The sequence below is a fragment of the Silene latifolia genome, chromosome Y (assembly GCF_048544455.1).
Source record: "Silene latifolia isolate original U9 population chromosome Y, ASM4854445v1, whole genome shotgun sequence".
Classification (NCBI taxonomy): Eukaryota; Viridiplantae; Streptophyta; class Magnoliopsida; order Caryophyllales; family Caryophyllaceae; genus Silene; species Silene latifolia.
The window spans coordinates 121,147,431-121,219,519 of NC_133538.1; the positions used below are offsets into that span (position 1 = coordinate 121,147,431).

Below are 72,089 nucleotides of genomic sequence, written 5' to 3' on the forward strand. Positions count from 1 at the left end.
TCAATAACAAATGATACCCGAGGTAGTACATCCGATATATATTCTTATTTCTCAAACGCAATACAAGAGTATATTCCGTATGTCATTTATCAATATTGTGTTAACTTTGAGCTTGAATTTCAACAAAATATTAGAGTTAAAGCCGAAGAAATCACACACCTTGTTAGCATTAAAATATTACTTATATAGAAGTCTCTAAATTTATCAAGTTCAAAGGTAAATGATTGGTCTCCTAAATTCTATACACAAATTCTCATTTGTGACGGGCGATATCTGTCACAAGCTTGTTGTTAGAAATCGTATTTTAAATATCACATATTTTAGTTTAAAGTTTTAGTCATAAAAACTTAAGAATCTTATGCATGCAAAGCATATAAATAAGTGTAGAAGAAAACCGGTTCCTTACATTGAATATTTCGGTTTATGGGCACAAGTAAGGTCTCCTACCTTCACTTGTTCTTGAGCTATGATGAGTAATAGGATGATCCTCCAAAGACTTCAAGTATAGAAGCCACTCCTCTTGATTGCACCCAAGATTATCCCTTATCTCTACTAAATAATATGTGCTAGATATTTGTTTAGTAGTTTACCTTAAAATTGATTACTAATACTCATATATTACATTAATAATATTAGTAATGTGATTTGAACAATTTGGATCATCATTTCTCAAGTTTTTAGAGAAAGATGAACAAGAATAAGAGAGATGAATGCATGTGAATATGAATGAATGGTAAGAGACAAAAATGAGAAAAAACTACTCATCATAAGGAGTAAGGGGAGCCGTGAAAGTGGAGGCTATATGCCAAAATATGGCATCTCCTTATTCTTTTACTCTTTTCAAAATATGTAGGTGTGTAAACTAGTTTTAGGCTATGCATGATTATATTATTTTATCTCATAAAATAATTCACCCACTAACTACTTCTACACCAATATTTCGGTCCATATACATAAAATGGACTACCATTTTATTTTGTCAATTTGTCACTTGTCACACAATATGTCACATGTAGTATGATACATGTTATTAATTAATTTAATGCATATTTATCACATAAATATCATTTTATAAATTAATTAAATTACATGTAACAAATTGACTAGTGATACTTGATCACATAAATAAAATGGGTCATTTAATTATAATTCACAACATCTTGTAATTATAATCAACCATTCATTCTCATCTCTATTATTTCTCAAACAATAAACAATTTTAGTAATAAAGCATTTTTATTACTAAAATAAATCTTATTTAACCCATTACAATAAGAAATAACATTCTCTCTCACAATTGAATTGTTCAATTTTAAGGAATTGATCAACTTGTATCGTCATACAATTAATCAACTTTACAGATAAGGGCATCATCCTTTAGGTGTGACCTTAAGGGATCAACTAACCACCACCGTCCCACGACAGTAACGTCAAACTCTAGCAAGCCAATCGTTACCGATTAATGTTGGTCAGTTGACTATATAATTGAATCATCCCTTACGTATTCTTTAAATGAGATTTAAACGTGTGATCATCATGATCGACAATTGTGATCGCATTATTGTCGGGGACACTCCAACGATCTCCCACTTGTCCTCGACAAGTGTGCGTCACCAATTCTCTTGTCCTATTACTATCTCCCACTCAATGCAAGGTGTCTTTCAGGTCGTACTTTCAAGTGATCACATCGAGAGTGGTTTCCTCGATCTGGAGAATAACTGATTGATCGGAATTATCTACCATAGATACCTTCCGAGCGTGGCCACGCATTTCCAGTTCATTACTCCTCGAGTGGCCCTGAGATATTGTTTTAACCATGACAAGGGGGTGGACAATTCCTATCGCACTATTCCCTTCGACTAGCCACAGCCATCATAACCCAAAATATGCCCATTTGATCCCATTTACGAAGGTCGTAGTAACATAAATCAAAGTTAATCTGAAACCATGCCACCTTAGGCGAACACTCTTTAGTCAAAAGAATCGACTCATTAGAATACTATAGTAGCTCTCGCCATGACCAGGCTTTATAAATTTGCTAGAACTCTATAAGCGGTCACTGCCCGACAAGTTGTTCCTAACAGTCTGCCTATGTGATCGACTAGTCATCTCACATGACTCTATGGCACTTGAACTTGCCATCAATCGCATCACACTCTAGTCACTTCGAGACGTCACCTCAAACAAGTGACTATGGGCAAATACCATGTTAATCCGGGTTCACTTTAACGCGGTTCAACATTGTCATACAACCGTTTGGATGTAACAAAGTACAAGAAAAGATTTTTTAAAGTAAAAACTCGAACGACAAATGCGATTATCACATATGAATAGTTAATGCCTGATTACTATTTCATATTCTATAATCTAATTTGATCTTGTATTTAGTTGTTCATTTCAATTCAATTGAAATGATACGACTCATCATGTTTAGCCTATGATTAGGCCTTGCTAAGTAGGTTTTAGCAACTCCTTGCTCAACCTTGTTACATACTCGTTTTCCTTTCGTAATGCATACCTTGTATTACAAAACTTTCTGAATACGTGTCTAGATCCAATCTAGATAAAAGCTCTCTAGTCATAGAATAGCTCCCACTGTTTTAACAGTGTGCGGGACCCATCCCTCTCGCACATCTCATGATTGCAAGTGTACTCAATTTCCGTTGTAAGCATCTCTCATTGTTCTATATTATCTAGAACGATTATTCTAGTAAATCCATTTCTTAAATAACATAGCCACAATGGTTCTTTAATCATCCTTAGGTGTTTCGAATACGGTTTTTGTTCGAAACCTTATGCAATCTCAACAGTCATTAGTGTAAGCCCTTACACAAATTTGTGAATTGCATCTAAAACACTTAACTTTCCATCCTTAATGCTTCTTCAAGCACTTAAGAATAATCTATATGGTTATTTGATAACTATTACTTAAATTCGATTCTGAAACAACTCATCATACTCAAAGTATATGAAGTGCTATACATCATTACTCATTTAATGATCCGGCAGCGGAAGCAAATGGAATCAATCAAATATGTTCAACTTGATTGAACTAGTCATGAATCTTATCAACATAAGACTTCTTATTTGACGCTAATATCATGTGAATTTATCTCCATAAATCTGGATATTAAAGATGTATTATATTTCTCCAAGTCTTAAATCATTACCAATGATCAATATGTCATCCACATATTTGACTAATTAAAATTACCGTAACTCCTACTAAACTTTATGTATAAACACAACTTCTCGACCTATCGAGAAAAGTTTTATAACATGATCAAAACATTGATTCCAACTCATTGATTTCTTACTTAAGACCCTCTCTTAAGTTTCACATTATCTTAGGATGGCAATAATCGACAAAACTCAAGACATGTATTGAATACATTTCTTCTAATTGAAGAAGTGGGTTTTAGATTCACTCGATATATATATCTCATAATGAAACACAATCCCTAAGAAGATCTAAATAGACTTAAGCATTTCAACTAGTGCAAAACCCTTTGCTACCAATCAAGCTTTGATATCTAACAATTCACTTGGAATTTATTTCGGATTGTCATGGTTCTAAGCCTTGTATTGAGTTGTGACTTAAACACTCTCATGTAAGTCATATGTTCATTACTTTCCAGAAGTAATCAACTTGAATCAAACAATTTCTTTGTAAGTTGCAAGCTCTTTACTTTCTAAAAGTAACACTAATTCATCATCTTCAACAAGTGATGACTTTAACCTCCTAGGTTTTGAAGAAACAACGTCTTACACAAAACATCTCATGTAGCCAAGAAGGACCAGTTTCTTGCGACATAACATTCTTTGTGTGGCTCTTGAATAATTTATCCCACTCTGTCTTCTAGAAATAAACTTGTATTCTAGAAAGACAGCTTCACGAGCCACAAACCTGTTGTACTCATGATTATAGTAAGGAAAAATGAGCATTTGTTTCTTTTGAAAACTTACAAACATGGTACCCTACCATTTCATATCTCATATGATTCGTTTTTGATTTAGTGGAAAAATAATTTAGACAAAATGATAAAATCCTCAAAAGGATCAAGTAACTCAAAGTAACTTGATTGAAGTCCAAACCATATCGAATAGCGTTTGATTTCTTTATCCAACCACACATTATCCCATAATGCGTGCTAAGAGAGATTAATTTGTGATACTATATCACATTTCCTTTGGCTTATATCAAAGTCTTCACTTTGATAATCCCATCACGACTAAATCGTGATTCTTTAAACTCTTTGAACTTCTTCAAATATTTCTCTATTTACCTTATTAAGTGAACACATTAGTGTCAACTTAAATCGTTGGTAAAAGAAAATGATCATACTATTCTGGATCAATGATTTACAACCTCGATCTCCTTTTCAACCAAAAGCACTAGACATCTTGCTTTGAATACAAGATACGCATATACCATAAGATTAACAATATAATGGTTTCAAGAGTACTCAATAACTCTTTGCGTTCATCATTCCAGAATTTAAGGTTTAATCTTGGGTTACCAATTTGAGTCTTGCATCATCTACATGATATATCATTCTAGTTTGGTTTAGAATATAATCACCTTTGATAATGGGCTAGCCATACATCAACTCATGGTGTATAGGGTCACAAAACTGGAACCTCTTTTGTATCTTAACAAGTTTATATTCTTATTTAGAGTTTATGCACTTAATAGTCACAATTAAGTACAACTATAAACCCAAAAACTAGATTGAGTACATAATGACTTTATCTCTCGACATCATTGTTGCTAGTCGTCATATTCTAATCATCCTATGTATCAAATACAATGATGAAAACCACCACCGGTTTCTAATATTGACGAAGAAGTACTAGCAAAATTTATGTCAATCAAATAAATATTTAAAGAAGAAGGTCCCATTAGATGTCCCACAACTAACTTGCTGATTCTTCAATAATTTGGGGTAGTTTCCTTTCTAGCGTACAACAACTAAGACAATGGAAACTTTATCGGTTGGGATTGATAGGTTTAGTATCGTTATTCTCAATAATTTTACTTTTACCATTACCTTATATCAATTCCATTCTAATTTTACTTCTTTAAACCTCATCCTTGTCTTAACGGTTTAAGAGAATGTTCACACTCATTTCGATGAGTCTTTGCTAAGAGAAGCAAAATTGAAATTTATGAAGACTACTCTTCATTCGTTTGTTTAGTCTTAAAACTTCCATTGAAGTGGTTGCGGTATTTTGGTCAATTACGATTTCTAACAAATCTAGTCACCAAAATGATTCAACGTTTCAGAGTACTTAATTCGATTAAGCACATGAAAAACAATTCATTGTAAGTAGATATGTTAGTCAAAAATCAAAAACCCTTTTGATCACGAATAACTTTTATCTATACTCTTCACAAGAGATCCTTGCAATGGATAATACGAGGTTTTTAGAAGAAAATTCAAATTTGTCTTTAGTTACGATGTTTTAATGGAGATTTGAACTAAAATCGAAATGATATCGTATATTTTGAGGTAAAGAAATAGAACAATATGATAACGGAATAATGAAAACAAAATATTTTTTGTTATAATAATACTTGTAAGTAATTTAACAAGTAAAGCATTTATATAGTGATCTCTACCCAACTATGATAAATGATTCCAAGATTCAAATTCATATTAACTTGGGCACGGTGTAGCCGATTCATCCCTTATCAATATAACTCAGTGGATGAACTCTTTAATCGATTCTACTTTTAGAACTCTTGGTCGATAAAATTACATTAATATTTATCTTTAGCCCAAAACACATCCGGCTATGGTCGAGAATACTTTTGTTGAGTTCAACCCAAATTTCGAATAAAGGTGTCCATGATCCAAATTCATATTAACTTGGGCACGGTGTAGCCGATTCATCCCTCATCAATATGAATTCGGTGGATAGACATTTATCACCCACTTTCCCTACGTAACAAGGTTTGTACCCCGGTGTGGCCGAGCGCACTCCCTCACGAAATAGGTTTTCATGGTTTCTACTTTTTGGTAAGGCTAAGTCTCAATTGTTTATTTTAGCGAGAGGTCATGTCAATTTATTATCTATCACGTTTTAAGTGAACTAAAGCGGTGAACTACGATAATTGTAATTGACACGGTCGATAAACTCGATTTAAAATGCATGTTTAGTTATGGCGATTTAGCGATGCATGCAACATATAAATAAAATGCAAAGCATAAAAATAAAATCCTAGTATGGCTTTCCTAAAATAGTAAATCTAATAGTAGACTATTACAAATTCGGAAACCAACTCCTTTGGTCCCTTGAACTTCGGTCTTGGCACGCATCTCGAGGTAACACTTTCTTTGATGAACCGCCTTCTCGAATGGCACCGTCTTCAAGGAACTCCGGAATAATTAAATTACAAAATGAATTACATAATTCCCTATTATACATTTGTAATAAAAGTAAAAATAAATCGATTAAATTACAAAATGGTGATACGAGATCACAATAATTACAACCGAATCGATATTCCCATACATTTCGGGTAATACCAATTAAAAACTAAGGTCATACTAAGTAAAATTAAATAATTCAAAAATTATATAAAACAAAATTATGACAATCATAAATAAAATACAACATTATAATATGTATGAACATGCTCAATTTTATGCTAAATCGCCTTTTTAAGAGCCAATATCGTATATTTTATCGGTTTTTATAAATTTGCGTGATTATAACTTGTTAAAATCACAATAATTACATAAATTCATATTTATGTACAAGTTAATTACCCTCACCATCTTAGGACTCAAAACTTAGTCTCCACTAACATTTTGACAATAATTAAACTTAATTTCTTAATAATGTTCATTATGACCCAAAAATACAATTTTATATTGTAAACTCCAAATTAAATTATAAAAATTTCAAATAATTTCAAAATTTGAAATTTAAACTCATGAACATTCTGGAAAAAATACCATGACACTCATAATATTCATAACTTAGGTTAAAAATTTCGAAAATTTATCGAGAAAAACAATGTTGCGGTTTATCGGTTTTAACAAATATGACCATTAAAATATGAGAAAATTTATTTTCATTAACTTTTGACTTTTATATCTGAAATATATGATAAAATGCAACATGTGACATTTTTCCTTAGTCATGAAGTATGTTTTAGCATTATTACTAATTATAGTCACTATTTATGTGATTTTTCATCAAAAATTCATAAATCATGCAAAAAACTTCACTATAGCCAAATATTTTACACACAACTTGTAAAATTACATGTGACAATATACTAAATTTCCATGACCAGATTCGAAATATAACTCATATTAACCTATTTACCCATTTAAATACGATTTTAAATTATAAAACTCATATTTCAAGCAAAACAACTTATTTTAACATGAAAATTTACAGGCCATCAGTATGTATTACATGTGAAGACATATCCAAAAACCACTAGAAAATTCGAAGTTTAGCTATTTTTCGTCCAAAAATGACATTTTTCTCATAAAAATTATATTTTAATGCCAATAATATATAAAATGACCAATAAAAATCCATAAATCTTCCCATATGACCTAAAATCCATTTAGGACCAGAAACTTTTAACATGCAAAATTATTTCGTGATTTATCTTCATAAATCCTAAATTTCAAGTTTTATTCGTTAATCGTATTATCTCGGAAAAACGATCCCGATCTTGCATGCAACAACCATAATGTTCTGATATGACTTGTTAGAAATCATATTTTAAATATCACATATTTTAGTTTAAAGTTTTAGTCATAATAACTTAAGAATCTTATGCATGCAAAGCATATAAATAAGTGTAGAGGAAAACCGGTTCCTTACATTGAATATTTCGGTTTATGGGCACAAGTAAGGTCTCCTACCTTCACTTGTTCTTGAGCTATGATGAGTAATAGGATTATCCTCCAAAGACTTCAAGTATAGAAGCCACTCCTCTTGATTGCACCCAAGATTATCCCTTATCTCTACTAAATAATATGTGCTAGATATTTGTTTAGTAGTTTACCTTAAAATTGATTACTAATACTCATATATTACATTAATAATATTAGTAATGTGATTTGAACAATTTGGATCATTATTTCTCAAGTTTTTAGACAAAGATGAACAAGAATAAGAGAGATGAATGCATGTGAATATGAATGAATGGTAAGAGACAAAAATGAGAAAAAAACTACTCATCATAAAGAGTAAGGGGATCCGTGAAAGTGGAGGCTATATGCCAAAATATGGCATCTCCTTATTCTTTTACTCTTTTCAAAATATGTATGTAACAGCCCGAGCCAAACCGGGTCGGGAGCGGTTACTTATGATAGCTCACGAGGCTGTGTACATGGCTCACAGATCAACACAGGTCCTTTATTGCGCATTTTGTCCTCACTCATGTGCATCCCAGGAACCTTCCCAGGAGGTCACCCATCCTAAGACTACTCCCAGCCAAGCACGCTTAACTTTGGAGTTCTTTCGCATGGATGACCATAAAAGAAAGTGCACTTTGTTGATATGAGTATTACTTCAAATCCCTTTAAGCACGAGTCATTTAAGCCTATCACTGGACCTTTTTAATTACCGTGGGGTGTTACAATGTAGGTGTGTAAGCTAGTTTTAGGCTACACATGATTACATTATTTTATCTCATAAAATAATTCACCCACTAACTACTTCTACACCAATATTTCGGTCCATATACAAAAAATGGACTACCATTTTATTTTGTCAATTTGTCACTTGTCGCACAATATGTCACATGTAGTATGATACATGTTATTAATTAATTTAATGCATATTTATCACATAAATATCATTTTATAAATTAATTAAATTACATGTAACAAATTGACTAGTGATACTTGATCACATAAATAAAATGGGTCATTTAATTATAATTCACAACATTTTGTAATTATAATCAACCATTCATTCTCATCTATATTGTTTCTCAAACAATAAACAATTTTAGTAATAAAGCATTTTTATTACTAAAATAAATCTTATTTAATCTCATTACAATAAGAAATAATATTCTCTCTCACAATTGAATTGTTCAATTTTAAGGAATTGATCAACTTGTATCGTCATACAATTAATCAACTTTACAGATAAGGGCATCATCCTTTAGGTGTGACCATAAGGGATCAACTAACCACCACCGTCCCACGATAGTAACGTCAAACTCTAGCAAGCCAATCGTTACCGATTAATGTTGGTCAGTTGACTATATAATTGAATCATCCTTTACATATTCTTAAAATGAGATTTAAACATGTGATCATCATGATCGACAATTGCGATCGCATTATTGTCGGGGACACTCCAACACTTGTGACGGGTAAAAAAAAACCCACTTGAGTGGATAAAGACAAACCATTTGTAATTCCCTGGGCACTCTTACTTTTGTCTTATCCACCCATGTGGATATACTCGGCCCTTCACAAGTTTATGACGGATATACCCGTCACAAGAGAGACTTATTGAATTCTATAACTATACGTGAGAAAGGAGTTGTATAAAAAAAATTACAAACCAAGTGCGGCCAATCATGCCGAATCCGATGGCGATATTCAAATTACTATCATTATATTACTTAAAGAAAACCCCTTCCCTGCTGATATGGCAGCATGAAGATCAAGTATTCTCATTTTGGAGCTCTCCCATTAACTTGGACAAAATTGTCCATAAACTCACCTAATTTAAAATATCAGTAGAAAATTAGGGGTAAAACAGTCTATTGCTCTCTAATTTACACTTCTATTTCCGATGCACTTTTGAAAGTTCTGATATCAATTGCTTTTTCACCCTTTTTCGTCTTAAATTTGCATCAAACAAATATGAATAGAACTATAGAAGAACTGGTACTTAAAAGTTTAGGAATAAGCAACCAGCTTAGTAAATCCTACCTTAATCTCTTCAAATCCATCCTTCATTTGCATTTTGACTATTTTTAGCCGGTTGTAAATCATAGGAATAGCGAAAATTTAAATCCATCATAACAAACCCCAGTTTTATAAATCACTACACTACTTAAGGTCCGTTTGGATTGAAAGAATTGGAGGGAAGGGGAGGGGAGGGAAAGGGAGGGACTAATTTTTCTTCGTTTGGATACAATATATGGGAGGAGGGAAATGGAAGAGGAGGGAAATGAGAGGACTTATTTTCTCCACAATGAGAGTATAATCTTTCTAAGGGAGGCAAGATTTGGAAAGAAAATATTATTTAGGCTCTCATTTAATTATGAAAAGACAACTTTACCCTGACTAAAAAATCTCTACCTTCACAAATATCAATCAAATGATATATTCTCCACACTTCTTCACTCTCTATTCTAACAAATTTTCTAGGGTTTCAAATTGGGGATCTAGGGTTTATTAATTGGGGATTTATGATTGCAAATCGAATTCCAAATTAATTCAATCTCAAATTCAGATTATCAGGCTTGTTTTCTCTCTTCTATCTCTTCTTCTGTAATTTTTTTTAATACTTGAACTCAAGTTCTATTGATTTTTCGATGGTAATTCGATCGCATTATATATTTAGTTCGATTAAATTACATATTCGATCGAAAACTGTAATTCGATTATTATATTTTCTAGCGTAATTGTATTCGATTGAAAACTGTAATTCGATTATTACATTTTGTGAATTGGGATTGTTGCTGTATAATTTGTCATTTGTGGGTTAAATGTTGTTGTTGTACAAGATGATTAGGCTAGCTAACCTTTTGCTGCTGTGATGTTATACTTTGTTTTTTATTCGTGTTTGTAGCGGTTTAAGATTCGTGGGAGATGATGAGTTCTATAGAAACCATAATTCGTAGTAGTTACGGTCTTTCTGTTTGATAAATGATTTATGGATTTTTCTTTCTGTTTAAGATAGAATGGAGACATTATTAATATTAAGAAATGGAGACATTCGTCATGGGCTCGTCTTATTGCTTAGTGTAATACTTGTCTACTTGAATGTTGTGTTTCTTGTTGAAAATATGTGTGCATGTCGATTATTGTGTCTTTGACCTACTATTTGTTTGGTTGTGGGTTCTGAGTTTTTATCCTTTGTTTTCAATTTTACAAGAGCTGGAATTGATTGATGTACGTAAATGCATTTGCTATATTTATTTATTATTGTCATCTTGACAGTTTAGGTATCTGTTTAGGATATGGAGAGAGATTTGGAGAGTGATGGAAATGAATTATTGATTGGTGATAATGATGATATGGTGGCTCATGGAGAGGATGAAGAGAATGAAAATTTAGAATTTATATGGGGGAAAAAACGTCGTGAAGCTGTTGTTCATGTAGCTGCTTATATTGCATATTTTACTTCTTTGAGAACCATTTGTGATCAACCTAAAACTTTCAACAGAAAAAACACTTTGGATGCATACATGAAAAGAGAAAGGAGACGTTTTGAGCTAATGGATGATATTAAGGTTACTAGAACTTGTCAGGGTCTAATTAGGATGAGCCCACATGATTTTGAAAGGTTTTGTAAAATTCTTAGAGATGGGAGATATTTATTAGACACAAGACGATCTTCGGTAGAGGAGCAAGTGGCAAAATTTTTACATATTATTGGCCATAATGCTAGTAACATCACCCTTAGCTCCTTTTTCAAACGTTCGGGTGAGACCACTAGTCGACACTTTCACCGAGTTTTGGATGCCATTATATCAATGGGAGACATGGTTCTCAAACAGCCCAAAGGAACGGATATCCCACCTGAAATTCAAAACGATAGTCGTTTTTTCCCATACTTTAAGGATTGTGTAGGTGTTATTGATGGGACACACATTCGTGTGAAATTTTCTGGTGCACAGGCTTCTAGGTTTCGATGTAGAAAGGGATTTACCTCTCAAAATGTGTTGGCAGCTTGTACTTTTGATCTCAAGTTCTCTTATGTGTTAGCTGGTTGGGAGGGCACTGCTTCAGATTCTAGAATTGTTCAGAATGTATTATATTCTAGGCATGATAAATTAATAATACCTCATGGTAAGTACTTACTATCTTGGGGACGCTAGTTATATGTTAAAATCGTGCTTGATTACACCATATAGAGGTGTAAGATATCATTTGAAAGAATATACCTCTCGTGCTCCTGAAAACTCTCATGAGCTATTTAATCATCGATATGCCTCACTTCGCAATGCAATTGAGAGGACTTTTGGAGTTTTAAAGAAACAATTTGCAATAATTGGAAGTACGAACGAGCCTCATTATTCACAAAAGACGGTAACTAAAATGATTTTGGCATGTTATATCATTCACAACTTCCTTATGGGAGTCGATCATGAATACAACCAGCGCCTTGTTGAAGAAGTAGACCTAGAGCTAGCTGAAAATATTGAAGAGGGAGACCTTGTTTCAAGTAAAGAAGACTCAATCAAGGCCGCCAAATTTAGGGATGAGATTGCTTCTCAAATGTGGAGGGATTATTTACTATAATGACTTTTGTGAGCATTTGCTTATATTGCTTTTTTTCATGTTTGAACTGTTGAGCATTTGTATTTTTGTGAGCATGCTGCTGGCTGCCAAACTACTAGTTTGTTATCAAGTTTGCCTTTACAATTTATGACATAATTTCTATTCCATTTTATGTAATTTGCTCATTTTGTGTTCCTGTCAGTTTTTAAATAATTTCATCTCTTTTACTGTCATTTTCTATGTACTGTTAGTATAGAAAATGGGACAACAGAAAAAATGGAAGCTCCAGGCTCATCCTCCTTGAGATGGACTGATCGGATGGATAAAGTTTTTATTGACGCGTTAATGAATCAAGTTGTTCTTGGGAATCGAGTCGATGGGAGTTTCACTTCGCATGCATATGATAACATTGTTAAAGAATGTTCAGAGAAAATAAATCAGCCTCTCACCAAAGCTCACCTAAAGAATCGTCTTAAGCCAATAAAGAAAAACTTTAATGATGTGTTTGATCTATTCGGTGCTAGCGGTTGGGGATGGAATGAAGTGACAACGATGTTTGACAATGAAGATGAAGTTTGGGAATCGCTACTCGAGGTATGTACTTAATAACTATCTATTTCTTTTGACTTCTTGCTACTCATTTCATAATCCGTAGTAAGTAGTAACTAACTGTGCTTCGAAATAGATTGCATAACTAGTTGCCTAAAATGAGGAAGGAAGCTCATAGAGAGTGAATTTTACAGCTAGTGCAGTAGTGTTAAGTTCTGAGCAGATTGCGTTACTTGTTTTTGGATTGAAATCAGTATTGGTGTATTAGATGTGATAGGAGATCCTGGGTGTATTTGGTATTCGCGATTATTGATTAATACAATGGCTTACATTTTCATCAAATAAAAATGGCATGAATTTGTAGGGAACCGACAAGGATTTTCACTTGTATTTTCTTTCACTTGTATTTTCACTTGTATTATCTCCGACAACCAGAAAATCTTTATGACAAACATGAATAATTTACTTACATCAATTCACAACACTGAACACTAGATTAAATTATTTCATTATGCAGAAAAAATCGTCTTGATAGTCACTGTGGTTGTGGTTAATAATCACTGTTAATTTTTGTTTTAGAAGATTATTGTTAATAATAGTGATTAGCCCTTCTGAAAACCTTTCGAACTTCACCTTGATTTCCTGCTAATGGGGATATATTACCCATCTTAATCATGGACTTAGCAAAATGGTCTGTTTGTAAATATTAGTGAGTAAATTGTTGCTGATGATTGGTGTTAGGAGCTGATGATTGCTATCTTGAATCGTTTTCAGAAAAAACCAGAAGCTAAGAAATGGAAAAACACCCCTTTTCCTCACTTTGATTTGTTGGCTAAGCTTTTTTCACAAGATCGAGCTACTAGTGCTGAATCCACTACAGCTAAGGAGAAGAGTGTTCACATGACAGCAACTATTATTGACTCGAATGATTGGGGCACGATGGAAGGTAAGACGGGTGATTCTAAAGACTCGGATGATTCTAAGAAAGGGAAAAAAAAGAAAGGCAACTGAAGACGTTGATGCGTGTCTTTTATATAAGGTTTTCACCTCATTTTTACACGCATTTCTGTGCTTTTTATGTAGCATCTGGCTACAAATACCCCCGAATATTCTACTTTGGTCCTTTTATTGTAATTTGCAGGAATTGACTGAAGAGAAGCTAAATCGAGCCTTAACTGTCCCAATTGCATGCATTCATGGAAAATAAGGAGCTGGAGCTTGGAAATCTAACACTTGGAAGACGCATGAGCCGAGTTTGGGAAGCAATTCAAGGTCTAACGTGCCTATGTAGCTTGATCGAGTGGTTAACTGCTCGATCGAATGCTTTATACACTCAAGATTGATCGATCGAGCTGTTTGAGGGGTCGATCGAGGAGTTTATGCTAGTGGTGCTCGATCGAGTGGGTCACATCTACTCGATTGAGTGGTTTGGTGATTATTCTTGCTCGATCGAGTGGTGTCGTGTGTTTTAGTTAATTTCCGCCTAATTATTTATGGGCTTTTGTAATCAGTCCATAGATTAGGTTTGAGAGTGAATTTTAGTATAAGACTGGAGAGGAGTAATTACGTTACTCATCTCTTCACTTGGTTGATTTGACGGCCACTTTTTGTCACCATTCTTTGGACTTTTACTCTCTACACTTTGCTACTCGGATTTGGTATTATCAATCTAGTTTATTTCTTAATCTTATTACTGCTTAAAATCCTTCTTCTCTTTGTTTTATAATCGTTCAATCGGATTCTTATTAATTTCATCATCATGTTTAGTCTTAATTATTTGGTTATTGTAATTGTTAGTCCGACAATTATGAGTAGCTAATTTCCCTATGCTAAGACTATAGGGGATCCATAATATGAAGGGAGAGTAGTCGATTTACTAGGTTAATGCTGGTGCCGTCTTTGTTGTTTAAATGCTACAATTAATTGTAATTGCCTAATTGAGTCGACGCAGTTAGACCCTTATTCTTAGTGGACCTTGACCTGGACCGAAAGGTTGGAAGAGGCAGACTAGTAGCGAACAATAGAGTATTGCAGCGAGGGCGAAAGTTAAACTGTTTACACTTTAGGTTTAATTAAGGACCGAAAGGTGACGTTCGCTACCCCTTAGACCGTACTGCATTGACCTGGGACCTAGATTACTCGACCAGATGATTATGGTGAACCGTTTATCTTAGCTATTCTCCTTTATCTGTTAAACTCCTTCCTTTTATTTCTCTTTTCCTTATCCTCTTAGTTTAGAAATCACATTTTATAAACCCCCAAATTGGTTACTTGGACGAACTTAAATTCAGCCGACAAATTCCTACCTCTCTGTGGATTCGACCCGACTTCCCTAGCTATATTAGTTAGAGCCAGTTGGTTATTTTTGACAGTACGCGACAGGACGTATCAAATTTTGGCGCCGTTCTTGGGGAGGTGGCGCAATTTTGTTGCTTTAATTAAGTTTGTCTTTTGTCTCAAGGAATTTATTCCTTGAGGCTGATCTCATTTTCTGCAAGGTTTTGATCAGTTTTGCAGATTAGCTGTTGCTTTGAAAGTTGTTTGCCAATATGCCTACGATTACAGAGCATACAGAGCCATGTGGTAGATGTGGCGAGGAAGGGCACGATCTTTATGAATGCATGGCAAGTGTAGAGCGCGCCCTTGCATATAAGAAATACAAGCAGGGAGTTCCCTTCTCCCAGTTGTATGAAGAAATCAAGAATGATTCTACCCCTTCTACGCCCGATTACACAACCGGTCTCTCCTCTCGCAAGAGAAGAAATTGCCGAGTTGAAATCCATTATGATGAGTATGTCAAAGATGTCACAAGAATCAAAACGGTTATATCGGAATTGAAAGAACAAGTCGCGCAGTTAACATTCGCGACAGACCAAGCCAAACTTCTTCCAATTTGCGATCCAGTCAGTGCAATGAACTTTCAAAATGACCTTACTCATGAAGAAGACGAGGTTTTGACAGCTGATGATGACTCAGATGATGATCTAGACGAGTTTTTGCAGGAAATACTTGCTGCGTGTGCAGTAACCACTCGATCGAGCAACTCATCTACTCGATCGAGCGGTTCTAATCATCCAGTCACTCGATCGAGTGACAATGGCGGTCGATCGAGAAGCGCAGAATTCCAAGTTGGTCGATCGAGCGATAATACTACTCGATCGAGCAACTCTGCTGAAGAAATCACTCGATCGAGTGAAGAACATGGTCGATCGAGCGATCAAGGTACTCGATCCGATTTTTAAGTGGCGGAAATCCTAATTCAAGATCTAATACCGCCACCGTGTCATCTTCCCCTCATTGTGGAGACGCCACGCATTGATAAGGGTAAAGAAAAGGTTGCGGGACCACTCATCGCTACCAGGGTACCCTTCCCAAGCCGTCTGAAGGACGCAAAGATCGAGCAACAATGACGGTAAGTTCGTGGACATCGTGAAGAACCTCCGGTAATCGTCCCTTTTTCCGAACTTGTTACTCAGGTACCCACTTACGCTAAGTTTATGAAGGATATCGTGACGCGTAAGAGAAACTTGAGTGAATTTGAGACGATTTCATTTATGGAAGAGTCTAGTAACTTGCTGTTAAATAAGGCCCCTCCAAAAATGAAAGACCCGGGCAGTTTTTCTATCACTTGTGTCATAGGCAATATGGTTATTGATAAGGCCCTTTGCGATTTAGGTGCCAGTGTTAGTGTCATGCCCCTTCCTGTCTGCAAGAAACTGAAGATGAGTCACTTCAAAGTGACCAACATTACCCTACTGATGATGGGTGATAGATCTCGTTAGGAGACCCTTAGGTGTCTTAGAGGATGTGCCTGTGAAAATAGGCAAGCTTTACATCCCAGTAGATTTCATTGTTTTGGATATAGCTGAGGACACCCGGACCCAAATTATCTTAGGAAGACCATTCCTTTGTACAGCTGGGGCTGTTATTGATGTCAGACAAGGGCGTCTGACTCTTGTAGTAGGGGATGACGCTATCACATTCAGTTTGCCCAGTACTTTAGCCCACCCAATTATGAGGACACTTGCTATTCGGTCGATATTATTGATGAGTCTATTTATGACTTCTGGTCGGGTTCTTTTATGAAGGACCCACTAGAAGCTCTCATGCTTTTTGATGAGTGTGCAGATAGCCAAGAGGACGATGACGCTGCGTTGGACTTGCTCGTTGATGATTTAGATGAGCATGAAGGAGAGCAGGTGGAACAAATGATCAGCACTCTTTGCTCCATAGAGGTAAAGGTACCGGAACGTAAGCCTCTCCTTTCTCATCTTAAATATGCTTTCTTAGACGATACAGAGCAATATCCAGTCATTGTTAGTGCTAAGCTTAGTGATGAGCAGCTGACCTCTTTGTTAGCTGTGCTCAAGAAAAACAGGAAGGCAATGGGCTATTCACTGGACGATATCACGGGGATTAGTCCCGATATTTGTATGCACAGATAGAGTGGAGGAGGATCACAAACCTTGCGAGACAGGGTCGGTAGCAGTGAACCAGAAGATGCAGGATGTCGTGATGGCTGAGGTAATGAAGCTGCTAGACGCAGGTATTATTTATTCTGTCGGTAATTCTAAATGGGTGAGTCTAGTACAGGTGGTCCCGAAGAAAGGAGGGACAACTGTAGTTAATAATGAGAAGAATGAATTAATACCTACTCGCGTAGTAACTGGTTGGCGGATGTGCATAGATTACAGACAGCTAAATGCCGCCACTAAGAAAGATCACTTTCCCCTTCCTTTTATTGATCAAATGGTAGAAAGGTTAGCTTCTCATAAATTTTTCTGCTATCTAGACGGGTATTCAGGGTTCTTTCAGATCCCTATCCACCCAGACGATCAGGCCAAGACTACATTTACCTGTCCTAAGGGCGTTTTTGCGTATCGCAGAATGCCTTTTGGTTTGTGCAATGCCCCTGCTACCTTCCAAAGGTGTATGATGGGGATATTTTCAGAGTATATTGAGTCTATCATGGAAGTTTTTATGGATGACTTTAGTGTATATGGAAGTGATTTTTCTGACTGTCTGTCTAACCTTGAGAAAGTGTTGCAGCGCTGTATTGAGGTTAATCTTGTGCTGAACTGGGAGAAGTGCCACTTTATGGTCAACGAGGGAGTTGTCTTAGGGCACTTGGTTTCTGATAGGGGAATAGAAGTTGATAAAGCAAAGGTGGAAGTGATTCAGCAATTACCACCTCCTGTTAATGTTAAGGGGGTGAGGAGCTTCCTTGGTCACGCCGGTTTTTACCGCCGGTTTATCAAGGATTTCTCCAAAATTGCTAAACCACTCACACAATTGCTGCTTAAGGATGCCCCTTTTGTGTTTCTCGACGCTTGTCTTTCTGCTTTTAACAGTTAAAGCGGGCCTTAGTCTCCGCGCCGATCATACACCTCCCCCAATTGGGACTTGCCGTTTGAGATCATGTGCGATGCGAGTGACTATGCACTAGGAGCGGTGCTTGGCCAGAGAAAGGACAAAGCCTTGAACGCTATTTACTATGCGAGCCGAACTCGGATGAGGCTCAAGTGAAGTACACTACCATCGAGAAGGAGTCATTAGTCGTAGTTTATGCCTTAGAGAAGTTTCGTACTTATTTAGTTGGGTCGAAGTCACCGTTGTTACCGACCATGCAGCTTTGAGGCATCTCCTTGCTAAGAAGGAGGCTAAACCACGGCTACTGAGATGGATACTCCTTCTTCAGGAGTTTGACTTGCAGATTAAGGATAAGAAAGGAGCTGAGAACGTTGTAGCTGATCACTTGTCGCGGCTGATTCACAAGAAGGGGAAGATTCTCTACCCATTGATGATTCTTTTCCTGACGATACTTTTTTTGCTGTTGTGTCGTCTATTGTTAACCAAGAACCTTGGTATGCAGATATAGCTAACTTCGTTGTCAGTGGCGAGCTGCCGCCTGACCTTTCTCATCAGCAAAAGAAGCGTTTTCTATATAACGCTAAGCAGCGCACTATCAGGATGACCCTTACTTGTTTAAGGAATGTGCAGACGATCTCTACAGACGGTGTATTCTGCAGTGGGAGACCAAAATAGTCCTGGAAGGCTGTCACTCCTCTTCATATAGTGGTCACCACGGTCCATCGCGCACCGTGGCTAAGGTACTTCAGTTTGGTTTTTACTGGCCTTCTTTGTTTGCTGACGCCAAGTCTTTTGTTTCAGCTTGTGATGCTTGCCAACGATCAGGGAACATTTCGAAGAGACATGAGATGCCACAAAACGGCATCCTAGAGGTTGAGGTTTTCGATGTCTGGGGCATTGATTTCCAAGGACCGTTCTCGTCCAAAGTCCGATAAGGTAACAGGTACATCTTAGTAGCTGTAGACTATGTGTCAAAATGGGTTGAGGCAATTGCTTCACCTCATTGTGATGGTAAGACCGTGATAAAGATGTTTAAAAAGATCATATTCCCCCGTTTTGGTGTCCCTAGGGTCGTCATTAGTGATGGGGGGATGCATTTTAAGGAAAAGAAACTCACTTCCATACTGTCTAGAGTTGGTGTCCAACACCGGCGTGGTTTGGGGTATCATCCCCAAACTAGTGGTCGTGTAGAGGTCTCTAATCGTGAGTGAAAGAGATCTTGTCTAAGGTAGTTTCTAAATCACGGAAAGACTGGAGTCTTAAGTTAGATGACACATTATGGGCTTATAGAACTGCCTTTAAGACACCAATTGGTGCATCACCTTATAGGTTAGTTTATGGGAAATCGTGTCACTTACCCGTGAGTGGAATGTAAGGCCTGGTAGGCAATTTGTGAGCTTAATTATGATCCTAAATTGTGTGGTCTGAATCGTCTTTTGCAGCTAGATGAATTAGAGGAGTTTAGGCTTAATGCCTATGATGTACTCGCGCATTTACAAGGAAAAGACGAAGAGATGGCATGACAAGAGAATCCTACCTCGGGAGTTTCATGCGGGCGGAAGGTGCTTCTTTGTTTAATGCCCTGAGACTATTTCCTGGCAAGCTGAAGTCCAGATGGAGTGGTCCATATACGGTGACAGCTGTTACCAAATTTGGATCCGTAGAGCTTGAAGATTCCGAGGGTCATAGATTCAAGGTGAATGGCCAATATGTGAAGCATTACCACGAGGCGAGTGAAGCGGACAACCGCGTTGAAGTCTTGCGCTTCGACGAGCTCGACGCGCCAGTTAACTGATGCCAGAAAGGTCGTGCGGGACCTCTTAAACCAGCGCTCTCCGGGAGGCAGCCCGGACTGTTTTATTTGTACTTTTGTTGAACTATTTGTTTTTCTTTAGCTTTACGTTGAACTTTAGACGCTGTTTTATGAACCTCCTTTGTACTTTCCTTGCGTTTAATGCGTCTTTTGTAGGTCAAAGCACTCGATCGAATGATTTGGTGTTCGATCGAGCACTTTCTGATGCAGCCGTTACTCGATCGAGTGAAAATGTCCTCGATCGACCAGATCCAAACCCGTGTTTACTCGATCGAGTGATTCTTCATTCGATCGAGCTATTCTAATGCATCGGTTCATTCGATCGAGTCATGCTCCAGCTTACTCGATCGAATGGTTATGACCTCCAGCTGCTGTTTTACGTCTATGGAGCCACTGTTTGACTTTCTTTGACCTCCCATGTTCATGGTCGGTTTGGGGAGGTCCCTCCTTACGACGTTTTGTAAGTTTTCCGACTCCACTTTTCCTTTTCCTTTCAAGTTTGCATTTCTTTCCCTATTTTTAGTACAATGAGGACATTGTACGGTTTGGTTTGGGGAGGTATGCATCCATATCCATGTCTGCATGTTTTCTTGCATTTCTGCTTCCATATTTATTATCTCCGCATGCATTGTTGTTTGTTTTAATCCAAAAAATCATAAAATTCAATAAAATTCAAAAATTTTCAAAAAAAATTTCATGTTTGATTTGAGTCGGAACGTTTGAACATTGACGCTACTTTGAACCCTTATTTGAGCCTTGCATTTTCTTGACATTTAGTTGGCGTGATTATGTGCATAATCTACGAGTTTTTGTTTCTTCCTTACCTGAACGAATAGACTTGATTTACTATGTCGGCAAGCTACATTACATTCTGAGGCTAGAGCTTTATAAACTGGTGACATTCATGACCGGTTTCATTTAGGATGTGAGTAGTACTCTCTCTAAGACATGTAACATCAATTTGCATAAGCATGAGTCTAGTCTTCTTAATACCTGTATGCATTCGGTTTGTGGATGGTGACACGTGTTAGGAGAGGCAGTCCCCTTTATTTCATTCTACCCATGAGCCTCACATAGCCAAATTGCCCTTTTTGTCCTATCAACTACTTTCTATAATACTTCCTACCCTAGCTGAGCTAGTAATGAGTAGTTCTTGGAATGTATATTACGATATGGTTATTTCATCTGATTTCAGAAGATGGTGGAAGAATTGAAGGGAAAGAAAGAAAGAAGGAAATTGTCGAATTGTTGAAAAAGAAAGAAAAAAAAAAGAGAACGAGAAATGCGAAAAAAGAAAAGAAAAAAAAAAAGAAAAAAGCAGAAAGATTATTTTTGAAAAAGAATCAGAATTGCATAATGATTCACACTCCCATGCCTTATCTATATTTTATGGGGAGTTGACGGTATTTGGTGTTTGTGAGTTTAGTGCATAATTTTGCACCGTTTTATCTTGACGTCATAAGTACGAAGTTGGGATGCAGTTACTATTTGGATCTGATGTTGCTAGCCTGGCTACTAACCCCACATATCCAAATTCATTTTAGCCCCTTCTTACCCACTACCTCACTTACCCAAATGTAAGTCCTCGGCACGTGTCTTGGTCATTAGTATGGTTGGAGTGCTTATGTACAGTTGTAGAGACTTTATTCATGTTGACTGCATGCATGTTCTTATAGGTCGAGTTAGGTGAGTGTCTTACTTCTTTCTATCTTTCACATATATACTCACCTTGTGCCTGTTTTTGAGTGACGAGCGACCCGTGAGAGTCCGATACCTTTTGAGTCTTGCAAGGTCGATGGTTCAGTAAGTTTGAAACATTAATTTAACTCGTTTGCACTTTTTACTGCTACTTTGTCATGTTATCGCATTAAATTGGTTCTAGTGGGTGCTTTGTAGCTGATGCGTTGGTCCCGTTCCATTGTTCATCCTTTAGTTGCATTCATATTTGCTTGGGGACAAGCAAAGGTTTGGTTTGGGGAGATTTGATGCGTGTCTTTTATATAAGGTTTTCACCTCATTTTTACACGCATTTCTGTGCTTTTTATGTAGCATCTGGCTACAAATACCCCCGAATATTCTACTTTGGTCCGTTTATTGTAATTTGCAGGAATTGATCAAGAGAAGCTAAATCGAGCCTTAATCGTCCCAATTGAATGCATTCATGGAAAATAAGGAGCTGGAGCTTGGAAATCTAACACTTGGAAGACGCATGAGCCGAGTTTGGGAAGCAATTCAAGGTCTAACGTGCCTATGTAGCTCGATCGAGTGGTTAATCGCTTTCGATCGAATGCTTTATACACTCAAGATTGATCGATCGAGCTGTTTGAGGGGTCGATCGAGGAGTTTATGCTAGTGGTGCTCGATCGAGTGGGTCACATCTACTCGATCGAGTGGTTTGGTGATTATTCTTGCTCGATCGAGTGGTGTTGTGTGTTTTAGTTAATTTCCGCCTAATTATTTATGGGCTTTTGTAATCAGTCCATAGATTAGGTTTGAGAGTGAATTTTAGTATAAGACTGGAGAGGAGTAATTACGTTACTCATCTCTTCACTTGGTTGATTTGACGGCCACTTTTTGTCACCATTCTTTGGACTTTTACTCTCTACACTTTGCTACTCGGATTCGGTATTATCAATCTAGTTTATTTCTTAATCTTATTACTGCTTAAAATCCTTCTTCTCTTTGTTTTATAATCGTTCAATCGGATTCTTATTAATTTCATCATAATGTTTAGTCTTAATTATTTGGTTATTGTAATTGTTAGTCCGACAATTATGAGTAGCTAATTTCCCTATGCTAAGACTATAGGGGATCCATAATATGAAGGGAGAGTAGTCGATTTACTAGGTTAATGCTGGTGCCGTCTTTGTTGTTTAAATGCTACAATTAATTGTAATTGCCTAATTGAGTCGACGCAGTTAGACCCTTATTCTTAGTGGACCTTGACCTGGACCGAAAGGTTGGAAGAGGCAGACTAGTAGCGAACAATAGAGTATTGCAGCGAGGGCGAAAGTTAAACTGTTTACACTTTAGGGTGAATTAATGACCGAAAGGTGACGTTCGCTACCCCTTAGACCGCATCGCATTGACTGGGACCTAGATTACTCGACCAGATGATTATGGTGAACCGTTTGTCTTAGCTATTCTCCTTTATCTGTTAAACTCCTTCATTTTATTTCTCTTTTCCTTATCCTCTTAGTTTAGAAATCACATTTTATAAACCCCCAAATTGGTTACTTGGACGAACTTAAATTCAGCCGACAAATTCCTACCTCTCTGTGGATTCGACCCGACTTCCCTAGCTATATTAGTTAGAGCCAGTTGGTTATTTTTGACAGGTACGCGACAGACGTGTCAGACGTTTTGCGGGAAGAAATTTCAATCATCAAACAAGGGTTGGACAATGTTGCACAGGCTCTTCGAGAGGGAAATGAAGTAATTGAGAAGGGTCGTCCTCGAGTTTATACAAGTCAAGAGGTATTTGAAGAGTTATCAAGGATGGAGCTTGATCAGATTACTCGTTGGAAAGCTTATAGGTTCTTAAGTGCCAAGCAAACGAGGGTGAGAGAGTTGTTTAGGAGCCTACCTGAAGAGCGAAATGAGTATTTAATCGAGATAATGATTGACGATGAGTGAAGTAACCAGAAAAAATGTAGCTGAAGCTATAGCTACTTATATTTAAATAAGTATCATAGTTTTGTAATGCTAATTATTGCGGATGTTAGTAGACTTGATCCAGTGTTTAATCTCGTTGTATGTCGTAAGATTTTAGCTATCTAAACATGTATGCTTAAGATTTTATTTTAAGCTGTTAGCATCTTAACTAATCAGGTGGTTTTTTCGAGTTTTGGAGAGCGATGCTCGTCTTCTTTATAGTTTTTTATTCTCCGTCTCCCTTTTCGTTTTCTCTTTCTGCCTCTGTCTTTCCTCCCATATCAATATCAATGAGATTTCAACAGGATTCTAGTACAAGAGGATTGACGAGGTGGAAAACTTACGTAAATTAGATGAAGCAATGATCAATTTCCGAAAATCCACAAGAATTTATTAAATTATTGAATTTCTTATAGCTGATAAATTCGTGGTGAACAGTTGTAGAGAATAATAAGGCTGCATTTCCTCAAAATTAAAAAGAAAAAAAAAGAATAATGATGAAGCTGCTCAAAATTAAAAAGGAAAAAAAAAAAAGAATAATTATAAAACTGCGTAACAGTGCAAAGTGAATACACAAATAAGCTGCCATCTCCCTTCTAACTTAGATGGAAAAATAAGGGCATTATTGTCATTAGTCATCATTTACCATCAATATCCTCCATCCATTCTCCTTCCTCCCCTTCCATTTCCCTCTCGCCATTTTTGTTATCCAAGCAACCTCAATTTATTTACCCTCCCCTCCCCTCCCCTCACTCCCCCTCCCCTCCCATTCCCTCCTAATATGGTATCCAAACGGACCCTTAGTCTCTTCAAATCCGCCCATAAATCTCCTTTTTATGTTTAGTATCGATGTCGTCAAGGAGGGCATATGGGGACGACAAGGATTGACCAGAACGGCGGACGCCAATAATGAGGCGGGTCAGTGGTTGTTCGCGAAAAAAATTATCGGAGGAAGTTGGTGGTTGTAGAAATTTTGATGAAACGAATAACAATTTTACAGAAAATACACATCGCACAGGGTAAAATCGTTTTACTCTATTATTTGTGTTACGTATTTCTTACGGAGTAGTACTTAGTATATGTTTAAAAGGAATTCTGGAATATATAATGGGATACATATTAGGTGTTCTCAACGCTTTATTCCGTCTTAACTCTTCATGTGTCAGCTCTAAGGAGTGTTAGAAAGTAATATTTTACATGTAAAGTCATTTGTTCTACTAATACTTTATACTGATAATAGATATATATTGCAATAACACAAAAAATAATATATGAAAAAACTTAATATCTTCAATTAAAAATGGTGTATAGTGCATGAATACATATCCACGATGAGTGATAATGGCGGTAGGGGCAGAGCTAGGATTCAATATTTGGGGTAGCAAAAGAAGGGTGAAGTTGTGAACACAATAATAACATAGAAATTTTTTATAAACAATTCATTTTTTATTGTCTATAAAAATTACATTTTCAATTTGAAAATAAGAAAAAATGTTTTCGTGATTATTGACGTGATTGTTGTTGACAGGAATGACGGTGCCTCAAATCCGATATTTAAGACTTTCATCAAGCATTTATTTTGCGAGAACTGTTCAAATAAATGGGAAGAGTAGTAATAAAAAAAAAGTCAAAATTTAAGCTCTATTTTTGCACGGTGAATCATCACACAGAAATTTGTAACTAATAACACGCATTTAAGCTCTATTTTATGTTCAAAATCTTTACAATTTGAAGTTAGCTCATTATTATTGAATATACGTGATGAAATTTACTATAGTTAGTAATACAAGTAACAATTATACCAAAAAGCGTAGAAAAAATAACAGTAGTAGCAGCGTAGATGAAATTAATATTAATAATAGAGGGAGTTCTAAAAATAAAGATGGTACCAACAGTAATACTTAAATTACAATAGTATCAACGATTGTAATAAAGGCAACCATATTAATTGATGAAGTAGTGAAAATAACAATATTAGCTAACAACGGGAACCGTTAATGTATGTTATAATTAAGTTGAAATTTTGTATCTTAATTGTGATTTAGAACATGTATTGTAGATCATAAATTTTAATTGATATAAAAATATCAAAATTTCTCATTTGTGACCAATGATAAACCGTTATACATTCATTCACAAAAATCAACAAATAAATTTAATTTTTAAACATATAAAACAACCCCTTGAATTTTGACGGGTGTTAAACTAGTTGTGTATTATTTTTTTAGTAGGTATCTTGCGAGATGATCTTATATTGTAATACGGTTTTATTAAAAGGATACGGAGTAATCTACATAGTATAAAAGCTAAGTTTTTTCAAGGCTTCCTATTGGCTGAGGAGTTTTATAAATTTGGCTGCATATGGGTCTCCCCACGTTTTATATACCGTTTAATTACACTCTCCCCTCTCCTCTACTCAATTCTTATTCTTTTTTTTTTTGAGAAAAGATCATTATCATTAATAAAAAGTCATACGACAACTACAACATATGCCAAGCTCAATCGGATACAAATCGATTACAACCATAGGAAATAAATTATTGTTCAAAGAATGAAACACTGCAACAGAGTCTCTATCATCGATTCGCCGCAAAAGGCTTTCATCCATAAGAGGGTCTCCGAATCTTCCTTGACGAGTATCCATTTCTTCTGACGTGATTGATTGTAGCCATGAATCGAACAAAATATGTAAAACCATATAACGATCTATAACAACGCTGATCTTCTGCTGACTTATTAGAAAACTGCAAACGAACCAGAAAACGAAAGCTCTCAAACGGATAGACGGACACCACCGATAGACGGGGACAGAGCCCTCAGAAAGAGAGACGAAACAATAACAAAAGCGGAAAAAAAACAAAAACATAAAGGAAACAAAGCAGAACACAGGAAAAAAAGACGGAAACCACCGCCTCCCTACCAACCCACAACACCGCCAGATCCAAGCACCACCCTGCCACACCACCTCAACAAAATCGTCCGATAAGACCCGAACAGCCCACATACACCACGCAGACCGAGAGGAATGGGCAGACCCGTACGATCCAGAACCGGGTGTGGGTAAGAAAGGAGAGGAGGGTTAATCGGAAGAGAGGAGACGGGTCGCCGGAGAAAGGTCTTGAGAGACCCCATCCCCGGCGACATAGTAGGGGGATGATGGGTGGCGGTGGGAGGAAGGAGGAGAACGGCGGCGGCAAAGGGGAGGATTTAGGGTTTTGTTTTTTTAGAGAGAAGGGGGAGAGAAAACTAGAGAGATTTGTTTTTATTTCCCGTCTTCATGTTACTCAATTCTTATTCTGATTAATCTTATTTAGATGTCGATTTTTAATTACTTAAATCTTAATTCTTAATTTTTAAATTCTGTAATTAGTGATTCTATTCAGGGGCGAAGCTAGGATTTCATGTCTGGGATATCAAAAAAATATTGAGTGGATAGTTATTCAAAACGATGAAATAAATCATTAAAAAATATTTGTTGTATAACATATAAAAATTAAAAATACAAAAGAATTTCTCAACAACTAAATGAACGCTCCAGACTAACTTAAAATTATCATTTTACAATTTAATAACTTATCTTTATTTTATATTTCGACAATAAATTTGGTTATATAGCTTTGTGATATAAAAAAACGCTTAATCATCACGACTTCAATTTTCACATTATTCGATCAATTTATCTTCATGAAGAGTTGCGATACAATTTAGACACTTTGTCATAAAAAAATTTAACCATTATAGGCAAACACAATTATTATTAGGTAAGATTTTTCAAAAGAAAAAATATTATTAGGTAAAATAGGAAAAAAGAAAATCCATTGTGTGCAAATATAGTGGACATTAACAATTTGAAAAGTTACGATAAATACGAAGTAACAAAGGAAGAAAAGCTACGAGATACAAGGGAACCAACAAAATTAAGTGGCATATGATTCTGCCAGGAATCGAATCGAACTCCACTCTATAGGCTGGTAAGAGCCAAATGCTTACCACTGAACCGCACTGGTTTTAGTTATTGTGTTATGCGCTTTCTGTTACTTATTCCTTTACAACTGCTCAGATTTGGAGTAGCAAAACAGCATCGTCTCGACTAGGTATGGCAGTGGGTCGGGGACCCGACCCAGACCCTGAGGGTCAGACCCTAATGGGTCTCATTTTTTCAGACCCAATGGGTATGGGTCGGGTATGGATCTTAAGAAAATATTTCGGTCCGGGTCTGGGTCTAAGTTATGAGACCCATACCCGACCCTTAGACCCTTTATTAAAGAAAAAAATCAAAATTACAACTTTTCCAATTCATACTTGCGCATCGTAGAAACCCAACTAAAGTATCTTTCTCTTCCCTCATCCCATAAAGTGATAAAACTCAACCACTGACAATACCACCACTCCACCACTGACATAAGAAAACCAGCACCACAGCACTGATACGCGACTGACAATCACCTCTCTAATAGCCGGCGACCGACAACCACCATTAACGGCAGATTAATAAACTCATAATGTTAAAGTAGTATGAATTTTTTTTTTAATATTATAGACCCCATAGCTGTTAATCTTGTTACTAAAGTGGCTGAAACTCGGACCCGCGGGTAGACCCAGACCCTACCCTTACCCATAGGGTCCGGGTATGGGTCCTCAAATTTTAGACCCTTGCGGGTCTGGGTCGGGTACGGGTCCAAAGGGAAAATCTCGGGTCGGGTCCGGGTCTAGGCGGACCCTACCCAGACCCTATCCATTGCCATCCCTAGTCTCAACTGAACTTTGTTTCTATGGGGTAGCAGCAGCTACCCTTTGCTACCAATTAGATTCGCCCCTAATTCTATTAGAGACTAGATTTTGTGCCCGTGCAATGGTTGCACGGGTTTCAAATTTGTCCTTCCTCTAATCGTTTAGATCTTTTAATATCATTTTGAATGATACGTAAAAGTTATATTTCAATTACTCAAATAAGGTACTCCGTATAAATCTTCCTATCTTATTAATTTGAACACTTTTCAATAAAGTTTCTTTCTTTCCAAAAAATTATCTTATTAATTTTATATAAGATTAAGTACGTTTACGTAAGGATACCTAGAAATTCTCCGAGATTGTTTCGAGTTACTGTTGAAGAGACTATCATTCTTGGCCGCATACATAGAAATAATACCAATTGTTCAAAATTTGAATTGAACTCGATCTGCCTTGAAGGGAATAATACAATTAAGATTTGTTACAAATATAATCCATATCCGATTTACCTTTTTAAGAACTCGTATTCAAACTCACTCTCAACACCATAAACCGAGCCCGTTGCGGATCCATTCATGAGAGTAATCATGACCGAGCTTAATTCGTTCAAATTCCGTCATATTGAATGCAAAACAAAGGAAACGTATACTCGAAGTAGTAAACAAAAAGGAAACTGATATACAATCAAAATAATCTTATATGGAGTAATAAATAAAGGGAAAGCCAATATACCATGATATTTTGGGCCTGGCAATTTAGCATGTACGTATGCTTCTGCAGAAGAAGGGAAAAAAAAACAATCATTAATACAAAATAAATTATACTTCGTACTTCTTATGATCATTCTGTCTAATGCAATCCTGCACCAGCTTCAGTGTTCCATCATTAGCAAGATCGGCCTTGAACTTCTACAACACCTCTACAATCCAACCAAAGTCGGGCATTTTCTTGGGATCCGAATAACAACATTGTTCTATCAAAGCTTTCATCGGATCTGGACACTCGTTTGGAATCTCCAGTGTTGGATTTTTGTTAGCCACAACATATGCAACTTGAACCGCACTCATATCACCAAACGGAGTGCTTCCTGATATCATCTCAAACAACAAGAGACCGAAACTATATAACTGTCAGGGATTTCCGAGCAAGAGTCCTCACAAGAAACGCCAAAATCAGAAATTTTCAAGCCAAACCCATGACCGATCAGAACATTCTCGGGTTTGAGATCCCTGTGAATTATACCGTGGGAATGTACATACTGTTGGAGATTGATACTTTTAATCTCAAGTCAGTTACGAAGTTAGTTAGATTATTGAGAACTTGGTTAGTTTTTCTGTTAAGTTTGTTACAGCTGTCATACCTTGAGTTGGTTGACAAGCTCTATATAAAGCATTGTATTTCACACATTGTAAGACACAGTTTCATAATACAAAGTTCTGATTTCTCTCTCTTTTCTCTCTCAATCATAAGCTTACAATTCTGTTAATCATCTTCTTCTTCCTTCGCATTAAATCATCATCACATCATCTAAATCACTTCATCAATCATGATCCATGTTGATTTTCAACATGGTATTAGAGCAGGTTCTGCAAATTGAACCTGTTCCTATCATTTGTTTTACTTGCTTCCGCGGAGTTCTCTTTCTCGTTTTAGTTAGTCTTATTTTTCTTCTTTTCTTCAGATTCATTCGTCTTAAATCAAGAAAACACATAATCATCAAAATATGGGTGATCAAGAAGTTAGTTCCACAAACATTGGTATGGATGATCCTTTGTACATTCATCACTCTGATATTCCAGGAGTTAAGCTCGTGGGTAGTCTGTTTGAAGGTTCTGGATATGGAGGATGGAAAAGGGCTATGTTGATTGCTCTATCAGCAAAGAACAAGATTGGATTTATAGATGGCACCATTCCCAAGCCTGCTGCAACTGCATCAACAACAAAGAATTGGCAACGTTGTAATGATATTGTTTTCAGTTGGATTCTGAATTCAGTATCTCCTGATATTGCGAAGTCTATCTTGTACAGTGCTACTGTTGAAATTGCTTGGAGAGAATTGGAGGAAAGATTTGGCCAATCAAATGGTGCACAGTTATATGGTGTTCACAAGAAGCTTAATGATTTCAGTCAAGGAAATGATAGCATTGATGTGTATTTTACCAAAATGAAAGCAATATGGGATTAGATTGATGGAATGAACATGAATCCTATGTGTTCTTGAAGATGTTCCTGTGCTTCACGAGAAAAACAAGTTAAGTTCCAAGAGGATCAAAGGATTGTGCAGTTCTTGATGGGATTAAATGATTCCTATGGTGTTGTTAGAGGCACTATTCTTATGCAAAATCCTTTGCCTAAGATTTCTTTCATTTACAACAATTTGTTACAAGAAGAAGGTCAAAGAGACATCCATAACAATGGACAAATTCAGTTTGATTCTGCTGCATTATATGCCAAGAACAATGGTTACAAGAACAACTATAATGGGAATTTTCAGAAACCAAATAATTACAAGCCTAGTGGTAATGCTGGAAACTTTCAGAATAACAGAAATCAAGGGAATGGTTATAGATCTGGAAACTTTGGAAATCAAAATTCTGGAGGTTTCAATCAATCTGCTGTAAATGGGAATTATAAAGTCAAGGCTGCTATGACTGAAGATCCATCAATGCATCAATTTGTACAACAACCAGCTCAACAACATATTTGGTTCTGCAACTACTGCAAGAAGCCAGGCCATAAGATAGAGAACTGTCGTCATTTGATAAACAGAAACAGGAGATTTGCTGCAAATGCTTTTAATGATCAGGGGAATACTTCTGTTGATTTCTTTCAAGGAGCTGGCATGACTGATGACATTGGTAATACAACTTAAGATTTTTCTAATGCTTCAGCAGCACAGTCGGGAGCTGCTTCATCTGCAAATTTTGCAGGTACGACATGTCTTTCTCCCTTTAATTCATGTTCTACTGTTTGGATCCTGGATACAGGAGCAAGTGACCATATGAGCCCCAATAAGGATCTCTTTGTTGTGTTTAAAATTGCATGTGTGTCACTTAGTTTCTTTGCCTAATGGAAATATTGTGAAGATTGATGTTGTTGGTGATGTGCAAGTGACACCTGATATTTGCCTGAAAGATGTGCTTTATGTGCCATGTTTTCAATATAATCTTTTGTCCATAAGCAAACTAAGTAAGCACCTAGGATCCACAGTAACTTTTACCCCTACCATTTGTTATTTGCAGGATTGTTCCAAGAAGCCCTTAATCCTTGGTAGGAATTACCATGATCTTTATCTGCTAAATACTGTTATTGCTGCTAATAAAACTCAAGTTGAGAGCAATGCTCATTTGAATAAAGGCTTACATTTGAATTCTGATAGTTTTTCTTAAAATAGTAATACCAATTATGTACATAGTAATGTTTCCTTTAAAGTTTGGCATTAAAGATTGGGTCATTTACCATTGTATAAAATGAAACAACTCCGGATTTGTAATGTAACTTCTAATAATGAAATTGAGTTGCTTTCTTGTTCCACTTGTGCCAAAGCTAGACAACATAGATTGTCATTTGTTTCTAATTCTTCTTCTTCACAAAGTGCCTTTGAATTGCTTCACATTGATCTTTGGGGTCCCTATCATACTGCTACATACAATGGGTATAAATACTTTCTAACTGTTGTAGATGACTTCACTAGGTGTACTTGGACTCATTTGTTAAGTTGCAAGAGTAATGCTTTTGATTTTATTAAAACCTTCATTAAAATGGTTGACACACAATTTGGCAAGAAAGTTAAAATTATAAGGTCAGATAATGCATTTGAACTGGGCACTAGTCATTCTATTTCATAATTTCTTACTGATAATGGTATAATCCATCAAAAATCATGCTTTCATACCCCACAACAGAATGGTACTGTGGAGAGGAAGCACAAACATCTTTTGGAAATAGCAAGAGCCCTAAAATTTCAAGCAAACTTACCTACTAAGTATTGGGGAGATTGTGTCTTAATTGCCACTTACATCATAAATAGATTACCTTCTAAAGTTTTACAAAATTTGTCTCCTTATCAAATTCTTTTTGGCAAATTACCTGATCTTTCTCATATGAGACCTTTTGGGTGTCTTGTTTATGCATCTACACCAAAGCCAGGAAGAGACAAATTCTCTCCTCGAGCCACTACTTGTGTCTTTCTAGGATATCCCTTTGGGAAGAAAGCTTATAAATTGCTAAGTCTTGACAATCATGTTATTATAGAGTCTAGGGATGTCATATTCCATGAGACCATATTTCCTTATGTGCAAGGTACTACTATATCTCATATTCCTGTATCTGTTAATGATAATAATACTACTGTGGTTTCTGGGCAGCATACTGTGTTGGAGCTTGTGTCCTCCACAATTAGTGTGATAACATTTATAAATCTCTTATAGGTTGACAAGGGTATACTTAGTATTTTATCAGTTGATTAACGATTACTTAATAACGGTTGGCTTGCTAGAAAGTTTGACGTTATTATCATACTGATGGTGGTGATCAACTGGTCCCTAAAAGTCACACCTAAAGGATGTGTTTGAGAGATGTGATTATGGAAATGTAATCACATTGATGCCTTATATGACTAAAAGGTTAGTCCATGTTTTTGACTAAACAGTTAGTCAATGTGATGATGAGACGGTTATTTAATTCAATTAAATAATATTAGCTGAGACGAATTAACTGTCAATTCGTAAATTGAATATAATATGTTATATTTAATTAATGTATATAATGTTAGCTTAAACGAATTAAGATGTTAAATCGTAATTAAACGTAACCAATTATATTTAATTAGCTAATTATAAATATGTTATATTTATACGATATTGTCATAATAAATGTTGACAGACCGGTATTAATAAATCGACTGCAAGCTGTTATGTGTGGACTTATTAATACATGTCAACATAATTGACAATTGATAAAAATATACGCACATTTTATACATTAAGATAATAACCAAAAATAACAGGATTTTATCCTTATTTTGTTTGTTGGTTATATCGGTCAAAAGGAAAGAAAAAAAAAGGAAAAAAAAATCTTCCTTAATTCTCTCCTTACTCGGTTATAATAGGGAGATATAGGAGATCATTTCTACCAATTCTTTTTGACCTAATTTTCTCACATCACACAAAAAAACCTAAAAAAAACACAAATTAGGGTTCATCTCATTCTAGCAAATTTTGAGGCATTTCTCGGAACATCTTGGGTGCAACGATTAGGCGAATATCGATTTCGATATTGTTCTTAGACCATATTTGCTAGGACCAAAGGTTGATTCTTAATCTCTCTATTTTGTTTATGCTATTTCATTTATGACTCGTATTCATAATCATAATTTCGTTATAATCCGTATAATTTTAGAGGAAGTATACCGATATTTCCTACAAGTGGTATCAAAGCTAAGGTCACGAAATTATTTTTGTATGATTTAAACAAAATTTGTAGAATCGAAAAAAAAAAAACAATCGGCCGAATTTTTTTTTTTTATGCCGAATCATTTTTTTTTGTCCCGAGTTGATGTTCTTGTTTTTGATGTTTTTGTTCCATTTAGATTTATTCATATTATTGTTTTAATAGGTTAAGATGATAATATAATAAATTTGTAGATGTTTTTATTTAATTAGCATTAAATTGAAATGTAAATGGAATTGTTTTGATTAATGATGATTATTTGTTTTGCTATATAGTTTTTGGCACACGTGATGTTAAATTGTTGTTTAAGGATCATGATTCATTAATTTAAATGTTGATGAATGCCAATCTTGTTCTAATAGCAACTTTAAACAAATTTTGTTCATTTTAATATTTTTTTTTCTCGGTTATAATTAAAAAAAAAACTGTTTTTGTTCTTTTTATTTCAGCCGTGAGCACCAAAAGAAAAAAAAAACTGTTTTTGGTATTTTTGGGCATTATGCCGAGGGCATTTAAAGGAAAAATATTTTTCTGTTTTTTTTTTTTGTAAATGCCGTGAGCAAGAAAAGAAAAAAAAATCTGTTTTTTTTTCCCTGTTTTTTCCTGTTTTGCCGAGACCAAAAAGAAAAAAAAGGTTTTTTTTTTGTTTTGTTTGTTTTGTTTTGGCCAATATTGATTATACATTAAATTAATAATGTATGATTAACTGTTGTGAAGAAGTTCACAATTTTTAGATACCTAATTATTTTAAAGAAGTTTAAAATGATGTTGGATTAATTCATATTACAAGTAAATATGAATTAAGATTGGAATTAATGTGAGTAATTGAGGAATTATCACATAATTTGATCATTTAAATAGGTGGTTTGGATAAATTACTCTACATAATTAAGGAATTATGTCTTGAATGTTTAATTTATAGTTGATGCATTTTTATTTAGTTGAATGAATTGTTGAATGGTTTTATTTACGTATTTTTGCAATTGGTTGTAATTTGTAATACCTAGTGTGGCCTTAGTTAAATTCTGTTTTCGTAATGATGGAAACATAATTTTTAATGTAATTTTGAGATCTCGTATCTCCTTTTGGTTTTCTTTAAGTATTATGGTTTTGAAATTAGAATGTAAATAGGTTTATTATGTAATTTTTAAATTGTAATTTTTGAGAAGACTAAAGATGGAGATTGGATTGGTCACTTCCGCTACATGGACCAAGATGGAACATCAAGACAAGCTTCTCGGTTCCAAGGATGGATTCCAAAGTTGTATTTATGTTCATTTTGGTAGATAGGCCACACTAGGACTTTATTTTTTTGTTTTACGTTTTACCATTCTTATTACTTTTCACTCACATGATAGTTAGTGCATCATATTCCGCCTAAACCAAACCACCTACTAAAATGCATGAAAATTGACTCATATAGTTTGAATGTTAGTTTTCATAGACATACAGATGTCACACATTTTAAGCCATCATCTTAGTTTATTCATTCTCGCATGCTAGATATTAGTTCACTTAAAATGAATTAAAATAAAGTTGATGGGATCTTCCTCTAAAATTGAAATTGAGACTAGTCTTTATAGGCCAAACAGCTATGAATCCCTTCTTCATCGGTAGGCATATAGGACCTTACTCTCCATATGACCCCTTCTACGTTGGGTAAGTAGTTTGTGTTGACTTAGTTTACCTCAACATTATAATCCGAAGAGTTTCTCGTGATTATGATGGACTAAAGATAGAATTTACAGAAATTTATCGACCAAGAATTCTAACAGTAGAATTGGCCAAAAGGTTGGCTTATCAATTTACAGAGAATTGAGTCTTGGGATCATTTATATAATTCTTGAGGGAGGTCAATTGTATGAATGCTTGAGTCTTCGCATTATAACAGTATTGCTTTAGACTTAAATCATAACGATGAGTATGCTTATTATATTTTATTCTTCTTTTCGCAGTGTAGAATACGTTTTATTTTGATAATACTATTACAACAAATGGCTAGAAATAACGAAATCCCAATGCCAAGTGCCACACTTGGACGCGAGTCCTGGCTAAAAGCTTTCATGGACCACATGAATCAGTTCACACGACTGAAGAATGATGGGTCCAACTTTGCGGACTGGGAGGCATCATTACGGAATGCTGCCATTGCTGACGGTAAGCTCAAGTACTTAACTGAGTCAATACCGGTAAACCCAGGCCCTAATGCAGGAGTTAACGATTCACTTGCTTATAGTGACTTCGTCATGGAAGCGGGTGCGATAAAGAACGTACTCACTTTTGTAATGGAAACCAATTTGCAAAGACGCTTCATTGCTCAAGGTGCAAACAAGATTTTCACCACGCTCACTAATGAGTTCTCAAAAGCACCGAGAATCGTTACTTATGAGCATACCTGTCGCTTCTTTGATGCGAAACTCCAGAAGGGCCAACCAGTTAGCCCAGACATTCTTAACATGATTGAGAATGTCGAGAAATTGGAGGCACTTGATTGCAAAATCAGTGAGAGCATAGTCATTGACCATATGCTTCATTCACTTCATGATGGTTTTGCCCTTTTCAGGGCAAATTACTACATGAATGACATGAAGAAAAGTCCTCATGAGCTACACTCACTTCTCGTACAGACCGAGAAGGATATGAAATTGAGTGGGAGCATGAAGCAAGATGCTCTCATGATTTCCAACAAGAATAAGGGTAATGGCAAAGCTCCCGGCGACCTAACTGTAGGAAAGTCAAAGTTTAAGAAGCCAGGAAACGGTAAGAGTGTGCCTGGTGAGACTAGTGGCTCACAAGGCAAGACAAAGAGCAAGGGCGGTGACATTGAGTGCCACCATTGTCACAAGACTGGACATTGGAGGAGGAACTGTCCTGTGTACCATGATGACATAAAAGCAGGCCGCGTCACTCCTGTTGGTATGTCATCTTATATTCATATGATTGAGATTAACCATGCAAGTTTCGGAACTTAGGTATTTGATACTGGTTGTGGTTCTCATCTGTGTAATAATTTGCAGGGCCTAAAAAACATCACACCTCTCGGAAAGGGTGATGTGGACCTGCGAGTCGGGAATGGAGCTAGAGTTGCTGTAGTCTCAAAGGGAACATACGTAATCCAACTCCCAAGTGGTTTTGAGTTATATTTATATAACTGTTACTATGTACCCAGTTTATCTAAGAACATTATTTCTGTTTCCGTACTTGATAAAGACGGTTTTTCATTTTCAATAAAGGATAATAGCTCTATTTTCTCTTTTAATGAAATGGTTTATGACAAAGCAGTTTCCATGAATAGAATTTACATCTTAGATCAAACCACGGATATATTACACGTGAATAATAAGAAATTGAAAGTTGGTGACAAAGATCAAACTTATCTATGGCATTGTCGAATGGGACACATAAATGAAAAACGTGTAAAGAAACTCGTCGAGAATGGGACTATTCCCGCATTCGATTTTTCTACATTTGGAACGTGTGAATCATGTCTCATCGGCAAAATGACTCGAATTTCCTTCAAAGGTGTTGGAATGCGCGCTAGTGACCTATTAGGACTCATACATACTGATGTATGTGGACCTATGTCAATTACCGCTAGAGATAGCTAGAGATATTTTATCACTTTCACGGACGATTTGAGTAGATACGGATATGTCTACTTAATGAAGCATAAAAGTGAGTCCTTTGAAAAATTCAAGGAATACCATAATAAGGTTGAGAACCAACTGGGAAGAAAGGTTAAAGCACTCCGTTTAGATCGGGGTGGCGAATATCTTTTAAATGAGTTTGATCAACACCTTAAAGAATGTGGAATCGTTTTACAGTTAACTCCACCTGGAACACCTCAATTAAATGGTATGTCCGAACGGATAAATCGAACATTACTTGATATGGTTCGATCCATGATGAGTCACACGATAGTACCTGATTCATTATGGGGTTTTGCTCTTTTTTCAGCTGCTCTTATACTTAACCGAAGTCCGTATAAAGCTGTCGACAAGACTCCATATGAAATGTGGAGGGGAACGGTCCCTAACTTGTCCTTTATTCGGGTTTGGGGCTGCGAGGCTTATGTTAAGTGGAGACACGAGGATAAGCTCGACCCGCGATCGATCAAGACATACTTTATTAGTTATCCAAAAGGAATATTTGGTCATTACTTCTATTCGCCTACCGAACATCGAGTTTTTGTTGCGGCTAGTGAGACGTTCTTATAGAAATAATTTCTCGAGAACAAGTCTAGTAATAGAACCTTCGAGCTGTCGGAGATTCAAGAACCAACAACCGAGGAACAGATGGAGGAAGTTGTTCTTTCAACTGATGATACGGTTAATATTCCTCAAGAACCTAGGAGGTCGGGTAGAGTCTCTAATCCTCCAGACAGATACATTGGTATGGTCGAGGAGAATGACATTTTGCTCCTAGAGAGTAATGAACCCGCTACCTATAAAAGTGCCATGACCTGTTCCGACTCAAAGCTATGGCTTGAAGCCATGCAATCCGATATGGACTCCATGTATGAGAATGACGTATGAGATCTTGTTGATTTACCTAATAAGTTAAAACCTCTACAGTGCAAATGGATTTACAAAATAAAGCATTCTGTAGACGGGCAACCAGATACCTATAAGGCACGACTAGTGGCAAAAGGTTTCACTCAAGGGCATGGATTGCATTATGATGAAATTTTTGCCCCCGTAGTTATGCTACGTTCCATTCGGATAATCTTAGTGATTGCCGCTTTTCATAACTATGAAATTTGGCAAATGGATGTGAAAACCGCCTTCTTAAATAGTTATTTGGAGGAAGATTTGTACATGGTGCAACCCGAAGGTTTCATGGATCCTAAAAATCCTAAGAAAGTGTGCAATCTTAAGCGTTCCATTTATGGACTTAAGCAAGCTTCTCGGAGTTGGAATCATCGTTTCGACCAGGTGATAAAAGAGTATGGTTTCACTCGATCGGTCGAAGAACCATGCCTATATATCAAGTCGAGTGGGAGCAAGATTGTTTTCTTAATATTTTATGCCGATGACATACTCTTAATTGAGAATGACACTCCTCTCTTATCTTCGGTTAAAGGATGGTTGAAGAACCATTTCCAGATGAAAGATCTGGGTGAGGCACAACGCATATTGGGAATCCGTATCTACCGAGATATATCACGACGGATGTTATCACTGAGTCAGGAGTCTTATTTTGATAAGATTCTTGAAAGGTTCAGCATGATCAACTCCAAGAAGGGGAACCTTCCAATGACTTCTGGGATGCATTTGAGCAAGTCTCAGTCACCCACGACGCCTGAAGGGATTGAGCGCATGAGTCGAGTTCCTTATGCATCAGCCATAGGATCAATCATGTATGCCATGATATGCACACGTCCAGACGTGGCATATGCATTGAGTATGACAAGTCGGTACCAAAAGAATCCAGGTGAAACACACTGGATAACTGTTAAAAACATCCTTAAGTACCTACGGAGGACTAAGGATAGGGTATTGACGTATGGAGGAGATACTAAGCTATGCGCAATCGGTTACGCAGATGCTAGCTTCCAAACGGATCAAGATGATTCAAAATCTCAGTCCGGGTTCGTCTTTACTCTTAATGGTGTTGCGGTCAGCTGGAAGAGTTCCAAACACGATGTTGTAGCAGATTCTACCACTGAATCCGAGTACTATGCCACTTCGGAAGCAGCAAAGGAAGCTATATGGATGCGTCAATTCTTACAAGGACTTATGATAGTTCCTAGCTCGAATAACCCGATCACCATCTATTGTGACAATAGAGGTGCCATCTTCCAGGCTAAGGAGCCTAAGTCTAGCTACAAGTCTAGACATGTACATCAGAAGGCTCTCCAGATCCGTGATTACGTGGAGCAACAGGAGATAGTGATTGACAAGATAGCTTCGGATGACAACATCGCGGACCCTCTCAGTAAACCATTGAATTATGATAAGCATGAAGGGCACGTTATTTCCATGGGAATTATACGTGTTCCTGAGTTGTAGTAGTTGATTATGGATTCGATACATTATCTTTTTCATATGCTATTTATAACTTCATCGTTTTATTTCATATTTTGTTTTTCATGTGGATTGTACGACAACATTGAACGCCACAAAGTGAACTGAATTAAATTATATTTGTTTTGGTCCGTAATCGCCTACATGAGCTGATAACTCTGGCTATTATTTTGTGAAGTTGATTGATGGTGGGTTCAACGAGCCATAAGTCAAATAGTTGGCTGATCGGTCACAGATACGAGTTATAACGATACCTCGTAGGACAATTTTTGTGACAACGTAATGGAGTCCTAAATGTTTAAAAACATTCGGTGCCAGGTCGTGGATTGGACGTCCATTGTGTTCCTAGAGTCGATTCTTTTGATTATCGATTGTCTCTTGAGATTAAGGCAGTTTTTGGGTGACTTTGGTTTCTTTCTCATGGTCTGTCGTAACAGGAGGCTAAGCAGAATTTTTCTGGGTCATTTCATACTGTGCTTAAATCTGCAGGATTCGAGTTGAAGAAAATATCCAACCTTTATCAGGTTTAGTTATTTCTCAGGGCCACTCGAGGAGTTGTAACTGAAATGCATGGCCATGCTCGAATGATGATTCGTTTATCAGTTAAGTTACTCTCTAGTCGGGAAAACCACTCTTGATATTGATCACTTGTAAAATACGACCTTTGTGAATACGGATTTTGCAAATTGTTTTACATTGAGTGGGAGAAATTTTAGGATATGAGAATAGGTTATCGCACATACACTTGTGAGGACAAGTGGGAGATTGTTGGAGCTTGTGTCCTCCACAATTAGTGTGATAACATTTATAAATCTCTTATAGGTTCACAAGGGTATACTTAGTATTTTATCAGTTGATTAATGATTACTTAATAACGGTTGGCTTGCTAGAAAGTTTGACGTTATTATCATACTGATGGCGGTGATCAACTGGTCCCTAAAAGTCACACCTAAAGGATGTGTTTGAGAGATGTGATTATGGAAATGTAATCACATTGATGCCTTATATGACTAAAAGGTTAGTCCATGTTTTTGACTAAACAGTTAGTGAATGTGATGATGAGACGATTATTTAATTCAATTAAATAATATTAGCTGAGACGAATTAACTGTCAATTCGTAAATTGAATATAATATGTTATATTTAATTAATGTATATAATGTTAACTTAAACGAATTAAAATGTTAATTCGTAATTAAACGTAACCAGTTATATTTAATTAGCTAATTATAAATATGTTATATTTATAGTTAATGTATATATATATATATACGATATTGTCATAATAAATGTTGACAGACCGGTATTAATAAATCGACTGCAAGCTGTTATGTGTGGACTTATTAATACATGTCAACATAATTGACAATTGATAAAAATATACACACATTTTATACATTAAGATGATAACCAAAAATAAGAGGATTTTATCCTTATTTTGTTTGTTGGTTATTTCGGCAAAAGGAAAAAAAAAAAATCTTCCTCAATTCTCTCCTTACTCGGTTATAATAGGGAGATATAGAAGATCATTTCTACCAATTCTTTTTGACCTAATTTTCTCACATCACACAAAAAAACCTAAAAAAAACACAAATTAGGGTTCATCTCATTCTAGCAAATTGAGAGGCATTTCTCGGAGCATCTTGGGTGCAACGATTAGGCGAATATCGATTTCGATATTGTTCTTAGGCCATATTTGCTAGGACCAAAGGTTGATTCTTAATCTCTATGCTATTTCATTTATGACTCATATTCATAATCATAATTTCGTTATAATCCGTATGATTTTAGAGGAAGTATACCGATATTTCCTACATACTGAACATAATGATACTAGAAATCATGCTAATCCAGGTACTGAACCCATTCCTGGTGTTACTACTAGACCTAGAACTACTACTCCTAATGTTCTAAAGCCAAGACAGTCTACTAGACAAAGCAGAACCCCTTCCTATCTAAAAGACTATGTTCACAACAGACATACCAGACCCTGCAATTTTGCACACAGTGATTATTGCTCAAACACCTTAACATCCTTATGTACCAACATTGATTGTGTTGAGTCAGTATGTTTATCTGCAAATTATGTTGAAGATTCTGCTGCCATTGTCCCAATACAAGAACCTAAATCTTATGAAGAAGCATCTGTTTATCCAGAGTGGCAGAATGATATAGCAGCAAAATTTACTGCTCTAGAAGCAAATAAAACATGGTCTCTTGTTGAATTGCCTAAAGGTAAGAAGTCTATATCATGTAAATGGGTTTTTAAAGTGAAATATAAGTCTGATGGAAGTATTGAAAGGTATAAAGCTCGCTTAGTTGTTAAAGGTTATACACAAAAAGAAGGCATAGATTACACTGAGACATTTTCACATGTTGTTAAAATGACAACAATTAGAACCTTGTTAGCTGTTGCACTAAAGACAGGGTGGCACATGACACAACTAGATGTCAATAACGGTTTCCTTCATGGAGACCTAGATGAGGAGGTCTACATGAAGGTTCCACCTGGTTAAAAAGTTTCTGGTACTAACATTGTTTGTAAGTTGCAGAAATCATTATATGGCCTTAAGCAAGCTTCAAGGCAATGGAATGCCAAGCTATGCCAGGCACTAAGATCCAAAGGTTACAAACAGTCATTGAATGACTACTCTTTATTCTCTAAAAAATCTGGTGGTAAGATTACTTTTATTGCTGTATATGTTGATGACATTCTCCTTATTGGAGATAATACTGAAGAAATGGCAAGTCTAAAACAATTTCTAGATCACACTTTCAAAATCAAAGACCTAGGCAACATCAATTACTTCCTTGGTATGGAGTTTATTCGTACAAAAGATGGTCTAGCTATTACACAAAAGAAATATACACAAGAATTACTGAAAGAATTTCAAGTTGAAAATTGTAGAACTGTCAATTCTCCTCTTGATCCAAATATAAAACTAACTGCTGAAGTAGGAGAACTTTATCATGATCCTGCTCAATACAGGAAAATAATTGGGAAAATGAATTTTTTAACTAACACTAGACCAGATATAGCCTTTTCTATATAACTGTTAAGCCAGTTCATGTCATCTCCAAGGGAGCCACACTGGCAGGCAGGTTTACATGTCCTCAGATATATTGCAAGAGATGTTTCCCAGGGTATACTTCTTCACAACCGCTCAGATTTTTCACTGCAAGGCTATTGCGATGCTGATTGGGCAGCCTGTATGCACACCAGACGATCTGTCAGTGGTTTCTTAGTATTCTTGGGTGGATCCCTCATTTCCTGGAAGTCAAAGAAGCAAGAAACAAGATCTTTATCTTCTCGCAGAAAGTTTCGAGTATAGATCCCTCAGACGGTTGACCTCTGAACTTGCCTGGTTAAACAGACTGCTTTTTGAGCTAGAGGTACCTGATATCTTGCCCATACCTGTGAAATGTGATAGCCAGGCAGCAATTCATATTGCTAGGAACCCAGTCTTTCACGAGAGAACAAAACACATTGACTTGGATTGTCATTTTGTTCGTGAAAAGCTAAAAGAAGGATTGATCAGTTTATCTTATATTCCAACCATTCATCAGCCTGCAGACCTATTCACCAAAGCATTATCAGGTCCCAACATCATTTGTTACAGTCCAAGTTGGGCTTGTTTTACACAACCTCCAACTTGGGGGGGAGGGGGGTGTTGGAGATTGATACTTTTAATCTCAAGTCAGTTACGAAGTTAGTTAGATTATTGAGAAGTTGGTTAGTTTTTCTGTTAAGTTTGTTACAGCTGTCATATCTTGAGTTGGTTGACAAGCTCTATATAAAGCATTGTAAGACACACTTTCATAATACAAAGTTCTGATTTCTCTCTCTTTTCTCTCTCAATCATAAGCTTACAATTTTGTTAATCATCTTCTTCTTCCTTCGCATTAAATCATCATCAGCTCATCTAAATCACTTCATCAATCATGATCCATGTTGATTTTCAACACATACTCCATCCCACGCGCAATCTCAAGAGCAAGAACGAGTACTGTTGGTAATGTAAGACGGGTACTTTTGTTTCTAAGTTTGTTCAGGTATGATCTTAAAGAGCCCTCTGACAAATACTCGGTCACAATACAGAAAGAATCTTCCTGTTTGAATGCTCCTACAAATTTCAGCACATTGGGATGACAAAGCCTAGACAAAAGACTCGATTCTTGATCAAATTCTTTCTGTAAACGAGCTAAACAACGCTCCTTATCGACTTCTTGGTCTAGAACCTGAATAACCTTCACAACAACATGCAGATCATTATACGTTCCATGGTAAATTCGATTATATACTCGGCAGATGCTAAAATAAACTGGTTTGAGTCCTAATTAAATACCTTATTTATATTTTTATTATTTTAATATTTCTTATTATTTTATATAGAATTATATAGAATTTGCACAAATTTTGGAGATAACTAACTATACATAAATATTGGGATAATTATACATAATATTATTTTAAATAAAAATTAATTAGGTAGTTTTATAAAGTTAGAGTCTCTAGAAGTGCCTGAAAAAAGCCTCTTTTATATATATACTAGATTTAATGCCCGTGCGATGCACGGGCCATTCTGTAATATCTTACCATATGTGATTCAATAATATTCTGACTACCAGTAAACTTAAATATTTTTAGAAAATTAGTTACTTTTGTTATACTCCCTCCTATTCAGCCTATACTTCCTATTTCATTATAATACTCTTTACATATATTAGAGAATGGGGAATTATAGGCCTATTCAGCCTATACTTCCTGTTTTATTATAATACTCTTTACATATATTAGAGAATGGGGAATTATAGGCTGAATAGAATTAAGTATGAATTATGACCTGCGAGTTTCGACATAACTAAATAACTAATTAGCTCAATTCGGTTGATTTTATGAATTGCCGTTAATTATTTAGATTCATCATTACATTTGAACTTATTCTCTTTGTATCAACCTCACCTCACAAGTCCAGCTCTGATTATAAGTGATCCAAACAAATGACATAAGTTAACTAAAATTTTGAGTTCAAATTTATAATTAAGACAGTAAGACGGTTAATCTTAGTCTTAAATTGTAGGTGACAATTTTTTCTAACGCATCTGACGATATTATTAATACTCAAAATTTTGTAAACATATTGTGAGGTTGTTCGTACTTTATTTTACCTCTATAGTTCAAAGGTGAGGGTGGATTATGTAATCGTGGACGAAGTATTTGATAATAGTCGTTAAGTACAAATTCCAAAAGGCGCCAATAATATTACAATTAATAAAATGATAGAACATCAATTAGTTTGAGTAATTCTACATATTTGAATGAAATCTTTCATATTGGATTTGTGATATAACTTCCCTTTTTAACATTGCTCGAATCCCAATTTTGGTAGCAATATTGAAATAAAACCTTAAAGATATCATTCACCATAATAGTAGGTATTTTTTATTAATAATTTTTTGCCGGCCTCTAAAATCGTTCCAAATATTTGGATTTCTCATAAAAGTCGGATTCTTTTCACCATCATAAGCAAAGTCTTTTCCAGCCAATTTAGTGTCATATGTATCGTGAACTCTGTCAAGAACTTTCCTCCCCACAGCCTTGGCATCAACCGGGAAACCATCCTCATGCATAATATTCACCTGTAAGTCAACCGGGCAACCGTTTAAGCTCAGACGGTTGTCCGGAATAAAACATCACTCTCAACGCCGTTCGATTTATCCTCCTCTCCGTACTTTTGTTGATGAATTTACGCCCCCTGCTTCCACTTGTCATCCCTGCAAAGGTTAAAGACTAATCAAAAGCATCCTCTTAAGGCAACTCTTTTTTATATTGTAACAGGAACATTACTTCATTAGTTCATTCTTGTTTATGTATAAAATTTTCATCACGGTTGCAGCAACTTTTCTTAAGAAACTCCTTACATTGTTGTACTTGCTTATTGTAGCCTGCAAGTACAACCCTTCAACTGATACAACTTACCGTCTTTGAGAAAACGATAGTTTGGATTAATATCATTGATCGTTGAAGGGCCAAATGGTCGATTTGGTACTCTAGCTATGAAAAACGTGGTAATCTAATACCTACTAATGCTGCATTGCCTATCAAGCTTGTCATATTGCCTAGCTAGAGTCATAGACAAACCGAACTCCGCTGCCTCGCTTCCTCTATACTCGGACACCACCGCTCCTTTGTTTGCACCACGCCTAAGCGTTAAGACCTTTCCGTCATGCCCTCTAAGCATCCCCTACGGGTCGCAAGCAGCCACGCCATGAACCACCGTATTTTAGCCTAAGTCGTCATAAGCATCTTGCTATGCTCCTTTCCTTAGTAATAAAGGAGATTCCTTCGTAATAAAGGAGAACCCATGGAAGCCAGTCCGCAACGAACCTGATAGTCTACCAAGGCTCTTCGACAACCCATGGATGACAAATTATAGGAGGCATGTATTATATAAATAGTGATGGACATAACTAAGACTCCTACGGCAATTAATTTTGCTATGCAAATAGGATTGTTTATGGTTTATTTGGGGTAGAGTTTTACCCGATTTATAATTTTATCTTCTCTGCATTATTTTATTCTTATTGGTCGAAAGTTTTTAACATAGGTTGGAGTCTCTATAATCACTCGAAAAAAGCTCTACGGCAATTAATTTTGCTATGCAAATAGGATTGTTTATGGTTTATTTGGGGTAGAGTTTTACCCGATTTATAATTTTATCTTCTCTGCATTATTTTATTCTTATTGGTCGAAAGTTTTTAACATAGGTTGGAGTCTCTATAATCACTCGAAAAAAGCTTCCTTTAATAATATAGATATATACTAGATTTAATGCCCGTGCGATGCACGGGCCTATTTGTAATCCTCTGTCGTGTATAATGTAGTAACTAAAAAATGTTTTCACAATCAAACTATATTCTACTTTCTTTGTGTAGTGTTCTACCCATGTTTCATATATGAGATTATTATTCTGATCAACTAATTGCAGATCTATTACTCCCTTCTATTCACAATAAACTTTCCATTTCATTTTGACACAAAAATTAAGGAAACACACTACCCCACTATATAATTAAATTTGGACCAAACAAATATACTTCCTCAAGTAAAGTTTTCTATATTAGTTTGAGATTGTAGTATATTAACTAATTCCTCATGTAAAGTTTTCTATATTAGTTTGAGTTTGTCGTATAGTAACTAAAGTGCCATTTCTCTATATCGTAATTATCGGAAAACCAATCTTTTTTTTTTTTTTTTTTGAGGGAATCGGAAAACCAATCTTATACAAAAACAAAGTTGAAAAATGAAATGATTTATTACACTTTATGTGATAATTAATGGAATTAGTAACATGTCTTTTTAAAGTTATTTTTAAGGTAATTTATTTATTGAAAGTAGTTTGCACTAAACTATTTTCTTTTTGGCTAAGAAAATAAAATAAGATGTAATTATCATGTCAAACAGGAAACTAAATTTGAGTATTTATTGTGAAATAATAACTACATTAATATTTGTTAACAAATCCCTTTTATACAATCTATAGATCAACTGATAGTTCCTCCGGTGGCGACATGATCATTCATGAACAAACCAAAAATCTTTGATGAAATGCAACCAAAAAATAGAATAAAATTCATGCAAACAAACAAATTAGTGTTAAACAAATGCATAGCTACATAATAGATGGAGTAGTCTAGCACATCTATAGCTACATCAAATGCGTATTAAGATTGCGGAGTTGATGGGTCTTAGTAGTTAGGAGTCCTATTCTTTATCGAACTCAAGCAATCTTATTCTATTTAGGGGGTGTTTGGTTCACCCAATATAGGTATGAGGTATGGGTTTGAAATGAATCAAACCCATACCATGTGTTTGTTTGACAAAAATAAAGGTTTCATACCCATACCTCAAACTCATGAGGTATGGGTTTCTCATACCCATGGAGGGGGTGGGTATGAGATTGATACCCATGGTATCAAATTAGAAATATTAAAAATTGATAAAAATAATTGTAAAAAAATCTTTTTTATATATTTATTTAATTAAATTTTATCTACATGATTTAATAGTATAAAAATTATTATTAAAAATATTGTATTTTGAAGATTTTTTAGCTTTGATTGATTTGTAACCTCATACCCCTCAAAATTGAACCAAACACAAGGTATAAGGTATCAAGTTCCAACCCGATACCACCCAGGTATGATTCCCGATTCCAAACCCATACCCACGCGTGAACCAAACACCCCCTTAATACTTCCTCCGTTTTGATTATTATTATTATTATTTTTTTAAAGACTCAAAGCGTGTTTAGTAGCTTTTATATAAATCAGCAGCATCAATATCAACAATACGACTCGTAATAGTCATCATCGAAAAGCAGACTGCACCCAACCTTACAAAAATACTTCCTCCGTTTTGATTATTTGTTTAATCTTTTCTATTTTTGGTGTCTCATTCATTTGTTTACATTTCTATAATTAAAGTGTTTTTGTATGATTCGATCATCCGTACCCACTACCCATCACGATCCACTATCGTCAATAACAATGTCTCACAAAAGAATAAATGAGCTTTTTTTATATAAAATAGGACGGTCTGACCGTGAGACTCGGACTTGCTTGTCTCAAGCAATAGTTAGCGGTCGCTCATATTAGGTATTGGAGTCACACTTGGAAATGAGACTTCATGTACTCGTCTTCTTTGTACATTCATCTCATGCTATGATTTCTGTCACTCTGTCTGTATCTTGTTGCATTGTAATTATAACGCTCTTCATTTTTTTTTCAAAAAAATAAATAATAAAACCCGTATCCGTTCCAGTTATATGTTTATACTTCTTTTATTTCTCCCCCAGAAAATAAAATAAATAAAATGTAAATATATCACTGTCCAAATAGCTATATATGATGTACACAACATACAATAGTTTATAGTAACTAAAATTGTTCATCACGAGGTCTTTAATTTGACCTCATATATCTATAAAAAAAAATCGTTTAGTAGTAGACGTAAAGTTATCATATTGTTAAATTATACTTCCATATAATATGAAACTTTTCCAAAACGTTATTTTAGTTTTTATTAATAAATTCAATTAAAGATAATTATATTAAGCTAATTAAATATTGGCAACTGATGAAGGACGGACACTAATAATAATATATCTATTTGAATAAACTTATGAGTATAGGAATTGTTATAGTATTCCTCCTATATTACAGCTCTTCAACGTGGTGCTTTGCTGATAGTATTTGAGGTGAAATTATTCACCTCAATTCTTTATAAAAGAAAATTTATTTTGCTCCCGCACATATCTATTCTATTTTTAGTTTATTATTTTTGTTGTTTTTGTTTGATGATTGTGTATGATATTGCTTCGAATTGCTTCCTTTAGATTTTCGTAGTAAAGATTCTTTGATCTCTTTATTTCTATTGTACTAATTTAATATGATCATTAACTTCAATTAATTTCTTGCAGATATGGTATACAAAGGTACAATTAGAGGATAAATAGGTTCTTGAGGTTAAAGGAATTTGATTAAAGATAGGACAAAGATTTTATCTCAACGGGAGAATTTGATTCCTACGTTTGTTCTATTACTTGCTATATCTTTTTTAATCTTTATTCTATTTTTTAAAGTCAAAAGTTGTTTAAAAAAGTTAGACTAAATTATTATGCATGCATGGGATGAAAAACCCTATTTGATAAAAATAATAAGAAATGGCATAAAAACTGTAGATGTAATAAACTTATAATTTTAAAGCATAACAATAAAAAGATGTTAATTTTGTCGAATGAACTATTAAACCTTTGTAATTTCGTATACGATTCATATTTCTACTATGAATTTTCTCTTTCGTTAATTATATTTATTATACGTATGAAAACAACTACAATAATGACATTACGCATATCGATTACTCTTAGACATGTGGTCACCGACTTACCGTCAATAACGTGTTGCAATTTTTCAACTCCTATCTTCCTGATTTCCTGAAAAATCAAAAAAAGTACAATACAAAAGTTAGATCTCATTAAACGTGACATACAACGATTACTTCGTAAAAGATTAAACACATTCACTAAAAATAATTTCCGGGGATGGGGAATTGAAAGCTAGCTAATGGGCAAACATTCATTCATGGAAGGATTTATATACTAATTCTTTGGTAGCCGTATTTCTAATCAATGTAGCTAAGTAGGAGTAGAATTTTAGTTGCGCTACACTTTCTATAAGGTTGGTTTATGACTATGATGTTACGAAATATTATCTTCATCTTTTATTATTATCTCTAAAATATGGTAATTAAAAAAATATTTTGGTAGTGTCGAAAATTTGGACTCTGTGTAATCGCTCGAAAAAAGCTTCCTTTATTAATATATATATATATATATATATATATATATATATATATATATATATATATATATATATATATATATATATATATATTGATTGATTGATTTTATTCACTAATTAATGATTAATATCGACCGTGCATTTTTTTACACGGGTTTAACACTAATTCATTTTGTAGCACAGTAGCATTAAATAAATAATGTTATTATACGAATGGATGGTCTTATGATGTGAGATCGTCTTAATTTATAATTTATGTTTTTTTTTGACAATATATAATTGGGTATTATGATCCCGTCGTATTTTCTTTAATCTTCTAAAGGGTCAACAAGCATTTTGTATTGGTAAATGAAATCTGGTGTTTTAGTGCACATGCAAATGGAATCAAAAACTGAAATAGAACAATGAATTTTGGTTGTCCTAAGATGGTCGTGGCTAGAGGTTCGTTACGTGATCTCCCTAAGAAATGGGGGTAGGCGTGACCGTCCAAATGAAAGTCAATAGTAGTACAATTCCAATTGCAATTTTTTTTTTAATTATAATTAGTATTGTTATTTTATGTGCTACTTGATAAGCTTCTTATATTAACACCAACCTAATCAGTGAGATCGTGGAGGGATTAAAGACATAGAAGCTAAGGACAGATATGCTCAGCCTACGTAATTTAATTGAATATAACCTAAGCAAATACTACCTTTTTTTTTTTTTTTTTACAGCTGTTAAAAAAGTGTTTTACATAGAGCACCTAGGACTTGATAAGTCCGATGCCAATCAATCAATCAATCAATACATACATACATATATATAAAGTAGAAACTTTTCAAGCGATATTAGAGAGTTTAATTTTTTAAAAATCTTAAAATTTAAAATTAGTTTTAATAATAATTGTCCTAATAATAAGGTAAAATTGAAGTGTATTATTAAATTGAAACTCCTTCTCCTCTTTGAACTTCAATATCATAAGTGTTCTATATAACATATAGCGTGTATAAACTCTAGAATTATACCATAGCCTAACTTCTAACGTAGTTAATAGTTGTTGCTAAGAGGAAGTAGTATTTAAGTTAGATTTGTGTACGTACCTTCATTCTCAACATCTTATCTTATCTTTTATTAATTCAGAAACATTTCCTGCAATTTTGTGAAGCCACGTCACCACATCCAAGTTTTTTTTTGTTTTTTTTTTCAAAAAAGATGTAATGGTGGGCCATTTTCTGTAGTTGAAAGTCAAAAGGCACCTTTTTCTTTCCTTATTTTCAGGCGCACGTCTTATATGGGAATTAATTAAACACTGCTCATTTTACAATTGTTCAATTAACTATAAGAATTAAGATGGATAATTATAATCACTCTTTATATTTCAAGTGATGAAACCTGTTTATGAAAAAAAAAAAATCGAATATATCATCACAAATAATTAATTATAAGTTAATCAGATAAATTATATCATCAAAAACATTTTTGACAGAAAATGAACAGAAATAGAACATTGTTATATGTATACAATGAGAAAAAAAAACTTTATTAACATTTTCATATCTGATATATGACTAAAAATTCCCTTATTTATATAGTCACACTCTAATGAATGTTAGTAACTTTTTTTAAATCCAAAAAGAGTTAATTTTGCATATAGAGATTTGGAAAAAAAAAAAGTGAAAACGCAAAAAAAACCTCAATATTGAAATCATCCTCTTTATTAAAGCAACAACCACAGAGCCTAGGTGTCGCTTTGTGGTTGAAAGTCAAATATTCAAAGGATTTTTTACTTTTCCTAAATTTAAGGACCCATGATCATAAACAATTTAATTTGGTTGCTTTAATATTTGCTCACTCTGATAATTCAGATGCAAGACAATAATGTAATTATACTACTAATTAGATATAGACAAATTTTGATCAAATTACAAATATATAAATAACATTATTTGTCATTTTGAAGGAGTAGATAATAAAATTTGTTAGTATTAAGGAGTAGACTACTTTTTCCGTAAAATATGTCAATACTAAATATGTCAAAATATTGATATGACAAACTTAATAGAAAGCATAAATCAATTAACAAAATTGCCAAAATAATAAATACCAAATTATTAATAAAAATTGAATCAAAATTTATGGGATAATTAAAAACGAAATTTTTAATCTCTTTGATTTAATGATATTCACATTTTCACCAAAAAAAAAAAACGAAATTTGCGTCAACATTTATAGGATACCAGATCTTAATCCTTTGAAATTAGAAATAGTAAAAATCAACAATAAAAACCAAATTTAAACATGCAATACCAGATCTTAATCCTTTGAAATTAGAAATAGTTAAATTCATGAAAAACCAACTCCAGCTACAACTTTATATCTTGAAATATGGAAATCTTCATATAAAAACTGATTTTTGGTTTATTTTTTGAAGGTGAGAAGGGGAGATAGAATTATTAACAAAAGATTTTTGTCTATACAGTTTTTATTAATGGTGATTATGAGCGATCAAGAGGAGATGAGTAGATTGAAGTGTTGGGACTCTTGGGGTTTTGACTATCGTGAGGGTTCTCCTACTAATTCGCACACTAATTGATTGTGCAAAGTTTCATTAAATGGATTTAGCCCATTATTATGAAATTAAATTCTATTGTATACGGCTTGACTATTGACTTATTGAAGGTTCTCAATCATGACTAGGGATTGGTTAAAAATGAGCCCAAAATGTGTTCATATGGAGCATCATAATTCTTCCGTAAATTCTTGGGTAACCTTATTTTACACAGGAGGTTATACTACTGTTTTTTAGCAACTAAATTTTTATTCAAATATATTCTTGATATTTGCGCTAAATATTTGTTCTATATCGTTTTTGCGTAAGATAACCTTACAACAGAATAATTAACTCATTATACTACATTTTTATTGTTGTAACTCTTTTGACAATAAGACAAATCTAAATAAAATAGGAAAAGTCTAAACACACAGTATACTTCCTCACTCTCTTTAGATATTAATACAATATTGAAGAAATCATTTTGACTAACGCCAATGAATAATCTTAAGGGTTGTTTTAAGATTGATAGTGGACAATAGGTCCCAGGTTCGAATCCCCCTTCCCTTTATTGTAATGCGACTTTGTGCGCGCTTCGATTGACCAAAAAAAAAGATTGATAGTATATGTTCCCTCACATCTAATACATTTTACCAATCAAATACATGTCACGGGTCATATCACGGCCTCCCGGGTCATGAGTCTGGGTCATACTCATAGGCCACGCGTCAAGCGTCGTGAGTAGTTGTTGAAAAACAATCATAAATGAACCGTATATCATATCGGTATCTCAAACTTGGTGAGAACCGTATCACGTGTCATCTGTCACGGGTAGTTGTAGAAAAATCTGAATTCCATATAAATATAGAAACAAAGTCATATTAAAAAAATTATTATACTCTTCATCTAATCCACTCTTCTCATTTGACTTTGTATGATGAGTGTCAATAACTCAATAGGTAAATGTCATACTATTCATTATATATTTTTTTTATTTTTTTTTATCATAATTTTAAAATGTCAACGTTAAAAATCAAATGTGAATATTAAACTGACTGCAGGGAGTAATTATCAATATTGTATGAATAAATATTATTAAATAAATGTCTTAATAATAACAAAATATAATAAAGCAAACCCATGCAATTTGCACGGGTTTAAGACTAATGAGCGTTAAAAGAATTATTATCGACCCATGTATTTCGTTGAAAAGAAATATGGCCTCATTAAAAATGCGTCAACTTTGACAATTATTTTACGTTGTGCCGCTACACAAAGTGCAAAAAATACAGTATATCGTTTCAGGTTAGGATTAATTTATATGGCCTTACGTTGTGCAATTATTTGGGATTATTAGAGTAATTATATCAGATTATTTTATATGGCCGTACGTGATGGTTTAAAGTTGGTTTCTTTTAAAGAACAATTTTTGTTTGTCATTTATAAATAACGTTATTGATAGTGTGTCTTATATTTTAATAAAATTATGAAGTATATACCATTATTGTTTAATTTTTAGTACCCTATATTTACAAAATAATATTACGAGTTGAATATTTAACAATTCAACTACATCGCTTTCAAATGTGCACGAGTCACGATTTTAATTTTGTTATATTTTACTAATTAACAAACTCATGAAAAATGGGTTAAATTTTTCATTGCACGGGTTCTACAAACGTGTTTGTCTAAATGAAAAACATTTTTAACAATTTCCACTGGTATGTAACTATTTAGACCAATTCACTTTTACAAGTTTGTGGCTATTTCAAGAGTCACAAGCAAAAAGGGACTGAAGATTCTAATTTGCGATAATGATAAACGCGTGTCAATCAGAACAAATAACGTAGTTTATAAATAATTTTTCGAGAAATTATAGTACAATTTACTTATGATTTTACACCGTAGCAGCTTATTGTTATGCTTTGGAAATTTCGAGGAGTTGTTATTGACTTGGTTGAATTAATATTATTGCCATATATGCAATATTTTAGATAATCTCGATAGATACAACTTTATTATTGCTATATTATATTTTAGATACTTCGGACAGATACTTCAGTTACAAAGCAACCACTATTAACACATTTTTCTACAACAACTTAAACAACAATACCGTGCAATTTGCACGGGTATAAAACTAGTATTTATTAAAGCAACAACCACAGAGCCTATGTGGCGCTCTGTGGTTGAAAGTCAATAAGTCAAAATAAATCTTTTCATTCCTTATTTTTAGGACCCATGATGTGTTGGGGCTGGTGTCCTTAACAGTTAGTGCAAGGACTTATAAATCTCTAAAAGGATCAAAGGGTATACTTTTGTATCATAATCAGTTGATCCACGTTTATCAATAACGGTTGGCTTGCTAGATAAGTTTGACGTTATTGTCATACAGATGGCGGTGATCAACTGGTCCCTAAGAGTCACACCTATAGGATACGTTTGAGAGATGTGACGGTATGAAAATACAGTCATGTAGATGCCAAAATTGACTAACCAGTTAGTCCGAGTTATTTGACTAGTAATTAGTCTAATATGTGATGTTGAGATATTTTATTTAATACGGATTAAATAAAAATGGCTAAGACGAATTAAGCAATTAATTTGTAAAATTGAATATAAGCGTTTTATATTTAATTAAATGTATATTGAATATAATTATACAATACTGTTTTGTCGGACATGTATTAATAATTCAACTAACCCGTATTATTAGTTGATGCCTTGATTTCCGATAACCGATAACAGTTTATAATTAGACCGCGTCGTATACATCTTAGCGGATTTTATCGGACCACGAGTTTAATAAGGAGGAAGTGGACAAGCCCACTCCTCCCTAAGAAACCCACGGCCGAATGAGAGGGAACAAAAGGGAGAGTTTCTCCTCCCTTCTAACCTAATCATTCATTTGTAAAAATTCTAGGGTTTTGGGAATCAGTGCCTCTCGAAACTCGGATCTCTCATCCAACATAAACTCACATCAAGTTCTCCCTATATTGCAAGGCAATCGGAGAACACTTCTAGCACAAGGGCATATCTCGGACATCTTGGGTGCAACAATTAGGAGGGAATCGGTGTTGATTTACTCTTTACGCCTGCATCAAAGGACCCGAGGTTGATTTCTATTGCTTAATCGTTTCTTTATGCTTTTCGTTTTATGACTATAAATCACATATTAAATTTATGTTATAATCCTTAAATTTAATGGGTTTTATACGGATCTAACCATACAAGTGGTATCAGAGCGAGGCCACGTAAATTTTTATATGTGTTTTTCATCAAACGATTGTTGAAACGATGATTTTGGGCAAAAATTTGTCACGGCACAAATTTTTTTCTCGGCAATATTTTTTTTTTTTTTGCTGCGTTTTGTTGTTGTTTTGTGCCTTGGGATCCGTGTCTAGTTTACACTTTCATGATGATTGTTTACTTTTTGATCTTTACATATTGTCTATGTAATCGATATTCATCGCTATATGTTAAAGATCGGTCAAAATAATTGCATAAAATTTCGTGTGGCAATTTTTTTTTTTCGGCAAATCTGTTTTTTTATGAAAACCGTGTGGCCTTCCCTATACACGCCTGTTTTTTTTTTTTATTGCATTGATTTGCGTGCCACAAAATTTTGTTAGATCGTTTGATCTCTTGTTTTCAATCGTTCTTCACATGTTGTAATTTTAACCGATAATTATTGCAATATGTTGAAGATTAACAATTGTAGTATGATTTCTATACGGATTAGATTAAAATTGCAATTGTGTTTTATCAAACCGTTTTGTTTTGATATTTCATTGCTCACGTTTTGAGCCGTGTAAAATTTTTTTGCTTTTTGATGCTCCGTTTTTTTTGCATTTAAAAAAAAAAAAATTTTGGGGTCTTATCTCTTCACGTCAAAGAAGATAAGAAAAAAAAAAAAAATTTCTGTTTTTTTTTCGGCCCTTTTTTTAATGCATAAAACGTTTTTTATGCTCTCGCTTGTTAGTGAAACGGTTCACCCACGTAAATTAAAGTTACTTTAAAACGATTTATTGTAACGGATTATCTCGGATTAAAATTAACTTGACTAAAGCGGTTCTGTCATGTAATTTTAATTATCTTTGGTGGTTTGGATAAAAATTTAACATAATTACGGAATTATGTCACGAATAAATTTAATTTTTAGTTGATGCATTTTAATTTATCGTTCTTGTTTATATTTTGAATGTTTTGAATGCCTTTTAATTACGTATTTAATTATTTTGCAAACGATTGTAACTTAGTGTGGCCTTAGTAGAACGTGTTACCGTAATGATGGAACACGGTATTGGTTGTATTTTGAGATCTCGTATCTCCATTTTATTTCTTTTAATTACAGTTTTTATTTAGAATGTAAATAGGTTTATATTTGTATATTTTAAATTGTAATTTTTGAGAAGACTAAAGATGGAGACCGGATGCTCACTCCCGCTACATGGACAAAGATGGAACACCAAGACAAGCTTTTGGGTCCAACGGTGGATTCCAAAGTTGTATTTTGTTCTTTTTACTAGGATAGGCCACACTAGGAAATTTTTATTTACGTATTGCATTCATTTATTTATTTTATTGTAACGATAGTATGCATCATATTCCGCCTAAAAACCAAACCACCTAATAATTGCATGAAAACTGACACATATAGAGGTCACGAGTTAGTTTTCTTTGACATTCGCATGTCACACGATTTTAAGCCATCACCCAAATTAATTCATTCACGCAAACGCTAGTTATTCGTTCACTTAATATGAATTATAATTTAGTTGATGGGATCTTCCTCGTATAAACAAAAATTGAGAATAGTCTTTATAGGTCAAACTCCAATGAGTCCCTTCTTCGTCGGTAGGCATAATATGACCCCTTCTACGTCGGGTAAGTTGGAACCGATTGACCTATTTTATCTCAACACTATTGTCACTCGTACGATCCTGTGACGATGGTGGACTATAGATAGGATTTACGGAAATCTATCGACCAAGAGTTCTTCCAGAAGAATTAGCTAAACAGTTGGCTTATCAATTTACGTAAATTGAGTCTTGGGATCACTTGTATCATTCTTGAGGGAGATCAATTATGCAAGTGCATTGAGTCTACACGTTAAAATGAATTTTAAATAGACTTAAATCACCTCGATGAGTTGCTTATTTCGTTTTGTTTTTCTTTCTTTTTCAGTGTAGATCACGTTCACATAAACTGCTAATAACAAAATGGCTGGTCACTTGAACGACCCAATGCCTAGTGCCACATTGGACCGTGAGTCCTGGCTTCGGATCTTCATGAATCGATGAATCACCAACTCGATCAAGAATGATGGATCAAACTTCGCGGATCGGGAGGCAGAGGCATTACGGAATCTTGCCCGCCGCTGACGGAAGCTCGATTCTGCTTGAGCCCATGCCGTCACACCCAGGCCCCACGGCCGGAGTTAACGAGATCGACAAGTATAACGATTTCGCCTTGAAGCGGTGCGATTAAAAACGTACTCATTTTTGCAATGGAACCCAATTTGCATAAACGCTTCATAGCCCAAGGTGCAAACAAGATTTTCACCACGCTCACCAAGGAATTCTCGAAAGCACCGAGAATCGTGACCTATGAGCATACCACTCGCTTCTTTGATGCGAGACTCGAGAAAGGGCCAACTCATTAGCCCACACATTCTCAAATGATTGAGAATGTCGAGAAGTCGAGACCTTTGATTGTAAGATCAGCGAGAACATTGTGATCGACCGCATACTTCACTCAGTCCACGATGGTTATTCGCAATTTAGAGCGAATTACTATATGAATGATTTGAAGAAAACTCCCCATAAATCGCACTCCCTCCTCGTACATGCACCGAGAAGGACATGAAGTTCGGTGGGAGCATGAAACAAGATGTTCTCGTTGTGACAAACAAGGGAAAGGGTAAGGGCAAAGCTCGGCAAACCTAGCGAGAGGTAAGGCGAAGTTCAAGAAGTCGGGTTCAGGTAAGAGTGGGCCTGGTGAGTCGAGCAACTCATCAAGCGCGACAAAGAGCAAAACCGAAAACATGGAATGCCATCACTGCCACAAGACTGGGCATTGGAGGCGGACATGTCCTGTTTATCATGAGGACATAAAAGCGGGTCGCGTTAAACCTGTTGGTATGTCTTCTTCTTCTACTTTTATTCATATGATTGAGATTAACCATGCAAGTTACGGAACTTGGGTACTAGATACTGGTTGTGGTTCTCATCTGTGTAATCATGTGCAGGGCCTCCAAATCTGGAGCCTCTCGTAAAGGGTGAGGTTGACCTGCGTGTTGGGAATGGAGCAAGAGTGGCTGCCATCTCAAAGGGGACATATGTGATCCAGCTTCCTAGCGGATTTGAGTTGTCATTATATGACTGCTATTATGTTCCTAGTCTTTCGAAAAACATTATTTCAGGTTTCGCACTTGACAAACTTGGTTTTTCATTTGTAATAGAAAATAATGCTTGCATTTTCTCTTTACACGATATGATTTATGGCAAGGCGTCTCCATGAACGGAATTTATGTTTTAGATCGACGACAAATATTACACGTAATGAATAAAAAGTTAAAGGTGGGTGACAAAGATCAAACGTATCTATGGCACTGCCGTATGGGACACATTAATGAGAAACGCGTAAAACAGCTCATTAAAAATGGAGCTATCTCGGCCTTTGATTTTCAATCATTTGGCACGTGTGAATCATGTCTCATCGGTAAGATGACTCGTATTTCCTTCAAAGGTGTTGGAATGCGCGTGCCGACTGTTAGGGCTCATACACACGGATGTATGTGGTCCTATGTCAATCACCGCACGAGAAGGCTATAGGTATTTCATCACTTTCACGGATGATTTAAGTAGATATGGCTATGTCTACTTAATGAAGCACAAAAGTGAATCCTTTGAGAAATTCAAAGAATACCAAAATAGGGTACGGAACCTACTTGGTAGAAAGATAAAAACACTACGTTCGGATCGTGGTGGCGAGTATCTTTCTCACGAGTTTGATCAACCCCTTAAAGACCGTGGGATCGCCCTACGCTTAACTCCACCGGAACACCTCAGCTGAATGGTGTGTCCGAACGGAGAAATCGAACACTACTTGATATTGTTCGATCCATGATGAGTCACACGGTGTTGCCCGACTCGTTGTGGGGTTATGCTCTTTTTGTCACCGCTTCTAATACTTAACCAAGTCCGTCTAAAGTCATGACAAGACTCCATATGAACTATGGAAAGGAACGGTCCCTAACTTGTCCTTTATACGGGTTTGGGGCTGCGAGGCTTATGTCAAGTGGAGACCTGAAGATAAGCTCGGCCCGCGATCGGTCAAGACATACTTTATAGGTTATCCTAAAGGAACACGTGGTCATTACTTCTATTCGCCAACCGAACAACGTGTTTTTGTTGCGGCTAGTGAGACATTCTTAGAGAAGGAATTTCTCGAGAATGCAAAGAGTGATAGAACTTTCGACTGACTTCGAGATTCCAGAACCAAACACCGAGCAACCATTGGAGGAACCAATTCCTTCAATCCCTACTGCGGTAAATATTCCCGAGGAACCTAGGAGGTCGGGAAGAGTCTCTATTCCTCCGCATGATACATTGGTCCGGTCGAGGAACATGACATAGATGACATTCTACTCTTAACGAGTAGTGAACCCGCAACCTATAAAGGTGCCATGACTAGTTCTGACTCAAAGCTATGGCTTGAGGCCATGCAATCCAAGATGGACTCTATGTATGAGAACAACGTATGGGATCTTGTTGACTTACCTGCCAAGGTTCGTCCCCTTCAATGCAAATGGCTTTACAAGATAAAGCATTCTGTGGAAGGTCGACAAGATATCTACAAAGCACGACTAGTTGCTAAAGGTTTCACCCAAGTGCCAGGTTTGCACTACGATGAGATTTTTGCACCCGTAGTCATGCTGCGTTCCATTCGGATTATCTTAGCGATTGCCGCTTTTCATGACTATGAAATTTGGCAAATGGACGTGAAAACCGCCTTCTTAAACGGCTTTTTGGAGGAAGAGTTGTACATGGTACAACCCGAAGGTTTCATCGATCCAGAACATCCTAAGAAAGTGTGCAAGCTTAAGCGTTCCATTTATGGACTTAAGCAAGCATCAAGGAGTTGGAATCATCGCTTCGACCAAGTGATAAAAGAAAATGGATTTACTCGATCGGTCGAGGAACCATGTCTATATATCAAGTCGAGTGGGAGCAAGATTGTCTTCCTAATATTGTATGTTGACGACATACTCCTGATTGGGAATGACATACCTCTCTTAACTTCGGTGAAAGTATGGTTGAAAAACCATTTCCAGATGAAAGATCTGGGAGAGGCACAAAGAATTCTAGGCATCCGTATCTATCGAGATAGATCACGACGGATGCTATCTCTCAGTCAGGAGTCTTACATAGACAAAGTCCTAGAGAGATTCAGCATGACTAACTCCAAGAAGGGGTTCCTTCCTATGTCTCCAGGGGTGCATTTGAGCAAGTCTCAGGCACCAGAGACACCGGAAGAAAAAGAGCGCATGGCACGGATACCTTATGCCTCTGCAATAGGATCTATCATGTATGCCATGATATGCACACGTCCGGACGTGGCATATGCATTGAGTATGACAAGTCGATTCCAACAGCATCCAGGTGAACCACATTGGTTGGCTGTCAAGAACATTCTTAAGTACCTACGGAGGACTAAAGATTGGGCATTGACTTATGGAGGCGAACAAAAGCTATGCGCAACCGGTTACGCAGATGCTAGCTTCCAAACGGATCGTGATGACTCGAAATCTCAGTCTGGATTCGTTTTTACTCTTAATGGCGCTGCAGATCACCGAAGAGTTCGAAACAAACTGTTCTGAGATTCTACGACTGAGTCCGAGTACTATGCCGCGTCTGAAGCTACAAAGGAAGCGATATGGATGCGTCAATTCTTACATGGGCTATCTCAGAGTGCCTAGTTCGAATGACCCGATCACCATCTATTGCGACAATAGTGGTGCCATCTTCCAAGCTAAGGAGCCAAAGTCTAGCAACAAGTCTAGACATGTACAACGGAAAGCTCATCTAATCTGGGATTACGTGGAGCAAAAGGCGAGAGTGATAGAAAAGATTGCTACGATGATAACATAGCATCCTCTCTCACTAAAGCATTACGACAAGATAAGCATGAAGGGCACGTTAATTCCATGAGAATTAAACGTGTTCCTAAGTTGTAGTACTCTTTTATGGATTCGATTCATTCCCTTTTGTACTCTATACGACATCATCGTTTTGATATTTTATATATATTTTGTTTTTCATGTGGATTTGTACGACAAATTTTGAACACCACAAAGTGAACTGAACGAACATTATATTTTTCAGTCCTTAATTGCCCACATGAGCTGTTAACTCTCGCAATTATTTTGTGACGTTGGTTGATGGTGGGTTCAACTAGCCATAAGTCAACAAAGTTGACCACCAATCACGAGGCGATTTATACGGATATTTCGTAGGACACAATTGTGACATCGACGTGGAGTCCTAAATGTTTTATAACATTCGGTGCCGGTCGTGGATAGGACCTCCATGGTGATCCTAAGAGTCGATTCTTTTGACTATCGACTGTCTCTTGAGACTAAGGCCGATTTTGGGTGACTTTGGTTTCTTTCTCACGGTCATCCGTAATGGGGGCCAAGTAGATTGTTTCTGGTCATTTCATGCGTGCTTAGATCGGAAGGAGTTCGAGTTGAAGGAAATATTCAGCCTTTATCGGTACTCGATGTTTCTCGGGCCACTCGAGGAGTCAGAATCGAAATGCATGGCCATGCTCGGATACGGATTCGTTTTATCGGTTAAGTTACTCTCTAGTCGGGGAAACCACTCTAGATCCAGATCGATTGTAAAATACGACCTTTGTGGATCCAGATCTGCAAATTGTTTTACATTGAGTGGGAGAAATTTTAAATGAATATGAGAATCGGTTATCGCACATACACTTGTACGGACAAGTGGGAGTTTGTTGGAGCTGTGTCCTCCAGTTAGTGCGGATAACGTCATTGCACATACACTTATACGGACAAGTGGGAGCTTGTTGGGGCTGGTGTCCTTAACAGTTAGTGCAAGGACTTATAAATCTCTAAAAGGATCAAAGGGTATACTTTTGTATCATAATCAGTTGATCCACGTTTATCAATAACGGTTGGCTTGCTAGATAAGTTTGACGTTATTGTCATACAGATGGCGGTGATCATGTAACACCCCCATACACCAAGTGCCTTACCAGGACCACTCAGGTATAAGGATGCTACCATCTCGGTTACCCGAGGCATGATAATCATATGACAATGAAGAAACATACTTTATTAAATAAGTTTAAGTGATTACATTACAAAACTAACTGTAAGCAAAATACAACTGTTCTCAAACTATAAACCAACCAAAGGAACTGTTCTAATAAACACAATGGAAGACTAAAGACTCCGATATGTGATGACTCCATCCCCAGCTAGATCCCACGCGTATCCAAGATATACCGCTTAAGCAACCGCTCACCACCCCGAATGGATCACCACAGCTTTTAAAACATTTAAACGGGGTCGCATTAATCACACAACTTATATATATATATCAATAATAAGACAAACAGACAATTTGAATCACACACACACACACACACCACCAACCAATCCCCATCATCTCAATACCGACTGTCCACTGGACCACCACCAGATGGGGGACCGCAGCCGTTCCCACCTAAGCCCCGCTCATCGTACGAGCGATAACCCCGTCCATTAATGTGCACATCCCCTTTCGTGGCGGGTTCCACGAAGGGCGAAACTAGGGCGTGAGATCACTCCCGCAAGTGACCCCACTCAACCGAGAACGCATCTCGAGAACCATCAACAAACACAACCACAATCACAATCACAATCACAATCATCATATCAAACACCTAACTACAAAGACATCACCAATATCCCATTATGGGACTAATACGAGTAGAAATCCTACCTGGAAAGCACAACAAGCAGACGGTATCTACAGCTGTATCAAAACGCCTCTTCTACGAATCCTCCTCCTAACACATAACACATAAAGACTACCAATCACTTACTACTCATAAAACCCCCAATCTCTAAATTAGGGTTTAATCAATCCCAACAAAACGTTATGAAAATTATGTTAAAAGCTTACCCTCGACGCAAGGAATCCAACGACACGAAAAACGACAAGAACCGACCGTCTGAACTCCGGGAATTGCTAAGAATGCGATTAGGAAGATGAACTGGTTGCTTTCTCTCTTAAACGGGGTTTTAGGTTTTGTAAAAGTGAATTAAAACAATGACGAATATGTTTAAATACCTTAATCGCATAATTAACAAAACCCGAGAAAACTCCCCCGAAACCGGACACTCGATCGAGTACCCAAGGTACTCGATCGAGTACCCCCTTACTCGATCGAGTACCCCGACTACTCGATCGAGTACCCAACAGTCGAAACTATCTTATTTCGCAAAACTCCCTTACTCGACAGAGTAAGGCCTACTCGATAGAGTACCCCAAGACTCATAAATACGTAGTATTACAGTCTTCCTCCTTAAAAAGAACTTCGTCCCCGAAGTTCAACCCATACATAAAAACAACCATACTAACTCGACCAAGACACAACAACATAACTAAGAACTCAAGAACTCGACCAAACATAAAACATGAACTTTTAACACCCACTCCACCAACTATGTTTACTTCCCTAACATGACTCACGATATCGTATCCACCACATATATATCTCTCACGACACCAACTCCATACATAACCAACTACATAAACATCAAACGGAATGTTACATTCTACCACCCTTAAAAGGAACTTCGTCCTCGAAGTTTACTTACACTCATAATCTCATCATCCAACCACAACACTATCGAAGTATTCTCGCATTCCTAACATCAAACTACTACAAGCACGTCCGTGACCTTTTAACACTATCAACCACAACATATACCAATCCATATCTTATGCTACACCAACACTCTACTTCCAAATATACTACCATATGAACAACCATCAAAATCTCTTTTATCGCATCCTACTCCTCTTAAGATAAATGTTACGTCCTCGTAACCCACTAATACTAAATCCTTAATTAAATCATCTCATCATCCTCATCACCACCACATGTCAAAGATAACCGCCTATAACCTCATTTCTATAACCGTTCCTATTTCCAAGGTTTTCTTACTTAAACAGTTCTCATACTTCAATTCACTCGTCACACCACCTAACCTATACCTCAAAATCTTTATCTTAACCCAAAACTTCAACTTTTCCACATTACCGCAACATGACATACCTCTCTATATAAACTATATGAAACTCCCATCATCAAAAGCAATACTCACGATCCACACTTGTTACGTGCACTCATTCCGCATCCTCAAGTTCTTTCCTTCATTACCGCAAAACTCATACATAACTTAATATGACACTAATTCCCCCAACACCCTACACTCACTTTGTCCCCAACAAAAGATTATGAACTACCTGCCGCTTTTAGGTCATTACAACACATGTTCCACGAATCATTTTCCATTACCATGTCTACTAAAGCCTTATCTAGAACAAGATCAAAATTACTGTAACAACCTCTCACAACCGTATCCCATCAATAGAACATCACTATACCATGACAACAACGAAAACATATTCAACTCTATTTCATATCATACTCTACCTCATTCTTAACTTAACCTGGTAAAGAAAACATCAATAAGCAAGACAACTGTCTACATGTTCAACCAAAACTCACAAAGAACAACAAAGAAACAAAACAACAATCTATGTATAATCGGTATGCACTTTCAAAACTCGTATCATAATCATCCCGCCTACTCCACCACAACCGGTGACGGTATCACAACACCGCCACCAACAACCACACCGTAGTGCGAAAATACCCGCATCACAACACTAAATATCGAGCCCGGATCACCACCCGAGGCACCCCAACCACATCGATAGACATCACAACTACATACAATTCCATAAATACGACTTAAAATAACCTTTCTGGACAAGAAAACTTACTCAAATCCACTTTACTCAATCACAACGCAACATATTATATGAATAAACAGATAAGCATCTCATGAACATCATCTCTACCATTTCACGGAATACACATGTGTTATTAATACACATAAAATTATAACTAGCCATGTCAAATTAATCAAATTATTACCTTTTTGGATATCATTCAATTAAACTACCGTGTCCAACATATATATTACCGAACATTCATAAAACAATTTTATAATTATCACACCATACCACTTCTTGTGAGGTCAGAACCTCACACAAACATTTACACATATCATAGACCCGTAATAACAACCAACTAGTCAATCCTGACCACGTAAGTTACCACCTGATAAAAGTTACCTCTCACCCGAGCTTAACTCGTATACTCCTCATAACATATTCTCCCATTCGCATATCCATCATCCCCTGCCAAATGTAACCATACCATTAATACTCAACTACTAACAACCGCCTTATATAACTACATCTTATGCTCTCTCACAACCATACATATCAACTGGTCTCTACAAAATCAACCTCTTTAGAATTGCTTTGTTTTTCTAATGTACCGTCGCCTTAACCACTAGTCACGAACCATAACACTACCACTTTGTTTCGGGCATAAAACCTCTTACACTCATCTCTAAACATCACGATTTCTTTCCTATCCGTGGTTAGCATCCCAAATAACGAACATCAAATCCATCAACAACACTACCTCAACATTCCTCCCAATACTATCCTTAATTGTGTCATTATCTAATTCTCCACCAAAATCTCATATCATGCAGATATTCTACCAACTTCTTACTTTCCTTAATTCCTCAAAACTCAAGACTAATCATGTTGTCCCGAAACTCCTATATAACCATTAACTAACATCCTCATGATTGGTATCACACATCTCGACGACTCCTTACCTCTATATCATTACTCCGGTCAACATTTTCCTAGTTTTACTCCCCTCTTTCTTTTCTTTTACACTCGACAAAAACAACTAACTATTCAACTCCTTTTCACTTATACCCAACTCTTTAGTGTTCCTAAGTTACTTTCTCATTGCTCCCAAAACTCACATCTCATTATTTCATATCTATATCATCTCACTCTTTCTTACCATGGGTCCCCTCTCATCACTCCACTCACTCACACTTGTCACTAATTTGTCCATAAAAAAAATCAACGTTTAATGTTCAAACAATTACATCTCCCTTTTTACATCTCTAGAAATCAAAATTCTTTTATACCGTTAATTGCCCAAGGAAGTCACACATTAGTTTCGTCTCTCGATAACACAAGTTTCCAAACTCAGTCACTATCTGCAAATCCACGTCGCGACATATCTCCATTAAGTTCACTATATACCACTCTTCTCAATTCCTCTAAAACGACCTTTCATTACATATATCCTTACTCAACACTATTTCTAACCATCTCCCTCCATAATTTGTTATACATCTCAGGTTGCTACTATCCACATCATTTCTTTCAATCTTTTCGTTCTCACGTTCCTTAAACTTACATCATCCCTTGCCCACATTCACTTACATTTCATTACTCAACATACAACCATGTCACTCATCTCGTCTCGCACAACATGCTATATGCCTCAATTAAGCCTTACCAATCTTCCTTTTCTTTTTCCTCTACCTATCACAACACATATAAATCATGTTCTCCCCACCGAACTCATACTCATCATAGGTGCCACTCTTTACATCATAAGATTGGGTAACTTACGCATCAGGATCAACATACATGTAAAACAATGCATAAAGAAGTAAAATAACATCTTTGAATTAAACATAATATGCAACGAAGTCAAAAGATAAGCATATGACCCAAAATAGGGGTCACTAGATCGAGTACAGGCCACTCGATCGAGTAAGGGACTTACTCGATCGAGTAGGTGAAGATCAGAAGCACGTAAAACAAATTACCAGGGCTACTCGATCGAGTAGCTAAGGTACTCGATCGAGTGCCCCCTTACTCGATCGAGTACCAAGGATACTCGATCGAGTACCCCAATTCTCAAGACTGTCCAGTTTTCAGAAAAACAGTCATAACTCACTCATTTCTTGGTCGTTTTGGACGTGTGACCTATCGTTAGAATCGTAAAAGGACAAGCTATCACCTCCAATTGGAATCACATTAAAATCATTTACGCATCTCAAGTTATAACAGTTTAAAGACAACTTTGCTGTAATCAGACGACATAATTATTTGATTTTTACTTCCAAACAACAACCAAGTTAAACGAAAACAACCCAAAACTCATAAAAAGCAGTATTCATAATCATATGTTACTATTTTCAAAAGCCAAACAACAACATTCATCATGCACATAATTTATCTAACTTGCCAATTATGACTTACCCACATGTTTTTATTCTATCACTTTTCGTAAACAAAATCACAAATACATGACATCAAGTCCCCTATTCAAATGTTACTACCACGATGATTCATCTTTTCCACTGATTCATCCATCATACCACATATTTATCCACCATATACGTTCAACATATTCACCCAGCACATGTTCAATTCATACTCCTAACCTTCTGTACTTTTACTCAACACGACAACAACAACATGTATACTTACACATCGCTTTATATATATATATAGACAAAACACTTTTCCTTGCGTAATTATAACATGTCAAATTACATGTATCAATAATTATACTTTCATGCTTTACAATCAACCAACATACAATTCACGTTATTATCATCTTTCATCCATCAATTCATACAACATACTACTACATAAATACACACAACACACAATAAGCACATAACGATCCCGACACATATCCCATGGTGACCGGTTCAAAATTGTAGGGCGAGTTCGCGACTTTAGGACGTCTCCCAAGTCTTTGCATTAGCTCCTACAACCTTTACCCCGGGTTCATTTTAATTGACTCCCTAGATTCATTAGATTCATTGGTTACAGGTTTCAGGATCGTCGCTCTGATACCATTTGTAACACCCCCATACACCAAGTGCCTTACCAGGACCACTCAGGTATAAGGATGCTACCATCTCGGTTACCCGAGGCATGATAATCATATGACAATGAAGAAACATACTTTATTAAATAAGTTTAAGTGATTACATTACAAAACTAACTGTAAGCAAAATACAACTGTTCTCAAACTATAAACCAACTGAAAGGAACTGTTCTAATAAACACAGCGGAAGACTAAAGACTCTGATATGTGATGACTCCATCCCCAGCTAGATCCCACGTGTATCCAAGATATACCTGCCAAGTGATGGGAGTGTCGTCGTGGCTCTCAATCAAACACATTTATAATACTCAACAAACAACTAGTTAGCGGTAAGTCGAGGTCGATCCATGGGACGGTGTGCTTTGGGTTCTAAGTCTATCTATCTCAATTTATGCTAGTGTCACGATTGATTTGGGGTTTGTAGTTGTGTCTAGACTAATGCAAACAATAAAGTAAAGCAAGTAATAAAGGGAAAGATGTAAACAAATGATTAAAAGTGCTAGGATATCATGGGGTCATGGGGGATTCATGGTGTTGATCATACAAACATGTTTACAAAGTTGCAAGCAATTAATGTTGTGGAGGAACCGAGTTGGGTTATATCTTACGGTTCTTAGGAAGAGTTGGGTCCCGGAGTCGAATCGATTAGATTGTACAACACCTACAAGTCGACTTACTTTCCTCCTAATCAACTTCTATGCATGGTCTAACAAGACTCGAGTTGGTTTATGTCTTACAAGTCAAGTTAAGTAGATAAGAGATGGTAAAAATGCAAGGATTCATAGGCTTAGCATTTCATCAAACATAACATGTGCAAAAAGTTGACATCACAACAAGCAAGCAATTTAATCATGTGAACATATTAGATTAAGCATGAATCAATCCCATGTTGGTTTCCCCTAATTACCCACTAATCCTAGCAAGAGACTACTCACTCATTATCATGGGAAACATGTCATTAATGGTGTCAATCATCACAACAAGTATAAACATGATAATAGAATGAAGAAATGAACAATAAAGATTAAAGAGTAAAGGAATTATACCAACTTAAGATGATCCAAATAATAAAGCAAGAATAATAGAAGAAACTTGATTGATTGATGGAAGGTTGTCAATCTCCCAATAATAACCCAATGATCTTCAATTACCCAATAATAAACTTGAATAATAAACTTGAACAATAATTAAGGAGAGATTAATGTGTAATTTGTGGAAAGATTAAAGAGTAATCTATTCTAATCTACTCCTAATCTAATCTAAAGAAGGATTTTCTACTCTAAAACAACATAAAGAGCTCCCTAATGAAAAACCTCCTTCTTTTGATTATTACAAATGGGTTATTTATAGTGGAAATTAGGGAGGATGCATTAGGGTTAACTAAGGGCTAAACTAGTAATTACACTTTTTAAGTTGAGCAAGGAGCCTCCGGGATTGTCCGAGAGAAGGGCTTCTTCATTTCGTGGCTTGAAGAACGAAACAGCTGTCTTTGTCTTTGTGATCCGTGCGGCTGGGAGTCGGGACGGCCGGATTCTGGTAAGTGGATCCGAGCGGATTCAGGGGAATCCGGGCGGATTCAAGCGGGGCAATCCGAGCGGATTAGAGAGCAGGACGCTCGGATTGTGGTGATGAGACGGACGGATTTCGCATAACAATCCGTTCGGATTGTTCTTCAAAGATGGTTCTTCTTCGTTTCTTCCCTTTTTGCTCATTTCCATTTTATTCTTTCGAGATTGGTCTTTAGTCCTTGCTTCCTCTTCATACTAGTCCATCTATTATCGTCAAGTAGCTTCCAAATGTGCACGAAAGACGGGAATTTCCGCCTCATTTATCTCCTTTTCTACAAAACATATGAAATGCGATAGAAAAGCAAATAGGAAGGTTTTGACGGATAAAATGGCCAAAGAATGTTATAATAGTATGCAAAATAGGCTCAATTAGGGGACTAAATGTGCGCAAATAATGTTCACATCACCAAGCAACTGCTCACCACCCCCGAATGGATCACCACAGTTTTTAAAACATTTAAACGGGGTCAGTACTAATCACACAACTTATATATATATATCAATAATAAGACAAACAGACAATTTGAATCACACACACACACACACCACCAACCAATCCCCATCATCTCAATACGACCGTCCACCGGACCACCCTGCCATGGGGGACCGCAGCCGTTCCCACCTAAGCCCCGCTCATCGTACGAGCGATAACCCCGTCCATTAATGTGCACATCCCCTTTCGTGGCGGGTTCCACGAAGGGCGAAACTAGGCGTGAGATCACTCCCGCAAGTGACCCCACTCGGTAGAACGCATCTCGAGAACCATCAACAAACACAACCACAATCACAATCACAATCACAATCATCATATCAAACACCTAACTACAAAGACATCACCAATATCCCATTATGGGACTAATACTGAGTAGGAAATCCTACCTGAAAGCACAACAAGCAGACGGTATCTACAAACAGTCAAAACGCCTCTTCTACGAATCCTCCTCCTAACACATAACACATAAAGACTACCAATCACTTACTACTCATAAAACCCCCAATCTCTAAATTAGGGTTTAATCAATCCCAACAAAACGTTATGAAAATTATGTTAAAAGCTTACCCTCGACGCAAGGAATCCAACGACACGAAAAACGACAAGAACCGACCGTCTGAACTCCGGGAATTGCTAAGAATGCGATTAGGAAGATAAAGTGGCTGCTTTCTCTCTTAAACAGGGTTTTAGGTTTTGTAAAAGTGAATTAAAACAATGACGAATATGTTTAAATACCTTAATCGCATAATTAACAAAACCCGAGAAAACTCCCCGTAAAACTGGACACTCGATCGAGTACCCAAGGTACTCGATCGAGTACCCTCCTACTCGATCGAGTACCCCACTACTCGATCGAGTACCCAACAGGTCAGAAACTATCTTATTTCGCAAAACTCCCTTACTCGACAGAGTAAGGCCTACTCGATAGAGTACCCCAAGACTCATAAATACGGAGTATTACAGATCAACTGGTCCCTAAGAGT

The 72,089-nt window shown here is 36.0% G+C and overlaps 1 protein-coding gene across 1 annotated transcript; it reads left to right on the top strand.

The window, feature by feature from the left end:
* The first annotated feature begins 30,289 nt into the window (after positions 1–30,289).
* Positions 30,290–43,096, top strand: LOC141628820 (uncharacterized). Its single transcript, XM_074441918.1, has 6 exons — positions 30,290–30,717; positions 30,790–31,424; positions 31,624–31,703; positions 31,809–31,944; positions 41,898–42,544; positions 42,596–43,096. Exons 1-6 carry the CDS (start codon positions 30,290–30,292, stop codon positions 43,094–43,096), a joined length of 2,427 nt encoding a protein of 808 aa, XP_074298019.1.
* The last annotated feature ends 28,993 nt before the right edge of the window (positions 43,097–72,089 follow it).

Coding starts and splice junctions, on each gene's coding strand:
- LOC141628820 (XM_074441918.1), top strand. CDS start 30,290: ATGGGTGATCAAGAAGTTAGTTCCACAAACATTGGTATGGATGATCCT. Junction 31,704..31,808: donor CTGATATTTGCCTGAAAGAT/GTGCTTTATGTG, acceptor TGTTATTTGCAG/GATTGTTCCAAGAAGCCCTT. Junction 42,545..42,595: donor ATGAGGAGGTCTACATGAAG/GTTCCACCTGGT, acceptor TGTAAGTTGCAG/AAATCATTATATGGCCTTAA.